Here is a 72,089-nt window from a genome sequence, read left to right as displayed (position 1 = left end):
TACAGCTACTGACCGCAACTCTCCTGTTTTAACTGCTATTAAACTTTCAAAATCTTAATCTTAACAGCAGTGGTATTTTTGCATGGTTTGCCTCCCATAATAATATAATCTTTGTTCTATAAATTGCAAATTGTAAGTTTAGGTTGAATCATTGGAGGTCTGCCCATGGGCCCAACTCTGAACAATTGCCTGGGCTAATACACTGACACATATGTTGGACAGATTATCCATTTCATTATAATCCAGACCCATTTCAATTTCCCTATTTCAAGTAAAATTGGCCTCAATTTGAGTAAGAAAATGAGTTCATGTTCTTTTAGCAGTGAGAACAATGTGCTAAACTGCATTAATACATATTGAAGCCAGACATGTATTGGACACACAACCAGTGCGTCTGAGTCACAGCACACTGCATTATACATGAAGCAAGTAACAGCTGTTTTGTTCCATCATTGTCATTACACCAAAACCCCCCTGTGCAGCACTGTCCCTCATCCAGCGTACTCAGCATGGCACAGCAGTCATCAAGTAGAGAGTAGGGTTTATTTACAGCCATTATTCCCTATGTGGTTGCCATGGTAACCCTCTCATACAAGTACATTTGATGAACATGTCCTGCATAATCAAGAGAGAAGCACAGATGTTTGTACCTCTCGTAAAGCACAGTAAGTACAAATGTGCACTCACGCTGCCGCCTCAAAGCAACTGCGTTTAAATTATGTACATTTTACGGCTGTTTACTGAGAGCCTGTCATTAGCTAATAGCATACAGGAGTCATCTGTGGGGAAATATACATTACAGGTCTTATATTAGGCATTATTCAGGTTGGTTACACTACTCATGGGCACCCTAACTTTGGAATTGCATGTTAATGAACCCAAAATAACAAAGCAGTAATTCAGTCCTAACTTCTGTATAGGTATTGTTTCCACTAGGGCCACAAAGCAATTAAAATAATCCTAAAAGCAACTAATAGCTACTAGCTACTAACACAACATAATGAAATGAACCTTTAGCAAAACAAGTCTGCTAAAGATATTGACTTAAAAAAAACATGAAGCACTTCCTGAAGACAGATTCCTCTGTTCCACAAGGTGATGTCATGAGTTGGTATTTTCAGTTCTTGAGAAGCTCTTGAATATGAAGGATTATTCAGACATGCATAGATGAAACAAAACATGCTTGTGCATACATAATGTATGCTTGTGTTTATAATTTCTATAAAATATTTTTAATGCACTGTATAGGGCCGACATGGGCAAACTACGGCCCAGGGGCCACACACAGCCCTTTGAGTTTATTAATCTGGCCCGCTGAACGTTGTGTTTACTTAACTGAAATTTAATAAATTATTAATTTAATTAATGCATTTGGAAAACAATTTGTACAATGAGCCTTGCATATTCATGCTTTGCTGCATGTTACAGGCCAAATCTCTATGTTATATATATATATATATATATATATATATATATATATATATATATATATATATATCCTGGCCCGGCCCCTCTGTCAAATTTTAGAACTAATTGTGGCCCATGTGTCCAAAACTTTGCCCATCCCTGGTATAGGTCCTTTGAAGACTTTTAAGCTAGCTTTCTGACAAGCTATTTGGCTGGTGAAACCTCTCTGCCATATTAACACCTGATTACCTGGTTAACTGATTAACTACCATGTCAAGCTGCAAGTTTATATGTTCAAAATTCAAATCACTCCTGATAAATTTGTGGCAAAATTACTGCTAGTTTGTCCTTGCCCAAACTTCTTTTTACTTTTAAAAATGCAGCCTTATCCTCCAAATAGACACGCCCACTGAGTCAGACCCGAGTGACACTATGACAATCATTTCTGTTAGATTGTTTAAAAGCCCTGTATTGTTTAGCGGGGGCTCTTCGGGCAGGTGCGGCAAGCGTCTTGTTTTAATTTGCCACGCGCTCAGTATTCCGCCGCATGGATCAAAGGGACACTTAATTTTCCTCCCCTCTCCCTATTATGTGAGGCGAGGAATGAGGCGGGCCCTCTTGGGAGCCTGTTTGATTACGGTTTATCATTACTGTCAGTCTGCACCATGACAGGGGGCCGATCCGCAACCGGCGAGACGCTAGCAAACAGATTAGCAAGAGGACCCTTATTTTCTGCTGTAATTTTATGCATCGCTTGTACGCTGAAGTCTTGTTAGATTTTAATTGTTGGTGATTGTAAGGCCTATTCTCCCAGCAACTGAAGCTCATATACTTTACAACAGTGTTTTTTCTGCATCGGCTGAGCACAATTAGCAGGAAAGCACTTTAAAGATTAGAATGGAAACTTGAAAGAAAAAAGCGCTTGCTAGCTAGCTCTGGTACGATTACAAATGGAGGTGTAATGGCCGATTTTTAATGTTGATACCCCGCTTTTCTGCTAGGCCAAATGCATGCCTAATTACGTCTCTTCTGAGTTGGCTGTTGTTTTCCATCTCGCACTTCGCCAGCGCGTTAGCTTCAACCCTGCATGATTGTGAAGATTCCCAAACTCTGCGCTACATCAGCATTCATTTCCAATTAGAGACACTACACTTTCATCCTGAACGCAAACCCGATTTTTTAAAATTCGATTTGCTTCCTTCTATGCCTTCTTTTCTCCCCAGTCGGTTTCTTCTTGTGTGATACTTGCCTGTGTCTACATTAGCATAAGTGCGGCAGTGATCTGCTTCAGGTTGACGCTTTTTAATGGGGCGGCATTACCATTTCACAGAGGACACATGCGGCGGCGGGAAGTCGGGGAGGGTCCTGCATGTTGGCTGTGCGCACTAGTAGGGCGTTGGTACAAAGAGAATGGGATACACACTCCGGCATCTAGCCCCTGTCGTTCTTAATAATGCAGTGGGCATGAGAACAGAGCACTCATCTTCCTTCCCTAAACGGCAGGCGGAGGGTAGATGCCAAAGAACCCTAATTATCTGAGAGGGCCTCTCCTATTGTGACCAGGGGCTACAGGGTTGGGGATGTGCGGCGGTCCCTTGGCGGTCGGCGCACTTCTCCAGGGAGCGTGGGTATGTGACACGCAGGTGAGTAAGAGAGCCTGGGGGGACAGAGCCTTGTCACGGATGTCACAAAGATTTGACCCAGTTGCAGGATGGCGCGCTGGCAGCTGTCTCGTCAATAGAGCATCTGTCAGTCTCGGAGCGCTAACTCACAACGCGGCGAAATATAGCAAGAAAAATATGTAAAATGTACTCGAACATTCCCAGGCATAGTGGAAAAAAGGACAAAAGTCTCACTTAAAACCTGCTTTCGATGATAATGGGAAAAGAGTGCAGACTGTGCAGTTACCTGGGCTGGCTGTTCCAAGGTTATAAGGAGAAATGAACATCTTACAAATGTTTTTTACAGTCTGCAGCAGCACATTTTAGGTTTGATTTGAACAACATCCAGAAAGCAATCTTTATATATCAGACAACAAACTACCTCTCTTGTGTTCAGATGTCAAATCCAAAAGCCTCTTATTGTTTTGTTGTGTCTTTATTTCACCAGTCCAGTGAGAGACTGGGAGCCAACTGAAAAGTAAACTGCACAGTAATGATGCTACTAGACATATTTTTTGCTGGGTCACATAAGCTTGTTGCAAAAGCAGTTGGATTGAATTATTATAGATTCTCGCATCAGTGCTTTAAGTAATCCTACAAACTACTGCAGCTCAAGATATCTTTGAGGTTGGGTCTGCTCAATGCTCAAAAGAGACCGTTCAAAGCAAAGTAACATCAAATCAATAAACTAACAAACATATAAGGTAAGCCTGTCAGGATTTCAGCTGTACAGGGTCGAATAAGTACATAGGCAACTTAAGGGCTCTTTCTGTTATTTATTTTTTGGAGCTCATGTCTTTTAATGACACTATTTAAAAAAAAAAAAAAAGAAAAAAGTGCACTGGGATAGTCCTGTTTTATTGTTTTGGTGATAGAGACATAAAGCGGTTTCATTACTATAGTTTATCGCAATACAGCATGTTTCAAAATTTGTTATTGTGACTGGTCTATAATCTATTGCCCAAGCTTTAACACTCAAAAATATGTAATTAAAACTACAAATAGGTAAAATCCCTCCATTTGGCAAATCTCTACAGCTCATAGAATACCTTTTTGTCTAATGACTGTGGCTAATCAGTTGTGTTTACGAAGCACTTGAAATTCCATCTCCACTTAATAGCCGCAGTGTGGAGGCAGTTTTAGCTGTAAGAGTTTGTTTGTTCGCAGTAATAAACAGTGTCTCTTACTATGATGCACTCAATCACGTCTGGTCAAAGCTGCGCTCAACTGCCATAACTGAAGATGCATCATTTCCCTAACAAAATGTGCTCAATAGACAGGTGCAATTATTGGACAAGTGCAGACTCCACTTTGGAACGATGAAGACGATGAGGTGCGACTGTGGGCAGGGAGTTATGGTTCAGTAAATAAAATGATGGCACCATTATTATTAATTTTTAAATAGGGCAATATGCAAAATCGATTTGTTAGTTTTCTGCCATGTTTTAATGCTGTTCTCATATCAAAAACAGAAGAAGCCTGAAGAGGTTATAAATGTCATTCATGCATGTTTGAGTCATTTTGTTCTCTCTCCTGGGCCCTACTCAAACCCTGAGCCCACAAGCTGACGCTATCTCTGCTCCCACACAACAATTATCCAGAAATATTTAAAAAAACTATGATACAAAACTATACGCAACAACTTGACAAACCTGATGAGATGTGCAGTAGGTTCATTAGCAGGATGCATGCTGATTGTGTTGTGACAGTGTTCTGAAGGGGGAGTGACTTTGCGCTGGAAGCAAGAGGAGAGACTCAGAGCATCAAAAACTAAAGTGAAACTTATAAAACATGTTAATATGTTGTTTCCAGAAAATATAGCAGTTTCAAAACAGTAAAAGCCAACATGGCAACCTAAGTATGTTATGTGTTAGCAGTTAATACCCCATAGAAGTAAAATACCCTCTCTTTAAAAGTTTAAACGCTAATCAGCTTTGTGGAAGTAATAATAAAATAACTTTATTTATAATGCACTTTTCTTTCCAAGGACTCTCAAAGTGCTATAATACAGTCAAATAAATTTAGTGGTTTTCAAGTTTTCAATATTTTTAGATTGGAAATGATCGCAGTGTGATTATGGCTGGTTAGCTTCAATATGACTTCAAAGTTTTAAAATAGAATTTTTCAAATAGGTAATTTTAGTTTTGGAATGTGATTTCATAATCCCGGATAGGAGTCAAGAGATAGATAGAGAATAGACAGTCCTATTGATCACATTGTACTGTACTGAAATATTCAAAAAGGTAAATGTTGAACCAGATTTTAACATTATTAGCTTTTAACAGTATTAGTCTACCTCCCATCTCTTCTGTATTAAATATAATCAATCTATAGAATGTCGTGATGTCATCTGAAATCCAGGAATAAACGATGGAAAAAAAGAAAATCCAGCCAAATCTTCAAATGCCAAACCATGAATTTAAATCAGCGCTTACATGTAAACCTACAGACTAAGTAATACGGTTTCTAACACAATGCAGGGATGTTGTGACGAGAGCTAAGGTTGTCTATGCAAATTCGCACCCGCTGACAAAAGTGTTACTTAATGAACTAGCAGATGTCTTTTTGATTGACGGCTACTCATAAAACATCCCAGTCAAGCTAGCACCTGCCTCCCTCAATATACATTAGGCCATAACCGATATGGAGGGTCTTGCCGTTGTAATTTTTTCCCCATAATTGCAAATCATCTCATGAATAGATGAATTACAGCCCTCTCTGACAAACTGTGGGTGCTGCTGAAGGACGGAGAGCCTTTCAGTTCATGTCTTATTTTTTAAAAAAAATAAACGGCATATGTGGATAGTATTCATAACATGAACACCCTCCATGAGTCCTTGAGGTAGGAACTGTTTTTAAATGGGCATTGTCAAGTCACCAAGGTTGAGAAAAATATTGACTATTTTGAAATGATATTTTAATCACAATTTTCTAGAATAGGTTGAAAAAAATACCAATTCTTATTTTCAGCACAATTGAGTGGACATCTCTTTATACATTATGATATGTTCAGTGCCAAAATGACTAATCTCTCAATATTAAAATGTTTTGGCAGTCCACATATTGCACATTTGGGTTGTGGCTGGATCACAAAGCAAAAGCAAGTTGCCAGTCTCACATCTCAGCAAACAGCTTCCAGTTTGACTTGGAGAATTATTTCAAAGTCACTCAGCGCTGCATATTTGTCGACAATGTTCAAAGAGCCAATATGGATGCCTTGAACGTCATCCCACATGAAGGCTGGAGTTAGTAATAATAGTGATGATAGTACTAAGTAAGCGGATAATTTAAAAATGGGATACAATACAATTTACGCAGTTTAGTTTGCGTTGCCTAGTCTGCGCGTCGCCTAGTCTTAAATCTTCTAGCATAAATTCATTGCATTCAAATGATTTCAACTTGTCAGATTAAACTTTATTTGAACAGACTTACTTAAATCTTTTGGAACAACATTTATCATATTCAAAATCAGCTAATTTTCTTTGTCTTTGCGCTTACACTTTGCTCAACTGTAGTCCATACCTTACATTCTGAAAAACAAGCCACAATTATCCGTACAGACAAAACGAAAGTCCAGCTGAAAGTCACTGCAGAACCAGAACAGTAGCTCCATTAGGTTGGAGTTTGCTATGGGCCAATCCTCCACAACCCTCCACAGTCTTGTCCATTCTCATGTTCCATTTGAAAGCTGAAAAAGGTTATCTACTCTGCTGTCAAATCCTGGACGCGGCCATAACCTTTCCGAAGCCACAGGTCTTTTAATGTCTAGCAGGAGCACAAATGTCCAAAACTTCTCCACTCTGTCTGACAGGGCCGGTTAAAATGTCAGCAATTCCTCCCATGTATCTACCAAATTGGGCCGAGGTGGAGTTGAACCATGGTTTACTTTGGAAGGTTTAATTTCAGTAAAAAAAAAAAAAAAAGCAGCTACATGGCACTAGCAACATTCTCCCTAAGGTTACAATAAAATCCATTAATTCATCTACTGTGACATATCCAGGTGGGTAATGAACAAAGCAGCCCTAGAGGTAACTAAACACATAAAGCATTAAAAAAAGCAAAGGCAACCAGCACGCCACTGTACCGAGCAGCAAGGACAGAAAGAAACAGCTCCTTACTATGAGAGGTAAGCTGCTCGTTCCTTCAGAAAGATGAATCCTCGCGCTGAAGGAGTCTGGTGATGCTGTTGCTCCTCTCCATGACAAATCTCAAGTCACTTCTCAGCAGCCTGTTTACAACAAAATATTAACCGTTTTCTTCATCAAAAAACATACCTGGAGTTGTGTTTTTTTTCCCATTTACACGTGTTTAACTCTGTCCCCCCTTCCACCTTAACACTCCGTTCCACCTTGTGATGTCATGCGGTGATACAGCAAGTGCACCACTGTGTTTTTAAACTTCATACAACTTCACGAAAATCATTTGGATAATGTCAGCTCTGGAATTGCCAAACTCTACTGAACTAAAAGTAAAAGGTAGCCGTTAACTCGAAAATTACCCCTTCATGACATCACAAGGTGGAACAGAGCATTTGGAGTTTGGAGATGTAGACAGACTAATAATAAAGGGTTACTCTAACATGTGTGAATGAAACAAAACACAACTCTGGGTATGTTTTTGATGAGGTAACAATAGTCTAACAAGCTCACAAGAATCCATATAGTGTAATATTTGAGCTTTAAAGTTTTTTTTCTGGTGGTAAAAACATCAAAAACCTGCAAAAAATGTAAATAAACTATAATCAAACTATCAGAAAAGTTGTGTTGTGTAATATGTTTCCTCACCTGCACATTAAAGATGAGATATCATACAAAAACCTATTATATTTCTATAAAACCCACCTGTAGTTCTAGTTCTGGACCACTGCTTTCAATGAGCTCGTTCACTGAAGTTCAAAAGTTGCAACCAGGCGCTTGTCCGTCAATGAGTTTAGTAATTTATAGTAATTCAGATGAAAAACGCCAACATGTGTGAAGAGTAGTGCACAAAACAAAATGGCTGCCAAGGCTTTATTGTACCATAAGGTCACATGATCTATTGGTTCTGTTCACATGACCAAAGACCAAAGAGCATAAGTTCAAGATAATTGTTTGTTTTCTTGTTTTCTTTTATTGTAGTATTGCCACAGGAAGCGAGTGCTGGAAGGTAACAAGGCACAAGTAGTAAAGTACTATACTTAAGTAGAATTTTTAGGCATTTGTACTTTACTTAAGTCAGTTTTACAGTCAATTGAGAGTAGGTATCTGTACTTTCTACTCCACTACATGTTTTAACTGGTCTGAAAAGTAAAAAGTACTTTTCAGTAAACAACAAGTAAACAAAAATAAATACCCAATATTAAAACTGGAGGAATTGATTCATATTGCTACTGTTAAGCTAAATATGTAGCGTTATTTAATCAATATCAGCCAACTGTGTATACTTTAACTAATTAATAACACTTGCGAGAAATACTAACTTTTTACCTCTGTATCTGTACTTCTACTTTACAAAATGTACTACTTCATCCACTGCTGCAGAACACATAATCAGACAGGTGAAGTAACTACAAAATGCAATCTTAAAACAGCACATCCTTGGCCTTTATAGAGACAGACTATCCACTATGATGTTTTTGAATTAACATAAATTGGTTGCTAACAATTGTGGACAGTTCAATATGTTCAGCGCCACATCTTTTGAAACAGATACAGCCAGATTTTGCTTCATTATTTAAAATTGTACATTAACATAAAGGACTGAGGATAAGGAGTCAAGTATTTTACCAGCATGAATAAAACATAATATGAGGCTTTTTAGCATCGAGAAACAGGTGCATGGTTAACGCACCTCATGTCTAACGTCCACTGGTAGAGTAAAGTGGGCCAGGAGAGCTTCTTGTTTTGTATTTTTAAGCATAACTTAGGTCCACTCTTTTTGGATGTTATGTTGTTTCTCTGCCGGTAAGTTCATTTATTATTCATGAAGGAATTGATTATTACGTTGAAAGCGAGCCCTGCGCCCTCATATTTCTCTCCCATTGTTAAATAAACAGGCTGGGGAGGTACCAACTATTTAAAACCTATCGCTACAGCTCTTCTCCAGTTCTCCCTGCTGTTTGGAGCTTTTACCTTATTCTACCTGACTAGAAATCACTGTTTTCAAATGGTTTATAAATCGGCGTGACGCTAACTCAGTTCTAAGTAGGTAATTGGCAGAATGTTCTCTCCATCTCAGCTGCCACAGTAGCTGGGCAGCATTTGGACAGATGGTGCTTTATGTATTTATAATTGTCTAAACATTGTAAGAAGCTCTCAGAATTTGGATTCGGTGCACGCTAATTAGCTTGATGATTATAAATACATGCCTAAAATTGAGCTCCAAAAACAGTGTGGGTGTTTGTGTGAGCGCGGGCCAGTTCTGATGTATGGGCTCTGTCTGCAGATGGCTATGTGGATGTGTATTTCAGTCTGGACAAGCACCAATGTCCATTATTATAGCACTGTAAGCATGGTAGCAGCCTGCTTCGAGATTAGCCAGAAAAATCAACAAATGTTAACATATTTTTAGCTGAGCTGCAGACGTAATATGTTTGATTAAATAAGGGCTAAGTTTGGATGAATTTTCAAAACGTAATTATAGGATGCAAGACAGCACACGCATCCAAACTATGCTTAGAAACACATTCACGGCATATTTTCTTATAGGTTGAATCAAGTATTGAATTTGAACTTGTGTTGGTTCCTCATTATTTAACTTGGAAAATAACGTTTCTATATGGGAAAAAAAAGTGTAGCGCTCAAATAAGGCAAGGCAAAGCAAGTTTATTTGTAAGGCAGAGTTCGCACACAACGTAATTCAAAGTGCTTTACAGAATAAGAAAGACATTAACATCACAATACAACAAATATAAATGTAAATAATCACAAATAATCATAAAATTGACATTAAAAGAGAAAAGTGCAGAATAAAAACCTGTCAGTCATATGCACAGCTAAACAGAACCATTTTGAGCTTGGATTTAAACATTGTCAAAGTAAAGGCCTGTCTCACATCTTCACGAAGACTGTTCCAGGTTTTAGCTGCATAAAACTGAAACACTGATTCTCCATGTTTAGTCCTGACTCTGGGTTAAATAAGTTGGTTAGCAAGGGATACTTAGTTGGTAATAATGGATTCATGGTATATAATATATAATAGGGTCCTGGTGTCTACTGCCTTTAAACACAAAAAGGACAATATTGTCTAAAACGTAGCTTTTTATTTTATTCAGAGCTGCGGCAAAACATGTGGACACAGTTTTATTAGATCAACAGCTTTTACAGATGATTTACAATAATGTTTTGTTGCAGCAAAGCAGGGGTGCTGGTGAAATCCTTTTTTTCCCAGCATGCCACATCATTTGAATAAAGATAATATGCTTGATAAAATAAAACAGCTTGATAACATGGTTCATCTGTCATGCTTTTCGAGGATAAAATCAGGTGTGAACAGTCTATTACTGTATTAGATTAACCATAATACCATGCATGATTGTTTTAGATGCAAAGGCTATAGATTAAAGGCGTAATATGTAATTTTTCCTATTGAGGGCACGCCAGCTTTTTGTTTGATGTTATTCCTTTGTCTGGGATGTTGCACAGGATGACATTCAACATATCTGTCTTTCATTTATTCAGTTATCTGTGTGTATTGCTCAAAAGTATCATGCATCCTTACTGTGAGCATGCTCGCCTCTCCAAAGATCTGACCTGTAACTCGTCCTTGGTGGGTCACACAGCTTTCTTGCCTTCATGGAAACAGATACATTTAGGGCCATACAGTTGAACATTTCAGGTAAAGCAATAACATCTCCATGAAAAGTAGATATAGGACCTCAACCAGAAAAGTTACATAGTGCAACTTTATTAAGAACTGAATAAACTCAATTCCAGATATGATCTTTTTTTTTTTTCTTGCATATCTTTTTCTGTGAAGCTAGCTAGTATAATCCAAGGCTCAGTCACACTGTTCAGTTTGGCTTACAGAATGTTCTTTCATACGGTAATGCTGCTGAAAACGGGACACCAATCTGCACACCTGTAAAAGCACAAGTGCTGACATTTGTTGGCGAGACGCTACACTGCATAAATTTGACAATAACAGAACCATTCGATCATCTCTAAGGTAATGTGCGAGGAGCAGATGCATTCCTACAGTCTGACACCTCTAAAGATATTCATATACAGATTAAGTGATACATTTCAACATTTGAAAGCATAAAGCAATGTGCTGTTAATGTCACCTTTAAGCCTATAGTGGTAATAAGCGGGGCAGGTCTGACAGTCTGGAAATGTCACCTCTTCAGATACTGTCGACAGTGAGTGCATCTGAAAGCGAATTAAAGGTGCTGTAGCTGATTTTCACAAAAAGACAGAACTAGTTTATTCACAACAGTTTGCAGTGGACATTGGTGAGTTATTTCTCACTTATCTTATACATTCTGAACATTCTAACTATTTACTCTAATGAGTTTAGAAGCACATTTCACGACTTTCATAGGCCAGAAGTGAGTTTAGCTGTCAAAAACTAGCATGCTAAAAGTGCACGTCCTGGTTATTGGAGGGTAAAACGCTCGAGTTGCTTGATTTGAACCTCTTTGTTTTTTGGGTTTTTTTTCCACCACCTGCTTGAATCCATGGAGATGTTATTGCTGTGTTTAAACTTTTCACAGTATGGCATTAAACTTTTGAAATTCAGTTACAGATGTTTTCACTTACTAAAAACATGTATTCTTACATTGAGCAGGGTCACCTCTCCAGAGATCTATAACACTATCTGTAAAGATCTGTGTGTGTAATGTGGCTTGGTGGTGTAATCTGCTTGGATCCATGGAAATACTATTTGGTACATTCTCAACCTCTCTCCAAATCTCCAAGTTCAACAAGAATATTATATCATTTAGGTGATGGGAGATGCTCTGTGAGGAGAATACATCTGAAAACACATTTGGAAATCCTCTTCATGCAGGACTGATGGACTTGTGACTGTAGAGGGAAAGACAGGCAGTTGTGCGAGTGGTACACTCATGAGAAGGTCATGAGGGGGCTGGTTTTGTTGCACACATGTCTCTGTAGTCTGTGCTTTCATATGAGGACTTACTTTTTCAACTGTTGATCTGTCTGCTCCCAGCAACTGTAGTGCAATATTCATGAGTTTGGGGAAAATGATTCCTTCCTGATCTGAAGAATTTTGTCAACATCTTTTCCATTCAAAAGATATATTTATATTTGGATTTGATTATTTCTTTAACAATGGAGGATCAACGTGGATGGAGGAGCAGGTAAGTAGCAGATAGGTGGGCGGGGGAGCGGGGGAGCGGGGGAGCAGGTAAGTAGCAGGTAAGTAGCAGGTAAGTAGCAGGTAGGTATGAGCAAAAATACATCAAAACCTGGAGATAAAAAAGCATTACTGACTACTAGGAGCAACAAACAAACTGGCGAGGCGTAGTAGAGCTGCTGAGCTTCTTATTCTGCAGTGATTGGTGATTGTTGCCAGCTGTGCTGCTCTGGTTGCAGGAGGAGCTGCCACGCCCAAGTAGGTGGAGACACACAAGCAGAAAGGAAGTGGGAGAGAGACAAAATCAAAGGCCATGCTGCAGACTCTGACATGCACTATCATCTGCAATACATTACATTCATTTACTCCCACACCAGAGAGTGTATGGTAGAGGTAGAAACTGTAGTTGGAGCTATTGTAGTCAGGACCCATAATTCTAACATGAGTAATGTTACAGTAACGTTAATAATATTTTGTCATGTCAATACTTTTTCAGCACACATTTGACTGATTTGATAGAACACCATCATCATTGTGCACCATTGTTGTTTACATATCCAAACAGAACCACACAACTCTATACATGTTACTCCAGTGGCACGGTAATTATGCGTGTACACCACTGTAACTGATGAGAAACATGTTCTATTTTGATGTAGAAGGCTTAAGATGCCTCTGGGGTTTTTTGACACCAATCCACTAAGGAGCGCCTGGAACGCATTCTGGGCATGTTCGAGACAGCCAGATCTGCATCCACAACAGAGTGTTTGGGAAAAGATTACACATCTGAACACTTTGTTACTTGGTGTCTTCATGTTAAGCAGTCAGTTGTCTGGCCTGGTTTCGTCTAAAGCAGTCCCCCATCTGTCTGTGTTGTGAAGGGAAAATAAACTAGTTTCTATTCAAAACAGAATGTAATGCTATTGGAACAAACTTGCACTGAATTAAATGACTCATCATCTACCTGTAGAAGTGGAAATGGGTTTTTTGTTTGGTTACATAACAAAATGGAATAGCTATGTTTCAAAAGAAAGACTTGCTATCAAATAATTGCATAATAAATTGAAATGTCCGACATAAGGCCGCTGCTGAAATTGGCCAGTTTATTTGGGCATATTTTTCCAGTCTATGCTTTTCTCTCATGTTGTAGCTTTTAAATAAGAATCCACCACTTCAAATTGAATATAGAATGATGCCAGCGGGGAGGCAAAAATTATCTGCTGTAAACAGACTCAGCTCTTTGGGCAATGAGTCTCGATACTGTCACGGCTTCACAGGGACCGGAGAGAGCCTGCCTCCGCTGCCACTTAAACCATCACAGCACTACACGCACGTGGGCAGGGTAAAATCAAATGCTTTTACCGCGTGATTCTCTTATGGTCAGATCTTCAAAAACACGGCTCGATTTGGTTCCCATGGTGATTCTATGGTGGAGGTGGAGCTTGCATCATCGCATTTGTGTCAGATTTGTGTAATTATGAGAAATGTTGAAGTTCGAGCATCAGGGTTACCTCCACCAAGGCACTGCAATGAGATTACAGTGAAAAACATGCAATCTTATTTTGAGTGGTCTTGCTTCTCCACAGATCCCCTTGTATCGTGGTCTGTTGGAGTTCACCTGCTTGACTCCATGGAGACAAGTTTAATGACAAACAGTGGACCATTGTAGGCAAGCAATAACATAACCATGAAGATAAGCAGATGCTGGGCCTTTAAAGTTCATAATAAGACCAAAAGTATTCATATTTTGACCGTGTGTTAGGTTTAAGAGTTAGTCGAGTAGTACAAAATATAAAGATTTCTAAAATTGTTGACATACTGTTGCAGTAAGAGACTCCATCTTGAACTTTCTGAGTTGTGCATTAGAAAAATCAGTTCAATGTTTGGGGTAGTCTCGCACTTCTGAAGGTGCTAGAATGTGTTCCATAGTTTATGAATAAGTGCCCCTGCAGGTATTCCACCAAGCATAATGTTTGTGAGTCCAAAGGCACCGTGCCAACAGCCAACACAAAATGATGAAATATTTAAGAACTCAGAGCACTTGTGGAATAACAATGACAATGTTTAGTCCAACTTCATGTTTCATACTGAAGCCTGTGGCAGGTCAAATTTGAAAAGCAACATTTCTGAGATTTGAGCTTTAGTGGAATTGCTCTAATTGTAGCACAGCTAAAAGATCTTGACCCATAGGTAACTTCATTTTTAAAAGTTTACTTGAGGATTGTAAGCATGTTCTTGCATTGCAAACAGCCTGGGGCTCAGTGGCTCCCATAGCAGCAGAATCAACAGTGTTTAGTCTGTGCCGATGGGGCTGGGTCCACACAGATCACATCTCATGGACCTCTAAAGCACTAAATGAAACAGATACAGTATGTTTACATAAACACTCTGGGTCTCCAAAGAGAAGCTCCTCTGACAGCGCTCTGTGCCGCAGAGAACTGTGCTACAATAGGGATTCATGCAATGTTTCTAATGGAACTTTTGAAAGGTTCTCCAAGGCATTTCCCTGACCTTACAACATCCAGGTATGGAGTCAAAGCAATGAGCACCTATTTCAAAGGAAATTATGTATCCTTAGTTAGTTAAATTGGTGTTCTTTGGATAATGTATATTTTGCATTGGTACAGAACAGATGTATTTAACAAAGTGTGTTTCAGGTTCACACTTTGTAACTGAAGTGATTTACACAGTATTTGCACTTTGCTAGACACTTCAGATCTGTTTTGACTGCTAAAATATGTCTTAGAATAAGTAATACAATATAAAACATAAAAGTAATATATTTTATCATAACTTATAAGCCAACAAGATGAAATTGCAAACAACACTCTGCCGCTCTTGACAAAAAGAATGACATTGTTGTTTTCTGCCCCACAAATCCTATGGTAATGGGGCTTGCACAATTTAATTTATTGCAGTTTCCTCTTTTAATACACTTAATGTTGCTGGCTTATGTTGGCTTTTATTGCAAAGTGTTTATAACAGCTTTTCAAATTTTCTGACAAATGGCACTCATACATTTTTATACAGGCGACTTTTTTCCATTCACATTGCATTTGTGTATCACCACAAAGTAAGCACACTATTGATTAACTGCCAGCAAAGACTGCACAGAGACTTTTATATTAGCGGCTACATACCAATCTGCAGTGTGCACAACCATAACTCAGCCTTTACTTAGGATGGACTGCTAGTGTAATGGAAGAACATAACATGCTAGCAACATAATCCCTGTGATCACAGCCCTTCCCAAGATGGTGCCATTGTTGTGTCGATTTGTTGATGACAAATCAGGCACAATCTCTTCTGTCAAATGTGCAGCTCATCTCTCCTCATCTTTTTGGTTTCCTAGAAGCTGCTCTCTTATCTGGTGGTACCACTTTCCTTTATTCCAATGCTGAAATGCGTCTTGTCAGATGAAGTCTCTCGTAGTCTCGCACTATTTTGGAGCACTTGAGTGTTTAACGGTGCGCTGCGTGATATCTGACTGCTAGACGGTTTGCAGTGGTCCAGAGTTATTCCTCATTTACTGTATGCATTCCACATGATAATTATTCACCATGATGAGTTTATAAGCATTTCTCACAACTTTCAGAGACCAGATCAGAGTCACAGTAATGCGAACAATGACTAGTATGCTAACAGCACACTTCCTGATTCTCGGAGGATATAATGCTGTATAATTAGATGCAGACAGCACACAGTGGTCTCATTTCTACCTTAAGAGCTACCTAAACGAAATAATATATCTGTACTTGGATAAAACTCATTTTGCTCAATTACACAGGAAGAAAATTGGGTACAGCCACTTTAACCAAACTTGAATACTTTTAGTTTGAATATATGTGTATATATATATATATATATATATATATATATATATATATATATATATATATATATAATTTTTTTAACTCTTGAGTACAGTTATACAGTAAAAGTAAGTTTAAGGACAGAAGTTTTATGATGACACTTTGTCTTTGTTGTGTCTTACTTTATTGTCGTACTCTGGAAATATAGAATGATTTGTCAGTTCAATCGCATTAAACCTGGGGTTCTCGACTGTCTTTCTCGGAAATGAGTAAATTAAATTTTACCCCCACAGAGTGTATTGTAAAAACTGCACTTTATCTCAAAATCAGACTGCAGTGCACTGTTACCTTTCAGGATAAGAGACGATTGGCTGTGCAGGGACGGTAACTATTTGGGTAACTTTTATTTTTACTTGAGTATTATTTTGAGGTAATATTCATATTCTTACTTATACCCTGCTCTGTTCCTAAGTATTTTGCTTTCTTCTATCTCTGCATGCAATAAGAGGGCAGCATTTTAAACAAGGACCAAAAGCCAGCACCTTCACCTTCACTAAAGAGACTACAAAATGGAGGTCAAGTGTCCTCTCTGCTGCTGTCGTCACTGCTTCAAAAAGCATCGGGTAATCAACGGTGCCAAGGGAACCGCATCCGTATCACCATCTCCCCCTAGCTCCCTCCAAATCATCGCTCTCACTAGTGGAAAGAAAGCCACAGCTCAGCAGGAGTGGCCTAGTTTGAGCCCGCACTGCCGTATGCTTCCGTCTGGATGATTTCACAAGATCCCAGTAAGACTAGGGCTTCAAAGCTCTGGTCTTCAGGGTCCAGACCTCACAAAAAGAACTCTTTTATACCCTTAATGTCTTTGGTTTCCATGTAACAAAGCATTTTAAATATTCATAGGGAAACCATAGAGCTAGCTTAACTGCAGTTCAGTGCATCCCAGGAATGGCCACTTTGTGAGGTTTGTGAAGGGGACAGGAAAGTTGCCATAAGTTCAAACTAATATGTATAATTAAGTATAGGATGTCAATAGGAGCATTATGTACACAAATCCAAAGATTGGCAATTTGATGGCAAAGACGATGTTGATGCTACATTCCCGCCCCTGCCTTTGTAAACGTGTGAGAAGTGACACAATAAAGCAACTATGAGGAGAGTAACATCCTTCAGGACAAAAGACTCCTGCAGCCTGGGCATCTCAGCCAGTGTCCAGGGGGAGCAGGGGAACTCTGGAGACCCAACAGGAAATCCTCTCTTACTGCGCTCTGTTGTTTGGTTGATGGAGAGATGGGCTATTCCCTTGAAGTATTCCCTCTGGAAGGTCTTCTACCACATAAGGTGTAAAACATCTGTAGCACCTCAGAGGTCCATAGCTAACTCCCTTATGGAAAAAAAAATGTGTGAGAATTGCATTGGTACTGGTCGAATTTCCTGGAGAACAACACAAAATCATAATAAATAATTACATTAAATACAGAAATACGTATTTACAGAAAGAAAAAAAGTGTGGTATGAAAGGTAGCATTTCTTCCTCGACTTTTACAGCCCAGATAAATGGCATCTTGCATTGTAGCGACTCAGTACTCTCTTTTTTTTTTCCTAAGACGTTGTGTCACTGCCTGGCTAAGCTAATTATTTGTAGCATCATGAAGTCAATTAAGTTCTTCTAATTTATTAAGCATCTCACTCCAACCTAGGCTCTCTTCTTCGCCGCAGGAGGCTGTGTTTGTTCATTTCCCACATCTCTGCACAGGAAGGAGCGCGCTGCCAGGATACAAGTCACCAGTACCCCAAAAATAGGAGCCGTGTCTCTGTCTCCTGCCCCCCACTCCCTCCTCTTCCTCCTCTGGCTTGGCTCTGCACCCCACAGCGCGCCGGAGCTAAGCAGACGGCTGTCCAGACTCCCCACATCATTACGTAGGAACCACACTGGGAGAGGTGTGTGTGGGTAGTGTCTGTGACTCACACTGTATACCAATATCCATCTCCATATGTCAAGACCTCAGCCAGTCACCAACCATGCAACAGTTTTTTGTTTTTTTTCAATTCATTTTTGGCGACCTGTGTACCCGTGTGGCATCTATCCCCTTCTTATCACCTCAGATAAGATGCTATCTCCGGAGAGACGCTTCAATTACGTTCGGCTTGATACTTTTACGCAAAAAAAAGCATGTTTGGATGATACAATTCAGGGGGAAAAATCTCAAATGAAAACGAGCAGCTTTTGTACAGATTCCAATTACATTTTGGCGTATCAGGACGAGAATACGCACTCCAGAGCAAATTAAAGGACTTGCTTAACCAGCCACCCCCCCAGCAATTCAATTCAATGCTGGCTCGAAATCACTTCCCGACGACTTGCTCTGCCAATCTCGCCATACGAAGGGGCCGCGATTGGCCCCGGTCTATTTCTGAAAGTCTAATAAGATGAACCCTCGCTGGCCTGGCTTAGATAAGGAGTCGCTGGAGAGTGTTGAAGTGTTTACCATGTCTAAGACTTCTCTCCCCATACACACTCACAACACCCAAGCTTAGAGTGTCAAAAGCCTTAGATATGTCCCCATGGTGCATGCCAAATTCATAGATTCGCATCAGTCAGTTGTGTTGTTTTTTCTTGTCAATCATTGGGTCTTTTGGTGCTGCTTGTAACATATAGTCAAATATCATGTGAGGTACAGAGGAATGTATAAAGTGCATTATTTTAACTTTGCTAAGTACTTCCTTGAAGACATGTTAATGAAACGAATAATACAGCTTTTGTATGTATTATACAGCACAACTTTAGACACACAAAGTTGCTTTACATTATTCATTGCCCCCCACACTTATGTAGCCACAGCTGCTCTGGGGTACACTGATGGAGGCAAGGCTGTGCCATCGGCTACTCCAACCATTACAAATCGCTCACACACCATATTTTACAAAGACATATCGGTCTGGGCCCTTTTCCTGTCATGCCCAATTTCAAATATTCCAATCAGAGAAATGCATGGTCTGCTGTTGGTGTCAAAACAAATATGAGGGTTTATGAGTAAAAAGTGAATAAAATAAAACAAAAGACTGACAAACAGTGAAGATTTCTCCAGAATCAACAAGCAAGGCTCTAAACTCATATGTACCTGAGTTATAGATTTAGTTCCGAATGAAGAGAGTATCTGAGAAGAGAAATCTTCCACATTTGAGAGCTACAATTTGGCATCTGTTATTAGACGGTCCCAAGTTAGTAGGGTTGTTTGTCACGCTCTGTGGTCTGATTCCAAACTATTCACTACAAACTAAACCTGCTGCCTTTCAAGATGAGATTGGGTATTCTCAGGGTGGTGTGGTAAACTACTTAGAGCCACAGCTGGTATTGGGCTGACTGACATGACGTGGCTGCCAATCTGTGCAGACTACTTCAACTACTACTTGTCACCCACCCACACAGCACATTCATACTTAGTCAAGGAGGGTGAAGTGTCCAAGGATACTACTGCCAGCCTTCTATTTATAAGATCACTTTATCATCTGAGCCATGTCACCCAGCTTTTGTATTACTACTATGGTTAGTGGTAGTGGCAAAACAACTGTCAGTATATTTGTTGAAGCCAATACTCAAATGCCAACAGCTCTATACTGACCCCCTATTATGAATATGATGATATGTTTTGCGTCGTTTACGCTTTTCCCCTTTTTCCACAGGTCATGGTGCCATTTCATCTCACCGTGGTAAATTGGCAACTTGAAAGATGTCCCGATTCCATCAGCTGTGGCCCGCTGTGAACACTTTGTGCATGATGCAAAGTACAAAATGTCATCAGCAGTGTGGATTTTAATGTGGTGCGTATTCACAAACACGCGAGCATCCTGGCATTTAAGCCGGTGAGGAGGTAGAGGAAGAGCACGGGCGAAATCATAATGTTTTTAAGTATGCACGTAGCTTTCAATATGGTAATTTTAACACTCCCACTCAGACATGCAACCATCTCAGCTTACTGCTAAAACATATTATTAGTAGTAGGATAAACTATGATGCAAGGGAGCACTTTGCACAATTAGCTTGGATTTCTGAGTAATCTGAAGTCTTAAAATAAACAGGGTGTGAATGTATCACCATAAATAACTGTATATATTTCCAATTATTTTTAGGCTAATGATAAAAAACATCACATCTCTTGACACTTGGCAGTAAAAAAAGTAAAAAAGTAGTAGCACAAGGCAGCGGGGGCAGTTGTCAGAGGTTAAAGTGATGGCATCCCAACCTAGCTTCAACCTCGGACCGCTGTTGTTGTGCCCTTTAGCAAGACACTCTACAATTTCACTTCATATCTTTATTTTCTTAACCGTAATAGGAAAATCCAATGCTTGTTTGCCTACAGAAGAAGTGAAGTAGTCCTTTTCTATTTATAACCCGAGTGTAGTAGCTGTAGCAGTACCAGCAGCAGACATAACAGCAGCAGTTGTAAAATTATGCCGACAAAAAACTTTCAAAGCCTAGCTCGCATTTTCTCCCATTTTGTGACACCGAAAACCTCCATCCATTTTTAGACACTGCTCCTGTGTATTTTTAGCTGTACATTCACAGCAATGACCACATTCTATTTCAGTGATTGCAAAATGGTGGGGCACAATCAGGCTCTGGCTCTGCATTGGCTGATTTACTCTTGATTACAGCGTGTGAGTACCACACACACATACTTTCTGTAGGTCTACACACCGCCTTTTATAACCATGACCTACTGTTTAACTCTTTTAACCTGGACAAGTGAAGAGCTATTCATCCGTTCTTTAATCTACTTGGGTTGTAATCCTCTTGCATATAATTCCTGACCTCAAGGCTGGCTTGTAACACAAATACACTAATCTTATTGTGTAGTGTGTGGAAAGGTACTATAAAGGAGATAATTTACTCATGGGGTGTTTGCAGTACATTACAGTATATTATTTTTGAGTTTGGTAGATTGGGAAGTGTGTCGGAGTAAACCTAATTTTAAAACTGCAGTAGCTTAGAAGTAGCAATAGGTGTAGTTTTAGTAGTATGATAATGGCCAATGGTCTCAATTTCTATAGCGTTTTTCCCTCAACTGGGCAGTCAATGTGCATTTTATCTCACACCAGTATGCACTGACACTGAAGGCGAAGTGGGTAAAGTGTCTTGCTCAAGGACAAGGCACCATACAAACAGGTGGGAGCTAAAATTGAACTTATGACCTTTGGATCAATACACAAAGACTACAGCTGCGGGTAAGAAGTACAGGAAGACCTCGATGGTGGGTTCTCTAATTACGTCTATAGCTCATATAATATTTAAAGATGCACTATGTAACTTTTCTAGAGACAATGCCAGATCAAATTATAGATCTGATCTCTGGAGACGCAACCTCACACATAGTAAGAATTGCAGTTTTTCAAGGTAGATGCTTAATGTCATACTATGGGACATTTCAGGCAAAGCAATGGCATCTCCTGAAGACAAACAGATAGAGGAACTTCCACCAGGAAAGTTCCACAGTGCACCTTTCATGACTGTAGTAATATATGGTCCACCTGTTTGAGTACTTGAGTACAGTACCACTACATGTAGAATACTTTTTCAGTGTCTTCCATCTTGTCACAATAAAAAATGACAAACCCGTTCTCCTCCTGTCCCTTTGCCCCCCGCCTGCACCACACGGCGCCGCAGATCCGCATAATTATCCTCATGCTACAGATGGCACAATTTGATTAGACTAAAATCACACTTTGGGCCCATTTTTCGAGACAACTGCGCACACACAAATACAAAACCCACATCTGAAAGTTGAAGTAGCCGCGAGGGGCACCAAATGTGTTCTATCAAAGTCATTTTCAGGTTGGATGTGGAGAGGGAAGGTAGCAGTAGCGGAGATGTGGGTCAGAGAGTTTCCCAGCTCCTTCTACGCCATCAGATAAAGCCATTTTTTTTCTATAAGTCTGCTTCCTGATGCGCTGCCGTATCTGATGCACGGGCCGGGTTCACTTCCTGTGTTTGAGGAAAATCCATGTCTTGGGAGGCAGCTGGAGAGGCCATGTCACAGTAATTACCCACCAGTGTGATATTATCTAGCCTCACTTATCCGCTAATGGCAACTGCAGCTCCAGACCGCTATTGTGGCTTTTATCTGCTTTAGAACGCAGACTGACATGGGCTTATTTGGAGATTGATTTCATTTTATTTGACTTAACTGAAATGCACAGATTTAATATGAGTGTTTAAGCGCATTATGCCGGGAAATATTTGTTTATTTCCTCCTATTAGCAGCTGTTAGGGGGAGGGGGATACAGAGGGACAATGGACGGTAGTTGCAGACTGGAAACAGACACAAATCCTGTGAGATATTGACATAATTTTTAATAAGTAAATCAATAAATATTTATGTCTGTATATTTTTTTTTGTATTGAAGTATTTTATATCATGGCCTTTACTCGTTGTTGTTTTCAGGCAGCTTTAGTTATGAATTATTGATGATGATGGAAAATTAAAGATACATTTAATACATATACACAGAGTTTGATCACATACGTCATTGCATTGCTACATGATAATGGATTATAAATCAATCACCGAACTGGAAAAACATATATATATACAAAATACATCCACATTATGATTAGAGATATATTGGTTCAGCCTAACCTTAACCCATATTTCAGTCTGTTTGCTATTGGGCTTAAATCTCCAACAGGGGCCAATGTTTACTTTTAGCCAACTGTCTATATATGAAGATATAACTGCACAAAACATGTCTACACGGCTCTAATAGGTTTGAAAATAAATAAATAGAATAAAATAAAATGCTGTGAGTGAGTTTGTAATTACATAAATTACACAATTAGGGCAAAAATAATCAAAACTGGCCCTAAATATCATCACAAAAATACTGTAATAAATGTTATATTCTAATATTTCAAACAATCTGCATTAGCCATGGAAACACCCATATCAGCCGATCTCTAATTATAATATGCTCAACACTATTATAAATGCTTGAAATATTTGATTTGCATGTGCAGCGAATGTAAAAATGTAAATGTCGTTCTTTTCGATTAGAATAATTTCACCTTCTCACAGCACAGTGAACATGTCAACTGTATTCCCACAGGCATACAAGGAGTTTTTCTATATGCATACATGTAGGAAAAATGCCACTGTGTGAGAGGCTAACCACTCTGCCACTGTGCACACCTATAGAGAAGCCATAATCGTAATCAGTGTGTGCATTTAGATTAGCCTTAGCCTCTGTCCAAACAAGTGTCTTAATGGTGTAATCCTGCCCTGACTGGCTGCCAAACTGTCCTCTCTGTGACCTATCCTTTGTGCTTCAGGTCAAAGTTCAAACTTCATACAGGAAGTGCGCCACCTTCCTTAGCGGAACTTTCCGTGGGATTGCACCATTTGTAGTGGTGTGAAAACAAATGCTCCATTAGCTTCCCGGCTAAAGCTACACGACCTTGACTCACCTCGGCAGTGACCCCCGAGAGCGCGCCGCCCCTCCCCCCGGTGCCAGCCCAGTACATCCATTTACCGCGCCCTGATGGATTATGGGTAACGGCCCGGGGGCTGGTTTCACTATCTGCTTGTCCTGACCCATATCTCTCTCTTTCCTCTGCGCTGGTCTAATCCCTTTGTTTCTCTCTTTCACTAGCAGTACCTCACAGTCGCAATTAATCCGTCAGTGAGGCTTTATTTTTCCTGCATTAGAAGTCGTGTCATCCAAGTGTCTGCATAATATCCCTCGTTTGCCCCAGCAGATGTATGAGGCAGATGGGTTGTGCAATGGTGCTTTAGGGCAACAAGATAGCCCAAAAGATTAAAGTAAGGTATTTATTTTGTTATAAAAGAGCCAATATTACACTATGTTCTGATCTATGTTATGTTCTTCATCAAAAACTTTTCCGGAGTTGCGTTTTGTTTTATTCACACACGTTTAACACACAAATCCTGCATATTTAGGCTTCATGACATCACAAGGTGGAACAGAGCATTCCAGCTTTGGAGATGTAGACAGACTAATACTAAAAGGTTACTCAAACATGTGTGAAAGAAACAAAACACAACTCCAGGTATGTTTTTAAGGAGGAACAATATTATAATATGACTTAAAGCTCACAGGAATCAATTTTGCTTAATATAGGACCTTTATATTATTTCAAGACTTAAGAAAATGTATAACTTTTTGAAAGAAAACTCCAAACATGAAATCCACTCCAAATATGTGTTTTTGTCAGAGGTTAGATTCACAAATTTGCTACTCATCTTTTGGCAACAGTTATAGTTTTTGTATATTTGAATAATGCCACCACTTTTAGTATTAGTGGAAAAAAAATCACTTGGATAATTTTTGCTAATGGAGATAAAGACAATGAACTTTAATATGGATAGGCTCATATTGCCCATAAACAGCCAAAACCTGACTGTCAAAAGTTAAATTCTACCATAGAATTGCACCGTTAGATGTCACATAACTCAAAATGCTGGTCTTTCCATTTGTTATAAATTCAAAATAATCCAACTATTGTATTACAGTAAATGTGGATGTGTTTTCCTTTTTGCAGAATGGCTCTATTATTCTAACTGCTGTAGGATCTCCTCCAAAAAACAAAATTCCGTAACTTCCGTCATTTCGAGACATTTCCATTAAGCTGGCACAAAATTTATACCTAAAATGAAGACATGAAATCCTCTCGCTGCCAAATCCAATTTATTGATCTGCTCAATAGAAGCTAATGCTGTGTGATGCATCAACACTGACAGTTTCCCCATCAGAGAATGACTGCACATTTTGGCTTAGTCTGTTTTGGCCACAACAAACACTGTGCAGTTCATATCTGCTGGTGATCATGGTGGCTTTCAGGTCTAATGTATTTTTAATGTACTTTTAATGACACTACCACTAGAATGGGCTCTATTTATTTCCATCTTTCATTCACACTGTTATATTTGTGCAAACAGTTGGAAATGCTAGGTTCCCGAGACGTACAAAGAACTGGCCAAGGTCCCCCGAGCTGTTCTCCTTTACTACAAGCCCAGTATCCTCCCTTTTTGAATAAATAAAGGCCTGCATCTATTAAACATGGGTGTACACTATATGTGGACGTATACAAACCATAAAAATACATATTAATGCGGGGTTATAATTCAGCCAATGCATTATATGGCACATTTAGTTTGTCCTGGATTGAAAAAAGCCATTAAAAAGTCATTTAAAATACAAATAGATCTAAAGTGCAACCATAAATATGCGATGATGTGGAAAGGTTTAATGCAAAGTCGATTGCCCATGTTACATTGATAGATCGTCAACGTTCCCAGGGGCTGTGAAGCTAACTGGAGGCACTGCTCTGTCTGAAAGTTAGACTGTAATCTGAGCTTTGTTGTAACACAATGTGACCATAAAGAACTGACTCAGTTGAAACTGCAACGGGTGAGACGATTTGTGCTGTTAAACACATCTTTAATTACAGTCACCAGCTAGCTAGCATTAGCCAACTGTTTTTCAGTTAGCCACTCTCACCTTTTTTGTTGAACATCAAACACCTAAGCAGACCCTAATATCGATCAGAGGCTTGTGAAAACTAGTTGTTTGGTATTTTTTTCTTTAGTTTTCAGACCATCTATCTCAGTGCTCAGTGTTTCTTAATGTGTGCATTATGTCACCATCATAACTGCTGCTTATTCATATAGAACACCCCCAGTGTAAACTCTCACCCTCAGTGTGAACTCACCCAATTCATCAATAGGAGTATGAGGAATTGGGTTCAAATGACTAGTTTTTCACACTTTCCATCCTGAGGTGGTGTATTAAAAAAGGTTGAAAAACCTGCATTCTTACCTTTCCACAGATCTGACCTGCAAATGACCCGTGGCATCATCTACTTGTCTCCTTGGAGTTATAGCATCTCCATGGACCCTCCACTAGAAATGTTACACTGTGTTTTAAATCACTGCTGAACTGCTATATACAACATAATTAATATGTATATGAAATCATGTATTAAAGTGTGGCCAACAGTGTCCCAAACTAATGTTTTCCACTTTGCTCTGCACATATTCTGTTGGTATGAGTGACTGCATTGCCAGCCCTTCTCTCTCTCTCTCTGATCCTCATGCATATTGCAGCTTGTTCAATAGATTTGTGTTTATTAAACTTCCAATACAGCGCTCTATAAGATCCCTTCTCCTCGCGCCTCTGCAGCGGCGTAATGCTTTGTGATGCTTAATAACGTTAGCCGTCAAGCCGGAGCGATCCCAACACTTACTTATGGAATATTTTCATTATTCCATAAGTCTGAATTCATTACTCACTCTCACGTCAGATGTTTGCCTCCAGTGAGAGAGAAAATATTATCAAATGTATAACATCCTGGGACTTCTTTCGGAACATGAAAGAAAGGCCCAATTGTATCTGCACCACTGCATCTAGAGCTGTAGTTTTGTGTGGAGCAGACCTACTGAGTCAGGATGGTCCATGTTAAAGATCAGATGCAGTAAAGGGAACCAGGAAGCAAGCTACCATCTGCCTCTAATTAAAAAAAATGTCAGTGCAGAAAGTAATAATTAGATTGGTTAAAATTACTTGAGCTAAGAAGGTTTGGTGCTGATTTGAGTTGGTTTGAATTGACAGACAGTTTTATAAGTCAGAAGTACTAACTCTAGATATAATTCTTATATTAGCCTGGGTTGTAGTTACTATTAAGCAAAGGTCCCTTTGGTAGTTAATAAAACAGAAGTGAAAATGACTTGAACATGACTGTAGTTAACATCTGCGGTTGCATAGGCCCTTGACAATGTGTTTTACTATTTTCAGCTGTGCTTTAACTGTTCTGTCTGTTAGCAGTTAGCTCCTGGATCACTACTGTGCCCCCAATCCAAAGCATTCCACAGCTCATCACTGATCAAGGAGAAGCTTTTTTACTACACTAATCAATATCAATTCAAACTGACTGATTTTTTTGTAGATGCAGATGATAGAATTTATTACAGAAGAAAATGGCTGCTTTGGGGAATGCTAAAAAAAATTGTTGGGTTTAACCGGCTTTTAAGAGGCCAAAGGAGGTCGTAAATTTACTGCACGGCTGTTTGAAGACAGGTCATGTTTTGTTTCAACATGTGGATACATTTACATGGACAAACTCTCCAGACTATTCCAACAGAGACACACTGGGACTTGGCAGCAGACTCCATAACTACTCAACAAATTGCTGTCCGACTGCAGTAGGCCGGTGTGTATCATGTCTCCACGTTTGATCGACAGTCTTGGACTGCTTATTATGCAGTTTCAGTGAGCACTGTGCAGCAAACAGCCCCAGTCTGTGCGAGCAGCCGCTGACGAGGGAAACTGTGGGAATAATTGTGTGTCGCTCCTTGTTGGCGGCTCTGACGGCTGCTGAATCCCTTTGTGGAGAGCTAACAGACTTGTTTGAAGTCTCTGTCAGAGCAAAGCAGGAAACGCATGCGCACAGTACATGCTCGCGCTGCATGCTCCCTCACATCTGCCCAGCTCTGAGCTGTGTCAGGCCGGTATGAAGAGCTCAGGTCTGACCCCGACAGATGGAGACAGCGTCTGAACACAGCCTGTTTTCACCTCTCAGCTTTCAGCCCACAGACCCAGACAGGCCCACAGACCCAGACCCACAGACCCAGACCCACAGACACAGGCCCACAGACACAGACCCACAGACACAGCCCCACAGACACATACCTATATTTGTCACTCAGAATGCTCTTAGAGACAGTCACTGCATTTGTTTTGCTGTATACTGATGTGCTGTTTATTCTTCCTTCCCTCTGACTTTGCAGCATTGATCAAAAACAGGAGAAAATTATTTGCCTAAATTGCCTGGCAGCATTTTATTGACCCCGCAGAGGTCTGAGTTTGTGCAATTAATTCAAGCATTGTTTCCAAGATAGTTTGTAGAGCACAAATCAAAGACAGCCAAAGTCTTCAGATGGCGTTTCATCCGTTTTTCACTCGTCAGATGGGGACTATTTTGGACTAAACTAATGTACATAAAAGCAGACTGTTGGCTTCTCTTATTGGCTGTCCTCTCAGGCTCTTCATCTATAACAGGATGATGCCACATATATGTACAGAGGAGTTTAATTTTGGGTGATACTTTCCATCTTGTTAGCCGTTTTAAGTGGAAGTCAGTCAGTGTGGCCGGGCAGTGATCAGAGTAAATGCTGAGCGGTATTTGGTTCACTGAAGTGTCACTAAGTGATGGATGCCTCTGGAGTGAGCTGGGCTGCAGTTCAGCTCTGCCTGCTGGGCAAATGTGAAAAGCACCAAGGGTTTTAGCACTGGTTTTCACAGACATACTGGACGTGCCATTTGAGGTCACAGAGGAGTAAATATAGCCCCCAGAGTGTGGGGTTCATGGCTGGAAGCCGTGGAGGCTGGGCATATCATTAGGCTATGCTAACCAGGCTAGGACAGGTGAAGGGCACACGGGCAATGCCAGGGAGGGGCTACAGCAGCTGGAGAGCAGAATGATGCAGAACTAGTTTGTCTGAAGGTCTTGAAGGGTAGAGTTAATAGACTGCAAAAGTAAAGCTTTCCCGCCTGAGGCCTTTTTTGTTTTGTTTAAGTGTTTGCTACATTCAAACATTTACTTTTCAATCATAGACAGTTAAAGGCACTTTACTTGTCTACAGTCTTAAAAACGTGGATAATGTTCATGTTAATTTAAAATGGTTTTAAGTGATTATTCCAAAATTATTCCTCATTTACCTTACACATTCTGAGCAGTGTAATAATTTACTGCAATGAGTTTATAAGAGCTTTGGACAACTTTCAGAGGCCGGAGTTTTGACGTCACAGTTGTCGGACAATAGAATTACTTTACAATGAGTTTTGTTTTGTTTGTTTTTTTACCTCAAGAGCTGCTCATACAACATATCTGTACTGGAGCAAGACATATTTGACTGAAATACATGGAAAAGGGCTTGAATTACTCATGGGGTTTATCAAGACATATATCTACTCCTTACTATTGTTGCCTAACAGTTGTTGCATAAGTAAGAACTAGGTCTACTGCCTTTTTTGTTTTTTTGTTTTTTTATATTAATGCCTTGGCAGACATCGGCACATACCAGCAAATATACATATTATATGGCTCACTGAGTTGAATATATGTATCCCTGTTTCTTACACCTTTTTCTACTTCTCTGTCAAAAATAGTGGAAATGCCAACCCATTAATGCAGCAAACTGTTGCATCAGATCCAATCCCTTTTTCTTGACAGACAGGTGGCAGGTACGGGCAACAGTTGATAACTTATTCCCAACACAAACTTTTTCGGTTGCTAAGTTGAAATTTTAATGACTCAGAAAGTCTGTGTTTTAGCAGTTAATTCAGCTTGCACGTACATTCTAATCAAAAGTCAGTTTAAAGTCTAAATGTAGCCTCTAAATCCCCTGGTGCCTTCTGACTGACAGTTATAATGATTTAAAAAGACCTCAAGGCTATATTTTCCCAGCGGCTATAACATGTGCATCTATCAATACCATATGCGATGAAGCGGTTTACTTTTCAATCTAGTGGCTTCACACATGCTAACGCTCGCTAACCCCTAAGCACACATTGATTATTTGCCAATTTCCACCCTTTAATGAGTTTGCATCTTGTCAATTTCATTATATCAGCCCAACTTGTATCTCAAAGTCCAGAACTTAAAAAAAAAAAAAAAAAAAAAAAAATGCAGCAAAACATAACCGGGTCAATGAAAGGGCTAAAAAAAAAAAAAAAAACTATATTAAAAATGAAACGTAAGGAGCTCTCAGGCACTCCGACGAAATCAAATTAGGTCGGAGGCAGAATAAGGTTGCTAGCTCATGCGCTACAACGTGTTACAGGATGTGCAGTTTTGTACATGCTTCAACAGACTTTACGGTATATGATTATCTAATTATCAAATGTATCTACGCAAGGCCATGCATTGTCCCTTCTCGCTATCACTTTGCTGATTGCTTCTGAAGTGAAAGAGCCCATAATACAACCAGAATCATTCAAATGTCATGTGGTGTAAGCTAACGTACTAAATAGCTGTTATAATGTTGCACATGAGTCATAGCTTAGCATATGGTGGATGCTCACGGTGTTTAATGTAGGAGAAATACAGTAGAAGAAAAGTAGCTATTGAGTAATTTATTCCAGTTAAGGCACCATTTAGTTTATGTAAGTAACCTTGTAGATTTATGAGTGCTTATTCAGCTACATTTTCAGCAAAAATAAACTGTAAATGTACTATTCTTTTGACGACTCTTTTTTTTACGTGCTTCTTTTCACAGACCACTTGTTATTTAACTTGAACCTGTGAAGAGATGGGTCAAAAAAAACCCAAAAAAAAACACAACGTATAGCCTACATGTAACCACTGTGAATTGGATTTCTTTATCTCTCCTAGACTATATACATAAATGGACAAAGCAAACCCAAATAGGAAGTGAGCTAATCCAAACAGGAAGTGAGCATGGGCGCACTTCCAGCTCCAATTCACTTTCTATTGAAAAACTCTCTCTAATTGTTGCTTCCAGGCTTGTCATTTTCCTCTTAAAACATTTGTATTAGCAACCAGTTTGATTGACAGCGTTGCTAAGTGCCCACTCCCTGCTAAACCAACAGCCTCGCTCCGGACTATCTCTTTGGTTGCTATGATACTCGTGGTCAGAATTCCAAATATGGAACTTGGCTCCAAATTCCCCCAAATTCAATTAACCGCTAGTTGCGATGAGCTTCATTTGACTGGAGCCAAACCCTATAGGTGACATCACACTCCTTTAGTCCACTTCTTTATACAGTCTGCACTCTATGCTCAATACCTCAGCAGAGACTAAATATATGGATTATTCTCACTGTATAGGCTGCATGCCATATTGGTATTGGCTTGGCTGTGGTGCTAATGATTATGCAAACAAAATGTCATATTTTAAATCCTGAATAACTTGGCGATCGAACGCATTGCTACACTTACGCTTAACATTACACCCAACTGCAGAGGTGACTGGGAGCTTAAAGTTACTAGTTCGCTCAAGGCCTAGTGCACCAAGCTCCACCAAGCTGGTTCGTACCAACGGCCCAGAATTTCGTACTACGCCCCCGCCTAAATAGCATTCTCTAACCTCTTCTGTAGATAATATGATGTCTTTAGCACAGATGAGAACATGACTAGATTATTATAGCCTCAAATGAGAGCTAATGTGCCCAAGGAGGGGATGACAGGGGAGAGAGATGAACAATGCTAGTCATGCGTCCAGACCAAACGACTTCAAGATGGGCCTTGACAAGACAGCAGTGTTGACCTCTTCAGATTTAGCAGAACATTCTATCGTATTTTATTGTCTGGTTGACCCATTTAGCTTACTTTAAGTCTATTGTCAGCCAGGGCAAGGGTGTTGGAGATCATGTATCTATAGAAAGCTAAAAAAGATTCATAAATGTTTAGAACCGCTGAACCAGAACTGCCAACAACGAGGCATTCGAGAAGGTAGTCGCTTTTGTTCCAGATCGGGCTGCAAAATTAATAGCAATCGAGTCAAAATTGAGATGCGAATGGATATGACAAAGGCTGCAATATTAAGTACCATTGTTTCCTCCAAAAACAACAAAATATCTTGTCATATTCTGAATAAAACTGCTAACCCCCTAGTTTAGATGAGTACAAACATGTTCTGAAATGGGATTTTTGTATTTATTTGTCATCTAATTTTTCAGTCTTTTTGTCAATCCTCCAAAATGTCAACTTTGAACAGAATCTTATCATTAAAGATTATACGCCCTGGACCTAAACACTGTGATGCTTTCCTGCTAGCTTCATCAGACACGGGGTCAATGGAGCAGAGTGTAAAGTGGCTGAGATCTAAGGCCATGGTTTTGGAAAAAGGTGGCCTGCCCTCACTATGTTGGTGGAGAGTCCCTGTCTCGAGTGGAGTTCAAGTATCCTGCTCAGGGAAGGATGGACTGTGAGATTGACAAGCAAATGTGTGCCGCAGATCTCGGTGAAAAAGTCTCAAAGAAACAATTATTATGATGCCATGTGTGTTGTCTGTTATTGAAGGAATAGAGAAGTAATATTCACGGGCTGTGTAATTAAAATATCTCATAAGTGTACTCCATGTACTTGCCGTTCTCTTTCGGCGTCTTTCCCTCTCAGTAGGTCTCTGTGGTAATGATTTTCCAGACAGCCTCTCTTGTCACATGTACAATTACACAGTTCTTCACTTTTGGACACCGATGACATTGCCTCCTCCATTCTCTGCTGGTCGCATTCTGTTCCTTTTAAAAACCCACATCGAACAATTAAACCTGTGATTGGCAGACTTCAGTTGTGGCTGACATATGCTGTCAATTACTATGCAAGGAAATCAGCCAATGTGAAGAATTTTGAATTGATTTAAACCAGGATAACTAAAAAGTTGCACATTTAACTATGCTGGAAATTAAAAGGACCGTATTATTATAAACTGGTGTAACTAATCATGGTTTGTCCCACTACTGACACCATACGACGACACACCTAGCTGGCCGCGCATGGATCTATTAAAATTACCAGCGAATCGGCTTTATTAAAATGACCGGTCCGCACCGCTTTCCCGTTCCATGCCATTTATACTTTATTTGGGTAGTTGGTGCGTGCAGGTAGATGCCGCTCTGTCTCTCCTACTTCACCATTTATTGCGTAGGTGTATCTTGTAATTTTGTTTTATGGTGCCCTTATGCATGCCTCTCCCTGTTTGGTTGTAGACACAGTGTAACAGTACAGCTGCCATGGCGACTACACCTCGACATCTATTTGTTTGTGCGCAACCTGGTCGGAGTGTCTTTGGCCAATTATCATCCTGTGTTAGGTTAGCGCCCTTAAGTATACTGTATATTCTCAGTAAATCTAGTCACAATATGGGACATTGGCTAACTTTTGTCATTTGTTTTCATCGATGCCACTGGTAGTTTTTATTTGGTCAAACACTTTGTCTTGGGTAATGTTTTCGAGCGAGGTTATCTGCTGGTGAATGGTTAGTAGTAGAACGTCTCACTTCAGCCAAAACTGTTCTGATCATTTCACTTCTCAAGTTTAACATTTAGATTACAGGCATTGTTATAGTTTCAGCCAAATTAAGGCTAATCAAGCTCAAGGTTGTAAAAATTCTTGTCTCTACTTTTTCTACCAAGGACCACTCCTGAAACGAATGAAGACACAGACTAGTTTCAAAGATGATGCACCAATCCAATCATCAATACTCATATCTGTGTTGGTGCGCTATGGGAAATACCACAGCGAGGATGTTCAATGTAGATTAATAAAAAGAGTCATACATATTTTATTTTATTCTTTAAGTCAAAAAAGAAGGTACGTGTGTTTTGATGTTACCTCTTCATGCTTTCAAATCCTTTCAGTGTTGCTACAAATGCAATCTGGACTTGTGGTATGGTGCGCATGTGGCTGGAGCGTGTAGCAGGTTTAAAAAGCCCCTGTGAAGCACGCGCAGATCTAAATGAGCCATAATAGATGTGTGGGTGACATAACCTCAGTGAAGGGTGTAAGCAGGCTGACAGGAACATCGCTTCTGGCAACTCCTGTGTTGCATTAGTGATGATTTTCCAGGAGGCACTCTCTCTCCCCCTCTTTCTCTCTTCAAAGCGTACTCTGGAGCCTCAGCCAAAACCGGAAAAGCCCCAAAACAACAAGCCATGTGCATGCAACTTTACCCATAGCCCTCTGCTCTGGTCAAATCCATTTCTCCATTTGGGGGAAAAATATATGGGTCATTCTGGTTCTAAAAATGGCCACCTCTCCCTGAGGTTTGCCAGAGCATGTAATAGACTTTTCATCACGTTAGCAACGGCAAACGGAAACTTTTTTGTCATCGCATATTTTGAGTAGTGGAAAGTACCTACTGTGCATGGTTCTGGACTACATCATTTAGCTATACTTTTCGTTCTCGTGCAACACTTTTCTTGCAAGATAACAAGAAGATCGTGTTGCAACTTTGGCAGAGTGAATACTGCTGTTGTATGACACCTGTTCAGCCACATTACCTTCTCCAGTTTTAAAAAATCTGGTTGGTTGCGCCAGGAAAAGGCATCTACCATAAAACCTGCCAAATTTGTGCGATTTGTGCAATGAAAACAAGAGCAAGCCTTAAAAAACTGTGATAAAATATTAACGTGAGAGTCATGGATTACCTAGCCGTAGCAAGGGGAAAGTATGTTGTTCCACCTCTGCAGACTTTTATCCCTTTTGTCACTAATCTTACACAAGAGGTTTCCCACTCATGACCTGAATAAGATATTAGCCGCCCTCCAGTTTTCACTACGACAGGCCCGAGCTAAAGTCATGCCGAGATTTTGATAATGTGGTTACGCAACCTCTTCTATTGCTTTCCACCTCTGCCTTTCAGACTCCCCTTTCCGCTGATAACCAAGAATTCAAAAGATGGATTTCCAAAAATGCAAGGGATTTACTGCACGCCTGATGCTGATACGGCGGAAACGGTCACATGACGGGCAGAACAATTACTGTGTACCTGTTCATAATGCCGCCATCTTGCCTCTACCCCTCTCTCTAACCTGAGGCAGATGAATTACAGCAATATCTACTTCCTCGGGGGTTGTAAACTGTGAAGCTGCAGAACACAATATGCAAAAATAAGCCGTGTGCACTTTCATTGTGCCTTTGACAACTCCGGTTTCCAATTTACCCCAGCAAACTTACTCGGAGCAAATTGGATAATACGGCGAGGAAATTTCACCGGTTCTATTTACTGTTAGTTTCGATTTCACACTTTTCCAGATGCTACAATTGGAGAGTCTTATTTAGGGTTTTTTTCTTCTCTTGCGCACATTTCCATCTCCTTGTCCAATGTATTAAATCCCTGGTGGCTGAGCCTTGAAATGGCCTCATGTTTATTTAAACTTGCAGGACTGTGAGCGCCCAGTCGCCCCCAATGGGGTTTTTTTTTTTTTCTGTGGTGTTTTCTTACAGCCAGCCAAGCCCCGGGCCATTCATCAGCCCCGGCTAAGTGTAGCTACTGCGGCTAAACTGCACTTCACCACAATGAGCGCGACATCCAGCTCTCCGCACAAACCAGCGGGTGTGTCAAAGAGTCGCACAATTACAGAGGACAAGAGCATGGAGGAGAAGGGAAGAGGAAATGGTCATAGAAAGAGACAGAGGAAATGCTAGTCATCTTAAGAGTCTAATTTTGGTTTAGGCTCGAGCGCCACTTTGTACCATCGCGTGAGCTGGCCTAAGATGGACACGCAAGAGCTGTTGAAGTAGCAAAGACCACACTTCAGAGGAATGGCGTACACTCAGAAATAATGAGCACTAAAAAGCTGGGATATGTGGAAGTCCGCTAGTGTTTGTCTAGTAATATTCCAATTAAAACTTAAACATTTGTCTTATAAGTTAAACTCTCCATGTTTGACCTTAAGGGGAAAAGCCACATGAAGTTAAGTGTTTTGTCCCAATTGTATTATAGGAGAGAGGGACTGCTTCCTACTTCCCGCATCTAAGTTAAGCTGAAACAAAAAAAAAAAAAACAACAAAGAGAACTTGGGCGAGAATCCAAATTAGAGCAGAGATGAAGATATGAAAGATCAAAACCGGGGATGGAGAAGGGAGAAAAAAGGAAACGGAATTGGCAAATGCTGAGAGATCCTGCAGCGACACAGTGAATCCAATTTTAAAGGCAATACGTGCTGTAGCCAAACGGCTGTAGGTTACAAGGGAGATAATGAAACGCAGAGACCAAAGAAGACGGCACACACCATGGTTTTATATTATCTATATATATCTCTTCATTTATTTTAAGATTTAAACTCACTAGAAGTTGCAAATACAACTCTTGAATGAAAGGCACAGGAAAAATCAGACAATGCTGATAGAATACTCCAAAGAAAAGTTACAGTACAAAAGTGGACAGTTAGTTCACGCACTTACAAATCCCTCCAGGTTGAACTGTTGTTTTGGGCTCATGAATGTAAGATGAAACACAGAAATCCAAACACTTTTCTTTATTGCTTTTCCACACTGACAAAGGGTCACCTCTAAAAAGCACACATGGAGCAACTTTCCCCACAGACTGAAACACTTGAATTTTAGTGATAATTAGCAGTGTGGGTGTACAATGAACTACATAACTCTTAACTCTGGCCATTTGAATTGCCCACCTCCAAGCAGCTGACATCCACCACATACTGAATCAAATGCTATTATTTGAACAACATCTCTCATTTCTGTTTGCTAAACAAGAGTGCATTTCCGATTATACTTCAATTTATTGGTCCACTGGTTAAGCAAATCAAGCTCAAACTCCTAAGTGAAGTGTTAAAATATGCAAAAGAAATTTCTGGACTGCGAAATGTAGTGTAGGTCAGGCGCTCATCATGGAGCTGTGAAGCATTTAGGAATTGCTTTTCCCTTTTTGAACATTTACTTGATAAATCTTACTGCATTAACTGTGTAGGTTTTGTTTATCAATTATAGACACTTTAAATGGCACTTGAGACCGTTAGTATGGAATTATGGTGTTTTCCCTTTGCCCTGATAAACCAATTAGTTCACCCTGCTTTCCTTTTTGTTTGTTAGAAAATGTGCATCACTTTATGGGCCTTCAAACCCACGCCTTGTGTCCTTTGAAATAGCTGAACAGGGGATCAACTGGAGGGAAAGGTGCGGTGACTCTGTACTGCTCACGGTTCTTAATATAACATACAGCCTCTTTGGTATGGACATCTGCATCAGGGGACTGCCACAGCCCAATTATGTCCCTCCTAATCCTTAGTCTCACCCTCTCTGGTTCCTATTAAAAGGGGGGAAAAAACATAAAAAGATGATTGCCATGATCCTGGAACCAGGAAATCGAGTGATTGATTAGAGGAGCACAAAATGGGGCCTATACAGCTGTCGAGGGCTTTCTTTCCCCTGCATGAAAGCCAAATGCACAGCCCCCTGCCTGGCTCTACCTGCCGCTGCCCAGCCTGTCAGCGGGAGATTCATGCTACCTCCGTCTTCCCCATGGCCATGCTACACAGAGGAAAAGCCAGAGCAGGAAAATGTAAACATACCGATCTACTTAACTTCAAACTTAATATGAACTAAGTAAAAAGAACACATCCTGGGCGTGAACTCAAACAAGTGTTATGGGTGACTTATTAACAACTGTTCTGGAGGACTGCAGCTGTGGTTTGGACTCTTTGCATGGTCCAATGATGAATGCATTTAGCTGAACCTTCCCCCTCCCTTTGACAGTGGCAGGCCCACCTCATGAAGAGAGGTTTACCTGTAACCTCTGTTCTGCTGCTAACTGTGAATCTATTCCACTGTCACACAGGAGCAAGTCAAACAAAGCTTTAACCAACATTTGATCCAGACACTTCCTGATGCAAGACCGCAAACACTTCCAGTGCAAAGGGCAGCAGTGACATCATGAACGAGAACCAGGATCTCAGAGCTTGGAGTTTCCAGTCTCTTGGCGATTCAGGCTAACGCCGACTCCATGTATTACCTAGCTGTAGCTGAGGCAGAAGCAGCAGCTAACTGTGTGAGGTACTCGCGCAGTTCTTTAGCCGCTTGGTAGCGACCATATCGCTTTTTGGGTTTGGTGCATTCGTCCAACAGGGCTTCTAGCTGTCCATCTTTGGCTATGTGGGCAGGAGGGTCATGGAGAAGTCCCCCGGTGGTGCCACGCCACGTAGCGTACCGGGACAACAGGTTCTGACATATGGCATAGTAGTTATGGTCGACTGTGACCCTGGAGCAGAGCGCATCTTTGGAGAAGGACAGGCAGGCCTCCCGGTCACACTCCTCGAAGCGGCTCTCATACCATACATCATAGCTCTCTGGCTTATCTGTGGAAGACACAGGATAAATAGGATTATAAACTACGCTGATCATAAACAACAGTCAGTAATATTAACATAGATGCAGAACATTCATTGCGAGCCTTTATGGGGCCATAAGCTGGGTGCTCACAGCCGTTAGCAGGTGAATAGTAATGAAGGCAGCATATGTGGCTGCTGCGACCTTTGATGAAAGTCACACACTCAAAACGTCCTGCTTTTATTAGACTGCAATAAGCTCACAGCACTCACTTATTCAAACCAGATAGGACTGAGCTTCAGTTATTATTCTAGAAGTCATTCCAGCAAAGGTGTAAAATACAGTCACCCATTTAAAGTATTACATTGTTCTGTTTAGCTCCAGCTGACCTTTTAACTACTCCTTTCAATAGTTAAAGTAGATTATTACCCAGAGACTGTTGTTGAAACTGAGGTGTCACTTTCGATATTGCACCAGGGAACTGAAAGGAAATTCTTTTTCAAAGCACACAGCCAAACAACTCATCTGCTGTTTCATTTGACAGAAATGAACCACTTTGGAGATTTATTGAGCAAATAAAATTCTTTCTCCGGCACATTTCACATTGCTTTTTCCCTTTAGAGAATTGTGCCAGGGTAAAGGAGGCAGCCAAGAAAATAACCTGGAATGATGAGAGAGCTATTGGTTTGTGCATTAAAAAGCCGATCAATAAGATTGTGGAGGGAGAAAGGGAGTGGGTGGACCCAGAGGATGCAAACACATAATCAGTGTATCAGCGTTTGTAATGCACTTCTCCTCTGGCTCATCAGAACAACTCAATCAAACATCCAGCGTTGCCCCCCTTCCCATCCCCCACCCCAGAGGAGGAGGGGCACATCAACCTCAATCAGTGCAGGTGATGAAGATGGATCTGTATCAAAAGCACCTATACCACAAACATAAAGCTTGTGTGCCAAGGTGAGGCCGGAGCAATTAATGTTTGGGAGCCGGCCATGCATCACGCCCCTGCGCTGATTGACAGATGGCATCAGGAGAGCGTGCCATTCAGACACAATGAGGAGCTGCAAGCCTAAAGGAGCAAAAAAGGATCCAGTATGCCCTTGAAGTTTGAGAAACTTTCCAACTAAATTTAAGTTTGTGGTTTATTTACCTCAATCTCCTGTGGTATACTTCTACTGTACAAATCCTTGCACATTTCTACCACAAATGTCCAATTCAAATGAGCATGAACAGACGCTGTGTGGTTAGGCTCTGAAACCAGGAAGTATCTGCTAGCATCCATGTTAAAGAGCCCAGGTGGGTCTTGTCTGCATTCCGCTCACTCATGTCTTCTGTGGTCTGCTCTGAAGAGGGACATGGGGCTCTGAAATGCTTGTTAGTGTGGCCTCACGAGTAGCATTCGGGAGGACGAGCCGATTTTAACAATGCGTGCCTGTGTTGGGAGTGCATTATTGAACGTGAGAGAAGAGAGGGAATGACATCTTTCAAGAGCTGCATGTGTGTTTGTGCAAGCTGCCGAGCGATTGAGTCAGCGTCAGTGAGTGAAGTGTGTGTTGCATTATACAGCAGTTTAAAAAATCCTCCTCAGATGTTAACAAGTCAATGAAGGGAAATCTCTTCTCTCGCGCCACTGGACTGCGCAAATCCATGGCACATTGTGAGGCATGTTTTCTCTCACTGTGGATGCCCCATGACAACAGTGCACGGCTGTCTGCTCTCATTTGCAAATCAAATAGCTTCGGTTTGGAGTGATGAGATTCACCATACAAACGTATCCAGTGCTTTCAATCGGAGGATCTAATTGTGCGGATTGGATTCTGCTGGCTTGTGGTGTTTGTGCCGTTTCCTGGTGCTGTCCAGCAGTAGCCTGTGACCTCCTAATACTCATTACAGAAGTCATCCCTCTATGCCCCTGCTGAGTCTTGGCACACAAACAAACGAGAGCCACGTAAACACTGCCAGGTCTAAACTATGAATGAGTGGAGGTAAGAGGCTTGTGCAGTTTCTCCGACTGTGTGGGCTCTCAAATATGGACAGTAGTCTATAGAGTAGTCCTTTGGAAATTAGATTTTTCCTCATTTGGATACAAAAAGAAAATTTGAACTAAAATGTTTTAATAACCAGTTTATAAAGATTCAAAAAACAAATCTATATTATAGGATCTTGGGATTAATCAATTATTCCCAACTAAGCTTCCCAACTTTAAAGATTATTCCTTAGGGAAAAACAAATGAGCACTTTACCCCCTTCGATGTTCTGGTAGTAGTCACCGTTGACCTCCATAAAAGAGACTAAAATAGTGTCACGTCTTGATGTCACGTCTTGATGTAGAAGTCATCACCCAAAAGGCTGAAGGCTTACAGCAGTCCATTCCGAGTATACCCATGAGTATTAACTTCCGGGTAAGCAAGCTAATCTAATTAGCTTGCAATTCAATCACTACATGTTTTCCGTTTCCCCTTTAATAATGTCCTGTTTAAGTTACGTGTTTATGGGCTGTTCTTCATTTATTTTCTAGTGTCAGATTTTTAATTTCGTAAAACTACACTTAATCTCTGGATAAATACATCAAGTGTTCCTTCCAACTACAACATCCCCCGAGTCACACCCACCCACCCATAGTTCATATCTGTCAGCTGACGCCAGTGTGGGACCTGAATACACAGCGACACTGCAGTTTATCACTGTAATAGGATTTCTGGAGGTGGGGACAAATCTGGGAGTCTGACTGGGTGGTCTGAGCTCTCAAAGAGGAACAAGGGGTATGTAACTGCCACACACACACTCTGATGTATGCTCCACTCTGTCCTTGTTACACTTTTATTCTGAGGCTAAATCTGGGCCAGTGGAGATGGCTCGTTATCTGGTCGATCTGTGCTTTGATGCAAACAAGCTTGTCAGAGGACTATATTTAAGAGTGAGGAGCACAGCCTAAGCAGCAATGTCCCTCTGGACCCCCCTGCAGACCCCCGTCCTGTGAGGAGCTGTTGGCACCAACAACTGACAAGCCTGGAGCTCTTGAGAAAAAACACTGGCTTTAGTTCAGATCACACCAAGATTTTTGAGGACGCTTTGATAAAATGTTGGATAATGAGCACAATACACTTGCCCTTCTTCTTTAAAGACATTACATTCATTTTACTGTCCAACTTATGAATTCTGTGACAAACGACTCACTCTCTATATGTGTATATCTATATCTATATTTGCGATCAATGCCCTTGATGTCATTTTGAAAGCACCCCCCCTACTGTGTGTGAACATGTGTACTCTGCATGTGCAGTAATGCATGTTGCCACTCACTTTGCTTGATCAGCCTCTTGTCTGCCACCAGGACATTCTCTGCATCGACAACGATGACCTTTCCGTCCCTCGGGCCAACCGCAAAGTTATCGAAGCTGACATCGAGCAGGTAGAGGGCGAACTCAAAGTCATTGTTGGTTAACTGCTCAGCGATGTCCATCAGCTGACGGGCCAGATCCACCCTCTTGTCCCACGGAGCGTTGTAGAAGCTCCACAGCTCCTCACCCACGTAGTTTACAGCCACCACACGTCCACATGCTCCCAGGTATTTGGCAAAGGGCCAGCCTTCATCTGAAGGAAAGCTCTATGAGAAAGAAGAAAAAAATATATATTGAGTATTAAAACTTTTAAGTCTGTTTTATGTAGGCTAGACCAAAAACATTTTGTCTGTAAATACATTCTGTTCATTGTTGATCTATTCTACAGACAGAAACTTCAAGCATTTGTGGAAAACTGAAGTCTGTATTCAGGAAATGCTGAAGTGAAAATAATTGCTTTGGGTAATTATTAGACATAATGGGAAATGTGCTAAATGATCATGAGAAACAGCACTAGCTTTGGTAGAAGAGTTTCGACTGAACAAAAAGAGCCTGTTGTATAAAAGCCCTACAGCCAAGCGCTGGTGTGCGCTGCATGTATTCAGTGTTCACAGACGTGATGGAGGTGATTTGTGGTAACAGTAGCTGACTTTCACAAAGCCTGATGTCGGGACGCAGAAACGGGCCATTTCAAAACTGCTGCATGATGTTGGCAAACCACGTTTTGGACAGCGACAAGAAACCTCTGCATTACTGATTCATACATGAATATCACAAGCAAAGGGAGTGATATGAGCACTGATGTAAATGAGCCAGTCTGTTTGATATTCTTCAAGTAAAACTAAAGTCATCTGCATCATTAGCCATGAAGCTTATTCTATAGAAATGTTACTACAACACGCATTAGTATTTATGTCATGCTAAACAACCAAGACCTAGTCTATTGTATCTTTTATATTCAGGAGTGCTGGTGACTCACTTCCTCTTTATCTTTCTCCTCTCGGTCAGTTTCAATACCACCGAACAGTTGGGCATATGAATGGAAAACAGTACAATAAAAACACTTTTGTTTGCAGCCTACACAGGCTTCAGCCTGCCATCTTTTCCCAAAAACACCCTGCCGTATGCTAGCTTAATGATTGCCCACAATTCCTCTGTTCCAAATGTGGCAGGCGGCCGAGGCAAGGCTCAGACAGAGGATCAGCGGTGCTTAGTTTTCCCACAATCCACCGCTGCTGCACCTGTCTGAGGGAGACTGCACCAGCTCTGAATGGGAGGTGTCAACTACTACCACTGCTTCCTCTCATTTTACATTATAGTAATCCAATACTTCAACTGCCTTTCAATCAGTCACAAGGCTACAATTTCACTGTGCATGGCTGCCCTAACACTCTTTAAACATGAATGAAATACAAATTATTTAAACACTCATTTTAACCCCCTGCTGACCACACAGCTGCTATATCTCAAGACATCACCTGGACAGCTGGTGTCTTTAGCAGTGGTGTGATGACCAAACTCTGCTTTGGCCTCTAAATGTTGCAGCAGTGCAAACACTTTCAAATGAACTAGTTCTGTTTTTCAGTTAAAACAAAACAAAAAAACAGGTACAGTGCCTTTAAGAAAGTGGATGGTTGTATAAAAATGATACAAGTATGACTCATTTTGTAACTCTGTAAAGTGCACTAGTGTAGCTGTTTTGGTACAAACTCACACCTTGGGCGCATCTCTTGTTCCCATCAGTTTTAGGAGAGATCCGGGCCCAAAAGGGGAGGACAATGATAGAGTACATGCGCTGCAGTATGTTTGAGACGATTTCCCTGAGGTGACCCAATCAATTGTGGCCCAGACAAAAGTCTATCCAGGAAAGAAGGCTGCGGTGAGCTCCCAGCAGCAGTCTGTCCGTCCGTGTGTCTGTCCCTCCCCGTCATCCCCAGACTGGGGAGTGAGTCACCCCCGGCAGCCACAGCACTTCTTTAAAAATCTCCCGGCCTAATCGCCTGCCTGTACATTTTCTGATACAGCAAAACCTGACAGTAACAGGAATTTGAGAGCAGATGTGTCGGAAAAAGTTGAGCAAAAAAACTGAGGATAACTGTGGAGTAGAATACTGGGGACGAAAAGAAGACAATCCCATCTAAGTGCAAAGCTGCCAATTTTCAGATTAGAGATTAAACGGGCTAAATATCAATGCCTTTCTAATTTTTTGAATGGTATCGAAATCTGTTTGAAGCTGGATCAGTTGGTACATCCCCATTAGGAGCACATCCCTGTTACCCAAATTCAAACCTCGGATTGCTTTATGTTGCGCCAAATCTAAGCAGCTCTTGGTCTTGTTGACAAAACTTAGCCTGTCCAATGCTTCAGCTAAACCCGCTTTGTAAACCGCCATCCTCTTTCATTCTCAGCCCTGCAGGCGAATGGAGAGACTTGGGAGGAAAGGATGGATAGTGGCAGTGGGGGTGGCAGGAGAGAAAGAGAGCGGGAGGGAGAGAGACCAAAAGACTAGGATGGAGACAGCAAACAGTACAGACAAACAGAATGTCTTTCACTTCTCCGCTCCACTGGACAGGAGGAATAAACCAGCAAAGACCTGCCTGCTAAACACATCTCGCTCTTTGTTGTCAGGTTGTGGCCTGAATGGGAGCAGAAGTGGCGCGACAGCAGAGTGGGGGAGGGACAGGGTACAATGCCCCACGGCTACTTTCAGACACTGTCAACGCCTGTTAGAAAAACGCCTTCATGTCTCCCCAGCCCTCATCCAAGTTTCTTAACATAGAAAATACTGCATTCACAATTCTCAGTCTTACTGCGCTGTCAATTACTGGCTTTGACGATTGTGATGTGTTATTTTTATGAGCTTCCTATAGGTATGTGCAAGTTAAAAGAAGTGCTTGGGAACAATGTGTGCAAATTGAAGTGGGTACCTGAGCTGTGGGCTGAAACTATCAGAGGGGTTGATAAATACCACACGTGTCCTACCAATCATTCTCCCTTAGCGCTCTTTAAACGGTTACTCTGCAGAAGTCATTAACGTTTGCAATGAGGCGTTGAAGGGGGCTGGGTGGGATGAAATAAATTGGACGGCCCGGCTTAATATTACTTCCAGCGCACCATCTTTTAGCGGACTTTATGATTGTGAGTGTGTGTGAGTTGAGGGACTTGCGCAGGTACTGAATTTTACTAGCCGTCTCCCAAAGATGTTATGCTTTTGAGACTTGCTGAAGCCGCATAAGTCCCAGTGAATTAGATTTAAAAAGGTCTCATCATTTCTGTCACTTCATAAAAAAAATAAAATTAAAATAAAAACATGTCATATTTCGCTGGTTAGCAAAGCTTTTAGCATAAAACCTGGAGCTAAAATGTTCACGCAACACAGACATTTCTGAATGTTCTTTTGGCAAGACATAATGTCGAGACAAAATTAGAATTAATAACAAGCATGAAAAATGAATAAAAAGACCAGTAAATTGAACTCCTCTATATTATGTGCGGAAGGCGTATAAAATGCTCTTGTACCAGACTGCGGTGTAGGCAAATGTAAATTAACACATTGGAAAAGGGGTCAAAAATAGTGGATACACCTGGGTGCTGCGCTTCCATTACTACAGATCACTGCATCATCCTGAAAAAATATGGCCAGGCAACAACCCACATTTTATCAGGAAGGAAAAAGTTTTCACAAAGGTAGGTAGGTAGGTAGTCAGTTTCCGAGCAAAAAAACCAAACAAACCCAAAAAACACATATTACTGGACACATGCTAATCAATGGAAGTATAAAGTAAAGTTGTTACTATGGTGACCTCCCTGCTACTTCTAGGCTAAGGTTAGGCGGTATAGTTCTGGTGCTACAGTGGGGCAGCATGGACTGGCTGTTTGTGCCGTTAATACAGCAGACACAGCGGCATCCTCTTGGGGGAGGCTAGAGTGGGCTGAAATGAAACAGGGCCACAGACAAATGGGCAGCCTCTGGAGAAGAGGATGAAACGAATGGAGCGAGAGGCACAGGAACACACACCTGCGCCCTGACATCTGCTGACAAAGACGTGCCCTTCTACTGGGCCACTCAGGGAGGGAGTGGGCGCCACATCCACAGCCTCCGAGTGTGTGTGTGTCTATGTGAAACTGTATCCTAGTCTATGTGAATGAGAACATGCAACGTGACCAGGCCTGATAACAACCTCTATTCACAGACCGAGTAAACACGAGCAGCTCCCCAGATATTTCCTTGGCCGCCCTGCAAAGAACCCTGCTCCATCAAACGCACGCACACACACACACACATAAGCAAGAGATGCACAAACATCAGGCCCGTTGTAAGACCAAATTTAAAAGGAAGTCATCGGCCTCTTTAGCCACAACTGCTTGTTGTAAAAGGAAAATTAGTACTTTGCAGCACAAGTCATTCATATGGGACGCTTGTTAAAGTCCTACTCTGGGTGCGGTGGAAATTCTCAACATATTTATTCTTTACAAACCTCACTACTATCTGGCAAACAAGTTAGAGCATGACTGTCAGGAGTCCAGTGATCAAAGGTAAGAGTAAGAAAGAGCAAACATTTTAAACCAGACGCAACAAATGTAAAAACTAACTAGACATGGTAGAAATGGATGAAGCTAAATGTGTGAAAAGCCTTGTTCAGATGGAATTAATCACATCTACTTACCAAAATGTAAAAGCAAAGAACCACACAAAAAAAAAGAAGAAAAAGATGACCTTGTGTGCCTAGAGGATGTGTGGTGAGTCCCGTCTGGGTTTGTGCTAGCCATTTAAGTTTAAAATCCACTCGCTTAGTCCACAGCAAGTGCTCTGGCCCCATAGGGGAGTCCACGCTAACTCCTCACCCTGGAACACATGATGCTGCCCATTTCAACTCTTATTACTTTGCCTCCCGCTGCCCGAGCTCAGCTTGGTTTAGATTTCCTTTTCTCCTATTTTTGTTACTCACAAAAACGTTCAATACATGTTTGTTCCCAAGGTGAGAACCAGAGCTGCATGGAGAAAAGACATGTGCTTATATGTATCTGAATTTAGACTAGACCCAAGTTCTTTCTTTGTAAATGTCAAAGCTTGCCACATCACTGTCTATAGAAGTGGTGATAATGTTGGGGAAAAAGTGACAGTAAAACAGAACTATAGTTTCTTGTGTGTGCTGGGAGACTCAGAGCCAAATAGAAAATGGGTCAAAAATGTCCAAACTGTCAGGTATGGCACTGCAGAAGAGCAATGGCACCGATAATTCAGACTTCCAATGATCTGTGATAGAAATGGGTTAGCTGGGTCTCGGACTTGGACTGTGACTGGAGAGAATGAGAGCAGGATGAGGAATGGCAGCATGGGACCGTGCAGCTCAGGTTGCTAGCACACACTCTGCTAGCTGATAACCAAAACCCCCTCTCCCGTCCTGAACCAGAGCCACTGTGCAGGGAGCAGTTCATAAATCCCCAGTGCTGGAAGAGCAGGAGAAAATGGAGTCATCAGCAACTTAGACCTGACTGTTTGTTGGGTACAGGAAACACTGAGGGCCTGTATATCAAGCTCCAAATACTGTTACTGACGTTCAGTGGAAAAAGAGTGTACTGTTGAGAATCTAACCCAGGACCTTATCGTTATGGGGTGAGTGCAGTTTCCTCTTATCATACTAGCAAATATGTATGCCCACAAATGCTTCATAAAATTAAATGTCTTTGTCATTGGGGTGTAGCTAGTAGTCCTTCAATATACTTCAGCCACAGCACCTAAGAAAACTACAGCTCTCCGATCAATATTTTTCGTCCTCTGGTTTGGAAATGTGCACCTTCATAAGTCAAGCAGGAGGTCAATCTGGATACAGTTACTAGAGTAGGAAACCAAGGGGCGGGTGGAGGTCCAAAAATGAACTTGTGGGTGGGTGGGATAAAGGCTGGTGGTGGGGGTATTTGCCTAACCAAACACAGCTGTCATGTGAGTGTGTGTGTTTTAAGAGAAGCAGAAAGAGAGAAAGGATTATGGTAACACAAGCAGTCTGGCTCATTCAAACCAGAGCGAGTGGGTGTGGAGAGCGCTGTCCCCTCCTCTTCCTCCTCTACCCTTTTCCACTAGGGCCTCCATCCAGTGAGGGCAGCCAAAGTGGGGAGTAGGGCCCAGATAACTCCTGGTCTTATCCTAACAGGATTCAGTCTGTATACAAAGCCTGGCAGAAATAATGAAAGGGGGTTTGGGACCACTTGAAGCAGGGTTAAGCGCCGTACACAACCTCCTCTCTCATGTCGGGAGAGCATCACAATCCCCCCCGACTCTAAAACAAAAGCTGCTAATCACAGCCTAGCAACTTAACTAGTATTTATGGGCTGGACTTAAGCCTTTCAGAAGGGTTAAGAGAGGACTGGCCTTTATTAAAAAACGCAAACAGCAAAGGGGTAAGGGGCGATTATACTAATACAGCTCAAAACAAGTCAACAAGCCAAAAGACAGAATAAGAACATAAACAGTCAAAATGTTTCACAATCCGTTTACAAAATTAAGTTATTCCAAACCAAGACCATTTGTGTTTCAGCACTGAATCATTTCTGTCTATCAGCACAAGACAATTCCTCTGCTGAGGCTTAATAATAAATGACATTAAGCTTTAAGGAGATTAGATTTATGGTACGACTGAATCACTGGATTGTATGTTATATAAAAGTAAAATGTAGTTTGTGAAGCTTTACAATACTGAGCACTAAACTGTCATTTCTATAAAGATCAGGTGAACATTACGATCGGAAATGCAAAAGGTTATCCAGGTGCAGTAGGTGATAGCACGCACTTCTTTCATGTTATGCCAAAAGATTTGCTTATATTGGCTTCCTTCCGTACAGTAGATGAGCACTGCAATACATTATGTGTAGCCTCATTAAATTGGCAGCATAAGGAGCCACAGCCCCCTTTTTCTCCTTTTTAAAAATTCAAAACAAGCTGCTCAGAGAGGAGGTTTGCTTTCACATTTACGTAGAACACTGTAGTTAAAATTCTTGGGAGGAATGAAAGATAAGGTCAGGCATCTAATCTCTGCGTTCTGCCTCTTCTGTGATTTATTTATCCGCGGTGTCAGACGTCTGTGTTGTGGGAAAATACAGGCGGTGTTGCGTGCAAGGATGATGTCTGCAGATGACGCGGTGTCAGGTGCGGCCCGGGCTGCACAGCAAGGCCGATGGTGAGGAAGAGTTAGTAACAGAAACAAAGTGGGAGAAGGGTGACGAAGAAGCGCGCTGTTTTGACTCAGCCAAAAATGAAGTGCACGGCTGTCTGGAGTTAACCCCACAGGCCTGTCACATCCCATTCTCGGCTTCACTGAGCAACATGGGGTGCAGGACCAAAAAAGGGTGCGTGTGCGGTCACATGCTTTTGGCTAACTCGTGGTACTTAATGATTCGGAAGGGAGGACTGAGCTAAATTGGACTAATTTAAAGATTGGGCCAGATGTGCTCATCAGGCAAAGCCATCACCTGATGAATCAGTTGCCAGCAGAAAGGAACCAACTGTAGCAAATGAGGTTCTATGGAGGAAATAAGAAGAATGCTACTCTTTCCATGAAGAGATCATTGTCAAACAAGAGGCAAAAATGTAAAACAAGAAATGTATTAATCTCATAAAAAGGGAAAAAGAAGCATCTATAATGTAAAAAAAATGTATATCTGTGGGTCTGTAGAACTAATATTCTTATATATATAAATGAAAATGGCAACAAATCCAACATAACACATGAAAGCGGCAAACAGATGAAGTTGCACAATGCGGCTTTTCATGTTTGCCTGTTGTCAATTTGCCTTCCAAAAATATTTATCCCCCAAAGCAAAATTGTTAACCGCGTGACAGAAGAGGAGGGGAACTGTGAGCGAGACCGAATGCTAGTGTAGCATAGAGCACAGAAAAAGCATTGTTGGTCAGATCTGGGAAAAAAAAAAAAACGAAAAAAAAAAAAAACAGAGCAGATTGTTTCCCCGCTGACAAAGAGGGTCTGGTTTCTCATAGTGAGTAGGACCGATTAACTGCCTGTGGCTTCAAAAGACTAGAAACTGAAGCTGTTCTGGAAGGGGGAGCTAGAGAAATGTTTAAGTGACATTCAATAAAACCAGAAGAATCCTGTATATATTTCTCATGACTACTTTTATGTACTAGTGAGAACTTTATGCCATCTTTCTGTACTATGATAAGATTTGAGCTGTAGGGGGTTGACTTTAATGACTTCAACTAACTATTGTTTCTATTGTTCTTTAAGTGGGTGTTTAACAATATTGGGAAGTTACAATTATTTATGGGTGAATAATCCTGCTTTAGGGTTGTTGTGGTAAATTTGTTTATTATTGTTAATCGTTTATTTACTTCAAGAATTTATCGCACTTCAAAATTTGTTATTGTGACAGGCCTAGAACGATGGACAGGTAAACCCCAACAGAAAAAAAAAAAGACAAAACCCAATCAGTATGATCAACAGCAATCAGAAATCATGAACTAAACATTGGAAAAACATACATCAAATGAACACTGGCAGTGACAAGAGGAGTGTGAGAATAGTGTGGAAATTGAAGGGTTTCAAGAAGGCCAAATGATAAACAATAGAAATATAAAAGTGCATTTCATCAATTACGGCTCATGAAGCACAGCCCACGTTCGTCTGTCGTCTGCTCAGAGTCTTCCACAGGAGCACTCACCTTTAGTAGAAAAAAGTACAAGGTGTTGAACAGCGCATCTCCTGTTCATTCTCTATAGAGACCATTAATTCTTTATGGCCCGCTGTGGTCCAACCTTGTGTATAGGCTCTCTGGCACTCCTGCAAATTTCCCTCATCTTTTTGAGTGCTCCGATTTGGACCAACAGTCAAGGATATGCAATCACAGATGCAACTCGCTCACCTTTACACACTTGCACATAGCTGGAATATATTGTGTGGCTAGCTGTTAGTGCGTCTTGGTAGTATATTGACCCTCACAGCTTGTTTTTGCCCTCAGGTCACAAGTTCAGGACAGGATCAACAATTCATGAGACAATGTAAACATGAAAGGAAAAGCGCATAGACAGAGTAAAGGAAGGCTTGTGGACAATGTGCGCGCCTGGTGCGGACCGTCTGTGGTGAAGAGTGAGCTAAGGATGGAGCATGGGGGAGGAGAAAGGGAGGGAGCAATGGGTGAGTCACTGAGCATTTGAACTGGGGCATAATGGCATTAAAAACACTGATGGAATTATGTGACTGGAGTTTGTGGAGCGTACAGAAGCAGCGATGGGGACGGATGACACACAGATTGAAGAAAAGGAAGAGAGAAAGACATCGGGCTAAAGAAAGGCTCTAGGAAGTGCAGAGGGGGGCGAGCGAGCAGTCACACAAAAGCTAATCAGATTTTATAGATTGTGCGGGCTAAAAGGCTGATCATGCCTTTTGTCCTCTGAAAGGCCTGGAGGTGTCGGTCCCCGTGAGCGGGGAGGCCACTGGAGGTCAGCAAAAGTTATTGAATGTCTATGCAGGCCGTGACCATTGTTGTCATGTCCCCTCACAAGACACGGTCAATGCCGGATTGAAATTGAAATTGATTGTGCACTTTTAGATCAGCGATGCAAGGGGATGTGGCATGTGTTTATATAATTTACAGCCTAAAACACCATTGCTGACAAACAGTAAATGCTGCACTGGATGTGCTGCAATTGCTACATTCCTGATGATTTGTATGATGGTAAAAGCCATAGAATTGTCAGCACACTTATTCCCTGTCAAGTACAGTTGTGCTGATGATGTGGAGTAAGAGTACATAGACATATATTAAAATTAAAAACAATTCGGACCATTTACAGATGCACTTTTGAATTATTCAAAACTGCCCTACATATAGTGTTAAATATGCAGCATTGCCGCAAGCAAAAATCTCTCATCTTTTGGGAGGCCACAGTTTTTAAACCCTTTTATTGTCAGCTGTGGAATGCTCTGAATAGTGGGTATGTAGTTTTGATGTACTCTTCAGTTTAGAGAGGGTGCAATGGCTCGTCTCAGATCTATCAAGAGGAAGGGAAGGACAATCCCACCCTGTAATTTAAGAGGGCCTGGAAGGCCAACACCCACACTGGCTTTGTTGTGACGTTCAAATGTTTCTTACTGCAACAAAGTTTCTGCCTGATAATCTAATACACTCGCTGTGCAATTCAGTGATTCAACACTTTTAAAAATAGGTTTAACCTGTTTCCACTTCATACACCCAGTGGACAGCAACAGTCTTTACAAAAACTCACCTGGAGAACAAGTGGTTCTGGGTTGAATGCCAGCGTCATGAGCAGCTGCATCCTCTCGGTATCTTTGAGGTTCTTGAGCAGGAAACTGCCTGAGTCTTTGGTCTCAGCGTACCTGCGGACCACACGGTCCAATAGTCTTTGAGAAGGACAGTGCACCAGATCTGACCAGCCCTCCACTACCTCTGGTGTGAGCAGTCGAACATCTCCGTTTATCCGGGCAAACTCTGTCTTGTACATGGCCTGGATGAGGTCACATCTGGGCCTGCCCGTGGCTCTCTTACAGATTTTCTGGTCTATCTCTGCCAGCTCCTGGTTGGAGCCCAGTCTCTTGAGCACGACACGTCGCGTGCCCTCCCTTGGTTCCCCATACTGAGCAAAGTAAACATTTTTGACATTGAAAACATCAAGGAATCGCAGCCGGCCCCAGGTCTCAAAAGACACCTGTCCGTTCATGAACTTGCGACACCAGCTGGTGCCAAAGCAGGCAGGACACTTGTTCAGGTTGATGAAGCGTCTGTCAGTCAGCTCGTTCTTCTGGAATGAGGCAAACAGGTTGTGAGTGTTCATCAGCAGGACCACAAATAATCCCACCACCAGGAGGAGCTTTAGACAGCGGTACAGGCGGCCTAGTTTGAGAGGCAGGAAGCGCAGCATGTTGGGGACAGGGCTGGGGCGGGGGTCTGAGGGAGACGGAGATGATGGTCAGAGCCTCAGTGCCTCTCCGCCATGGTGCAGCGCTTCACTTAAGTCGGAGGCAGAGGCGAGGCTGGCACTGCTGCCCCGTGCCACTTTTGTGAGTCAAGTGAGTCATTTCCTCCTTTTCCCTTTCCCCAAAACCGTCAGCCACCAGTCCTGAAATCAGAGAGAACAAAACTGTTAAAGAAATGCTTGAAATGTATATTTTACTACACAGACATTAATTAAAGAGACAATCTTTCATTGAATTTTCAAGATTTAATTACATTTCAAACAGGAATTTTGATTACCATGCCTCAAGTGTAATAAATTAACCTGGAAAAAAAAAAACATTTCTTGTAGCAGGAAAAAAGTTAATAGTAGAAAAAAGGGAAGAAAAGTGTCAAATTAAATGGAAACATTGTGTATAAAAAAGTGCTGCACTCAAAGAATGATTCCTCAAGGACCTCCCTTGTGCAGCTACACAAGTATCCATCACTCTTCTTCCAATGCAAAGTAACACCTCAATGATAACAATAACCTAGATTTTTTCACTCAAGTCTACAATATCACTTTGCATTGCGAAAAGAATCATGCTCGGTGTAGTTTAACCTTTGATCAGAGTTGCCCTGCTCCATTTTAATCAGGCTTTCAACTAGTTTCTTTGAAAGTGGCTGATGACACAAGTAACGTAGTTGAGTGGAGTCCATCAGAGAGTTGGCCATATCGCAGGGAAGAGAAAAAGAATGCAGCTAAACAGAAAGTCAATTATTGCACTGCTTATTTTTGATGTTGAAATCCTGACGGACCCTTAATAGTCATCGGATATAACACCAAGTTAGACCACCTAATCAGCTTTTTAGCTATGAGCCCTGTAAGTCCTTTTAAGAAAGACAATGACTTTGGTCATGCAAATTAGCTATTCTCAATTAGCACTCATTACAACACGCCTATTAGGATTGCTGACTTGTGAGGCCACAGCTAACGAGCAGTCACACTCGTGAGATTAGCAAGTGTGTCGATGGGTTCCTTGCGTTTTGCTTTTCAGATCGAAGTGGCTGGAGATGTGGAACAACGCAGGGATTGGAGGCAGACTAGAGAGCTGCACTGGAGACGAGCTGGAGACAAGCTGCAGCTGTGGAGTGTCAGATAAGAAGCCTACGCCAGTCCTCACCTCACAGGCTGGTGGGAAATGCATGCAGCCCAATAGGCCAATGCCACTGATGTAAAAATGGATCACTAAATGGGTACCACTTCCAAGTACTACATATCTGGACGCGAAAAGAGTTGTATTTATAATCTGGTTAAGTAAGGCTGTAAAGACTATGAAGTCATACACTCAAATTTGAGATAACCTCGTCCTGACTTCATTCTCAGTTTTATTGTACTGAAGAAGCCATCTTCCTGGTAGTGCACATTGATGCTTTTTGACACAGTGTGATAAATGAACAATTACCAAATAACCTCTCAGCCAGTGTGTGCTTCATGGACAACCAGCACAAGTGTGTACGGGAAAGAAATCAATACATTTCAGCAATTTATTCATACTCAATGTAGTGGAAGATGAATTGGAGAGGCCCAGAACACAGAGCAAAGATTAACATGTAAAAAATGGATCCATGGTGCTTTCTCTTACAGGAAAGAGACAACTATCTAATCTGAAGAAACCATTCCTCAAAGATCTCTATTCATGTGCTATTTGGCATCTGACACAGACAATCTTCGGTACAGAGAGGGGCGTAAAGATCTGAAGCGCAGATGTGAGGTTTAAGTAGGATCAGCGGAGGGCTCCGGGATGACGAACTGTAACCTTTGCCGGGCCGGGAGAAGCTCACCTCTCTACCTCAAACAGAAGACGAGCAAAGACGCAGGGCAAGATGGAGCATGCCGTGAGTGAGACTGGGACACCGCGGGTAATGAAATGCATGAGCTGGCAGCTAACTAGCCTGGATATAGGCGCCTTACTCTCCTGAGACACAGTTAGGCCTCAATTACCTTTGGAGCATTACCTGGATTATATCAATGGCTGTGTTAATTGCTAGAGCAAAAAGGTACACATCGATGCTCCACTTATAGTCAAGAGAGAGGGCTTCAACTGCTGCTAGCTAGCTATGAAAACTTTGTTAGTTGAGAAATGAGAAGTGGGAAAATAGAAAATGTCTACGGGGGGGTTTACAGCTCGCTGTGGCTGCACACTGGATAATGCAGAACATTCTGTTTTATTGGAAGGCAATTTAAGCTGGAACACTTTTTCCTTAATTACCACACTTAACTGCCCTTTGTGAATTTTACATGTGCAGAACTATTTGTTCAACTCTACGTAAGGCTTCAAGTTAAATCTCTAATATCTGAATGCAATTTGAACCATTTTAAAACATCAAATTGCAACTTTTTAAATTATTTGAATACCATAATGTCATCAGCAGAAAATATTTAATCTAATTTGAGATCTTAAATAAAACCTGTTAACCTTGTTGGTTAGACCTCTATAGACATGCTCTGAAATGCATGTTATTCTTGTATTAGTTCCGGTTTCAAATACCAGTGCGCTTGGATGCCTTTTAAATGTGCAATGTGATCTGAATCTTGATTGAAAAGATAAATGTCAAATCTAATTGCAATATTTGTCGGGAAATATCCAAAATCCTCCGGCATTATCATCCACATGTCTATAAAAAGAGAAAGACAAAAAAGTCCACACCAGCAAGGTTGTCAACTCATGTTTTTGACAAGGCTAAAGTTCAGTGGCAGCTTAATAAATGCCACATGCTCACTTTAACGACACAGATGTTAGCTATAGTAGAAAGGACTGGCAGTAAAATTGGATGCACTGTTTTCTTTGAGCTGAACCCCATTTTGCCCTAAAGAACCTGTGTTTTAAATTAGTCCCTTCTGCGCTGTCCCAGCCCTAACCCCCACAGAGTGACTGAAGTTACCGGAGTGCCTTCTACTATCCAAACGGCAAAAAGCACAGTACACAGTCTGGAGTAAGCACCAAACTACTTCTCATCGTCATAGTTGCCAAATGTGGGGTACTGTAAGAAAGTTTCCTCAGCAAACAAAGTGTGGCAATGAGAAGTCAGGAAACAAAAAGGCGGCAAAGAGGGCAAATCAAAGGGTGCCTGGCTCCTCATGCATGGGAGATGAGACTTTATCCTTCTGAGTGTTCCAAGTTTGGCAGATGTTAAGTGTTGCAAAATGGCTCATTATTACTGGGAGAGAAAAAGAGATAAAGCGAAAGCCACGGTGTTGGCTTTAAACGGTACCACAAGGTCGAGAAGGCAGCAAAGCGACATTGCAATATCCTTAAGCTTTTTATTAAACATAAAATTTGGGCGATAAGAAAAATGTGCTTATTGTATTCAACCGTCTGGAGATAAACGCAGGGGGGAGAAAGGCTAGCCCGTGCCTAACCAATTTCCTCCCCCGCACCTGAGGCTAAACTTCATTACGTTATAATGAACTCTGGCCGCACACGAACATGCTTGATTAATTCTCCAAGGCTGAAAAAGTAGTCCCAAAATGAAGCGAAAGAAATACAGTAAGTGAATGGAGTGAGAGAGCTGAGAGGGAAAAACTAACTTACCTCACACAATGCAAATGAATGAAGGCCATGTTTTGAATGCAAAGTGGGTGTGCTCGCCGCCTTGAATGGACTTGGAAAACATACATGAACAACTGGTGAGCCACGGTATTACCTCCTCAGTGAATGCGCGCTCTGACCCCTGCAACCCCCCCGCGTCCACCCTACCTCTCCTCCTCCTCTTTCCCCCCGCGCACGGCTATAGCAGGAGCAAAAGAACTGTTGCCAAGGTTATCGACTGAAAAGAGTCAATAATGTTTGATCACAAAAACATTTAGCCACTGCCGTGTGATTGCCTGGTTACACGACATACAGAGATGATGGATAGCTACATATGACAGTAACAGTCTAATAGAAAATTGAGTCCGAAGATTCTAACTGCAAATTAGCAGATGCTTAAAGAAAGTGACTGTATCTTCGGCTGGAAGTCACTTTAAAAGAACTAAATCAATAGGGTCATCTGCGCCACACTGCTGAGACATGGTGATAGACTAGGCATGCGGAATACACGCATGACAGATAACATTTGCTTTGCTTCCTTCTGGCAGCTGCTCTATTTCACAACATACAAATGCCAAAAGAGTCAGAAAACCTATACAATACATATCAGACAAATGTTAAGACAACTGATCGATCAATTTAATTCCTCAGGTAAAAATACAATTGCTTTTATCAGTATCACATCAACTATCTTTCAGGAAGTCTAATTTCATAAAGCCGGTCACGTACTAGAGGAACTGTGATCTAGTAGACTGTGTGAATGTTGTTTAGTCATGGTCTACATAATTGAGAATAAAATTTTTATATTTCCACTCACAATAATCTAAACACCAAAATCTGATATTGTGACATCCTCTGGACAAATACATATCTAGAAACAGGGAATATCTTATCAGAACAGCAAAAACAAAAATAATAGTTTGATTTTCACGATTAATATTAATACAGCACATGCTAATCTTCCATCTGGCGTGAAAGCTGTTTTGTCTCAGTCTCATTTTGGAGAGTATGATTTGGAGGTCAAGAACAAAAATATACTGCTCCTATGGGAACTTTTAGGCTACAATTACGACGATTTCCCACAGAGAGCAGACAAACAGCGGCAGAATGTCTTTTTGGCTCTGAACTATTTTTCTTGTAACCTTGCACAAACACACCACAATTAGGTCGCTTTGTTGTGGAAGAAATATCTTTTTAATCAGCCCATTACATGCGCTCAACTGTAAATAATGATTTTAGACTAATTAGAGGCTTTGTGTGGACCAGACAGCACACTGTTGGGTAATCACGTTTCTTCTTCGGAAAGCAGAAGTTGGTCAAACTTGTACAGTAATTACAACCACAAAAAATCTCAGTTAAAGCTGTTTAGGCCATATTATGTTTTCATTTTAATGTTCGAGGTTTCCAGTTTTACAGCATTTATGGTTCGTACACTACTTGCTTCCATTTACAATACATAGAAAATCAATATTAATTAATTTGGTCAAGAGCAAAACTGTTTAAGACTCTTTAGGGATGAAGAAGACCCTTAAGGTTGTGAAACAGGAAACAAATTTAACATTTTTAAAACAGGATTTTTTTTTTTATGTAATCTCATAAAATTCTAATTTTTGTAAAACAGACAGACTTAAGGATATAAGTTCCTGGTATTATGAAGTGATTTGATTATAATAGATAAAAATCAAGTAATACATTAAAAATAACACATTACACCATTTCTGCTTTTGGCCATTTCACTGAAATGATTAGGGCAAAGGCACGAGCGATGGTAATTCTAAACTTCCTGTCAAAGTTGCAGGATGTGGGTTGCGATAGCCGTTTGTTTTGTGCATAATATTGACAGCTCGTGTTTCATTTACACATGGTTATCTTTTATCAGGAGATAAATGGTAAATAATGTTGCAGCTGCCACGTGACTCTTTCCATAATAAGAGTTAGTGACAGGGTTTAGACCTAAATATGCAAATGCATTTGCACTGATAAAACAGTGGAAATAATTTTATATTGATAAGCTAAAGATAATTAGTATTTAAATGATAGGGGCATTTGTGAGATCGTGGCAGAGACCACAACCACATGAAACAACTGTAAAACAAACCTGGACTTTCGCTCCTCTTCGGTGGTAGTAGAGAAATGCTTAGCGCTCGGGTTGGACCATTCTTCAAAGTTGCTGCTACTTGAGACGCGAGGGGCTTAAATGTCTGCCGACACCATCCAAACAGAGCTTCTTTTGAGCTCGACGAAAAGCTCTATCAAGCAAACTCACACGGGCTTCCGATGTGTAGCTCCAAGGTGTGTAGCCAGCTAGCCTGCTAGCTGCTGAAATAAACAGTTGTGATGTCGAGTCTTAACTCTTCAAATACCGGGTCTTTCCGCCTGGACTCCGCGCTTGTCTTCATGGCAATCAGCAGGCTCGGGCCGTACGTTTACGTCCATATGTGCGTACGTATCAGCAGTTCCTTTGTCGCCACAGAATCTCCTCTTTCTTCTCCAGCAGCAGCGGCTCACTACTGTCCAACACCACAATGGGCTCTGTTCGGCTCTTTTCAACACCAAGCGATTTGGCGTTTACGACATGTGCTCACTGTTTACGGCCGCGGTTGCTAGGCAATTATTCTAATCTAGTCTGGAGCACCGCCCCCAAAGCAAACTTTGCCCAGTTTTCTATTTGATCTCAGAGGCTCCGTCTGGAAGGAACCTTTGTACAAATACGCTTTGATATATTCCCAAATGAAAACCAAGTCTACACTTTCATACCCAAAATAAACCGGGTATTTGATGATAACGAGGCTAAGAATAATACTGTCCTTTTTGGACTGACCCTAAATTTGGTCATGTACAAATGGTCCTCAAAGAATAAACAATGGATGGAGATGGAGTACAGTGGAAGTGGAAGTACACTGTATTCATTTCAAATATACGATTTTTTTTTATATTGCATATTTGCATTTTAGTTTATATGTATTTGATTTTTAAACAACACTCCAAATGCATTAACCTGTTTGCATATGTAAACTATTACATTTCAAAAGTATCCATTTTGTATGTTTTCTGTAATTATAATAACACAAAACGGAATAAATAGCCATTGTTATAGGCATAAAGTGCACAGTTAGGGACAGAATTGTTACAAATAATATTTATTAGCCTTTACTGCCATCGTCTGGATTCTTGGGGGTTTGCAGTTTCAAAGTTTACCTCAGTTGCATTACGAGCCAATTGTTTTTTCTATGCTGAAACATTACAGTATTTCTCAATACAAACGTATTTAAACTGCATCAAGGGCAAAACAGTAAGCTGCAGATAACAAGCATATACTTTCTTTTTAATTAATCATTTGATAATATATTTCAAGACACCCAAAGCGCTTGAGCTTTTTAAATAAACGCTTAGTCGTTCAGCCATGTATAACCTATGCTTTTACCATGCTGTTTATGCTTTCCCAGTGTGCTTTGAACGCATCATCAGGACCGTTGAAACGTTGGCGCCATGGCTGCAGATCAGGTACTCGTACTTGTTGTGATTGTAGGTCTAATCTTTGAGCCAGGAACATTTTTGTTAATGTAAAAATCAGTAAATACAGTTTTAAATTGAGTTGGAGCTAACAGACATATTATAAGGTGAAGTGAAAATGGTTCAACATAGAGATAACATTTGTGTTAGTATGTTTTTAGGATTAGCGCGAAAATGAAGCTACCAGACGGTTATGAGGAGGTTGGAGGATCTCTTCATGATGCACAAAGGTAAAGTAACAAAACAACATTTACATTGCTTTGCTTGTCTGAAATGCCCTGACTGTGCAGTTAACGGTAGCAGTTAGCAGCACATTTGAATTGAATCGTTCCTAGTGGTCAGTTTGAGACTTTGCAGGTCCGTAACCAGTCCTGTGGCAGTGAAAGCACATGTGTGGACCAGATTATAGTGCCTGTCTTGTCTGTGATGAACTCTATTATTAAAAGTCATGTTTCTTTCTTAGTTGTTTTTTTTTTTTTTTTTTTTTTTTTTTAAGTAATAAATCAAATTGCAAGAAGTGATAATCAATATGAAGATTTTTTTTCTTTCTTTTTTTTAAATGCCACCTTGTGAATCAGACCTTGGATTTACCTCCTTGCAGGCCTATTTTACCCATTTGTGGACCTTTAGTACCGGTAGTTGATTTTTCGCTAAAGGACTTGCATAGGCTGTTTGCTATAGAGAAAACTAAACCCCAGTACAGAGCAAAAAAGAGAGCCATTTAATGAATGTTAGGGTTTTATTGGGGAACAGAAAGCAGAGATTGTGTTGCAGCTGTGCAGTGTGAGCAGGTGGAAATGGGGAAATGAATACAATCACAGGCCAATAAACAGACAGGACTAGATTTACCAACAGCAAATCACAATGTTCTCAACTGAATCAGCGAAAAAAGACACTTCTATTAATATTTTCAAAAGCAAACTCTAAGTATACTTTTTAAATTTTGTTTTTCCACTTTAATTGTAAAAGTGTTCATTCATATTTTGTACTAGTATTGTGTTATTGATTGTTTAATTAGGGTGCTATGTTCACTGCTACTGGGAAAGTATAAGATTATCTCAAACGCCTCTGCAGTGATTTTGCTTAGAATGGGCTTCTCACCTAATCTATCTTTAATTAAAAAGGAAACAGGCACTTTTATTCTTTTAAATCTTGAAATCTTGCATTTGTAAAAATATTGCTGCAGGTGTTAGATTTTTAATTATGTGGCTGCTACTATATTGCACACAGTTTAAAAGTATTGTAATAAGGAGGTTGTAACGACACTGGTACAACAGCTATATGTTGTGTTTGTGGACATATGTGTCTTCCCTCTGTCCATTAACCAGTGACGCTGGGCAACATGTCAGGAACAACCTGGAGACCATCATCATCATTGTGAGCTAAAGGACCTTAGGGTGCGTTCACACTGTATAAAGAAGTGGACTAAGTGAGTATGACGTCACCCATAGCGTTCGATACCAGCCAAATGAAGCTCATCGAGGCTAGCAGTTATAGGGCAAATTTGGAGCCGAGTGTCATATGTAGAGGCACCTTTGCCTGTTCATAATGCTCATATGTTTATTTGTGGGCAAAATAGCAAAATAAAAACACCAGGATTATGTAGAGTTGGTTAATACAAAAACTTAAATACCAAAATGACAACTGCAGTTACAGAGAGAGGGGCGACAGTTTTTCAATAAAAAATGAACAGGATTCCTTGCTTCAAGTGGAGGAGTTCAAGTATCTCGGGGTCTTGTTCACAAGTGAGGGAAGGATGGAGCGTAGGATTGACAGGCGGATCGGTGCAGCGTCTGCAGTGATGCTGTCACTGTATCAGTCCGTTATGGTAAAGAAGGAGCTGAGCCAAAAGGCGAAGCTCTCGATTTACCGGTCAATCTACATTCCTACCTTCACCTATGGTCATGAGCTCTGGGTAATGACCGTAAGAACAAGATCGCAGATACAAGCGGCTGAAATGAGTTTCCTCCGCAGGGTGGCTGGGTGCTCCCTTAGAGATAGGGTGAGGAGCTCGGTCACACAGGAGGAGCTTAGAGTAGAGCTGCTGCTACTCCTTGTTGAGAGGAGCCAGTTGAGGTGGCCGCCTCTCTAGGGAGGTATACCGGGCATGTCCCATTGGGAGGAGGCTCCAGAGAAGACCCAGGACACACTAGAGGGACTATGTCTCTCAGCTGGCCTGGGAACGCCTCCGGAGGAGCTGGAGGACCTGTCTCGGGTGGGGGAAGTCTGCGAATCCCTGCTTAGACTGCTGCCCTCGCGACCCGGCCCCGGATAAGCAGAAGAAAAAGGTTGAATGGATGAATTAGAGCCAGAGTCGATGGAGCCGGAAGCGCTCCCATGCCCACTTCCTATTTGGAACGGTTTAGGGAAAAATTATGCAAAAACAATAAACTCATGTGCAAATGTGCATAGTATTTTTTCAAACTGCTCACTATTGACTTTTACTGGTAAGCCGCAGTCGTGTCATGAGATTCAGATGCAACATTATTATCAGAACGTAAGATGCAGCTTAAAAAGATTAGTGTAAATTAGAATGAAGGGAAATTGTACGAAGAGTGACAACATAAGACAAGGTTTTGGAGTGATTTTCTTTAGATGTTTTGAATTTATGATTAAATTAGAATGCTTTGGTTAGCTGAGAGAGGAAACTGCCATTGGGAAAAGAGGAAGTGGACATTTGCCTACTTTTGTAAAAAAGGGCAGCTGTTTATGAGTGTATGAGAGTTGCTAGCATGCTCTTAGTTTTCTGATGGTTGGCTAGCTTTTATTTATATTTTTGGGTCACATTATTAGCCCTATGTCACCTTGTGAGTCAGACCTTGAGTACACTCTTTTGTAGGGCTACTTTACCTATTTATAGTCCTTTAGTGGTTGCTTTTTCTCTAAATGACTTGCATAGGCTGTTATAGAGGAAAACCAAAATCAGCTACTTTTGTAAACAACTTTTGGCAGTTGTTTATGCGTGTATGAGAGCTTCTAGCATGCTCTTAGTTTTCTGACCGTTGGCTAGCTTTTATTTATATTTTTGAATCACATTATTAGCCCTATAACACCTTATCAGTGAAATCTTGAGTATACAACTGTGAATCAGACATTGTGAATCAGACCTTGTAAGTCAGACCTTGAGTATACTACTGTTCTGTGCAGCACTTAATGCCATTAGGCCTTATACATGTGGGGATAGTGTCAGAAAGCTTCATCAAACTGGAATGATTTTAACGCACCGGATTGCCATGTTGAAGTATACAGAACAGAAGGCACATATTTATTTGTCAGTGCAACAGCAAAGCTATATAAGACTGTATGAAAGTGTACTCTAATGGTCTGTGCTCTTTGGCCCTCTTTGAACACTGGTGTCTCATTAGCAAGCGAGCAGAGCTACCACACGGATCGGCCAGAGCATCCAGTGCAGCACTTCATGCCATTAGGCCTTATACATGGGGGGACCTAGCGAGGAACAGATAAGGATTTCATTGCATTACAGAGTCCATTATGTGCCACTGGGGAGCGAAGCATTAAAGTTTGTGGTCTGATTAAATTTACTATTGCTTGGCTGAAGAGGCAATTAGTGTATACAACGCACCTCCATCTTGGGCTGTGGAGCAGGTGGCCCTTACAATAAAATCTGATGCATAATTAATGGATGGCGGTGTCTGGATTTGTCTCTGTTATTCATTTGGGTAGGTTTAATGGCGCAGGCTAAAAATAAAACAATTTTTTTTTTTACTGGTGTTATTAAAATTGTAATAATATTTTGTGTACTGTGTACCTGCTTGTCTGCATGAAAATGGGATCGCTTTGTCTGGGATATTCCTCAGTATTGCTTTAAACGTATACATCTTGCATTAATTCCATATCAGGGGCTCTAAAATACCTAATTGGCAGGCTTGCCTCCCATAAGATCTGAACTGTAACTATAGCTGCTTGTCTTTATAGAGATGGATAAGTTTAAAGGCATACAGTGCAACATTTCGGGCAAAACTATAACATCTCCATGAATAGAAGCAAGCAGCCAAAAAAGTTACATGATGCTCCTTTAAATTGATTGAATGTCAAGAAGAAGACCAGATCATACTAATTCTTTGCTGGTGAAATTTTAAATATACATTTGCTCTACACCTTAATGCTAGCTTATAATTGAAAGTCACAGCTGGAGTCTAATTTATATTCATACTATTCAGTCCATCTTAAATCTTTGAAATTCTCTGTCAACAGAGCACTTTTCTAGCAAACCTTACTGGATTTTTACCTTTTGCATAGAAATGTATTTAAATACGATTTCACCATTTCTCCCCATGTAATGAGCCCTTGTGAGACGAGATGTCCAGGGGAGTTGAGAAATCGCATTATTTTGACTTGAATTAAATATCCCTTCCGTTTGATTCACAGTATGTACCCACAGTGAACATAAAAAAGATTTCCAGATGAGGGACATGAAAGAAGGGTACCTCGGCTCGCAGCTTGCATTGCATCACATCGGAGGAGAACTACACAGTGAACGTGCATGGTATGGTAAAGCTGAACTTTTTCCTCCTGTTCTGATTGTGGTTGGTCATTCTATCCAGCAGAAATGATAGAGGGTCTGAAAACATTGTGCTAATGGTTAAGGCATATTCCCATTTTAATTAATATGCAAGGCCTCGGCGGTGACACTAGTTGGACTTCCCACGCTGCTTTTCTTTAATCAGCTCTGGAAGTCTGCGTCTGGGCGATTGCCCTGAATACTAATGTGTTTCTCACAATAATTATTATATATGGAATCTAAGCCAGGGGTTTTAGTACTGTCTAAGGAGATGTACAGTGTGTGAAGAATGCACAGGAGCACCAGTAATGAGATGAAGTAGAATACTGTAAAATTGCTTCAGTAGTTTAGAATTTAAAAATTGCCTTATTGTCATGGTTATGAGATACTTAAATTTGGTTTTCATTAAAGATGCTACATGTAACTGTTCTGGTGAGGGCTCCTTTAACTGCTAGTTTGCATTTTATTGCTTTGACTGGCTGAAATGTTCCACAGTTCCAAGCAACAGATCTTATACATATGTTCATATACAGGTGTTTATAATGCTCTAAAGAAAAATGTGCATTTCTTCAATGAGTGGGAGCAACACCTCTGCACAGATCTGACCTGTAACCCATCATAGATAAGTTTAATGCCTTACTGCGGAACATTCAAGGCAAGCAATAATATCGCCATAGAGATAAGCAGGTGGCAGAACATCCACAAGAAAAGTTACATCTATTGTGCAGCAAAGATATATTTTGTTTTCTTTCCTTTGCAGACATCTTTTATGCCAGATACCCTCAAGGCTACAGACAAGATTGATTTGTGAATCTTTGTTGCTGTTGTGTACGGAAGAACCACCACAATTTAAGAAGTATTTTACTCTGAAAGCTGTACACATCTTCTAATATAAACTAAAAAGATTACCAGTACTCGATCATGCATGACTTAACTTTTATAGTAAATTCTCCATTCTGCAGACAGTGTTTGAGTAAAAGTCACAAACTATTGTCATGTTACCTTGGGAATATTTTGACATTCAAAATTCAAAAGTGAAAAGGTTCCTGTCTGTCGAGCACAGCTGCTAAAGTGAATATTATGTGGATACTATCTGTGTTGTCAGTCATATTCAGTAGATGCAGTCAGTGGTTTAGTTCCCTCCGGAGCCTTGTCACTCAAGTACAAAACTGCTCTGTCTTTTCCAGCTCACCTTTGATCTTCTGCTTCTTTTCAATCTGTTCCTGACAACCATCAACCTCCATAGAGCATATAGGCTACAACAGGTGACACTGCACAGTACTGCGTATGTAGTGGGGACTGTCTGGGAGAGTGCATTTTGATTGGCACTATAGCATTTATAGACAACAACTTGCCATTTCTGCTCCATAATTACATTTTTGTGATTCATAGGATTAGGGCTTGGATCTTCAACCTTGGCAGTTAAGGGAACCTACATCAGTTACAAAACCAAGTGTGTAGCAGGTGGGCAGTACTAAGCTTATTATATGAAATTTTAAAACAGTTTAAAAAAAAAAAAAAACACGGGTAATTGTCCAGATATGTTATCCTATGGATCAAATGTAAATGCACATATGTAAATGCATAGTAACTAAAATTCTGCTTATGTTTTGCTCTACACATGCAGTTCTTACTTTTCAAAGCTAGATGGCACAATAACACTTACTGACTTCATACCGTTCAGTTAGGTCCAAAACACACATGGAAATTGAATAGACACATGCGTGAATCTGCATTTTACAAATACGTTTTTCATACTAAGGAGATGTTTAATATTAATATAAGCAATTATATAACACTAGAATTATCTATGCAATACGTCATATAATTTATAGTATATACACCAGGAGCATACAAAAATACTCACAGAAGGTTAGGGTATGGAATAATATGTTGATTGGACTGGAACAGTTTGATGAAAAGTGTATTAACGCATCTTGTATGTTGATTACATAAGTTAATGAATTCACTTGTGACCTGTAAACCCCAAGGAGCTGTCTATACTGAGCTCTTGATAATGTTTTTGTCTTCTTCATCTGGCTGATTACTGATTGTTGATTACAGCTGTATGCATGGGTGTAGAGTTTTCAAAAGTATCGAAAATCAGATACTAATCGATACTAAAACTAGTATCAAAATGGTATATTGAAGTATTGGTACTAAAGAGTCACATCAACAGGACAGAAGCTTTAGAAAGATACGCCCACGGACCACTATGGTACCAACCTTGACGACTGAGAGATTACACACAGAGAAATAACTGTTATATAATGTTGAAAATTACATTCTATTCCCTAAATAAAGAGTGTTTTTTGTTATCATTGTGGTATTAGAATCAGTATTCAGCATCGAGTCTATGGCTTAGTATCAAAATTGAGTTTGAAATTTTATCATGACAACACTTATATGCTATTCTTCACTTCAGCCCAAACGCTTTTAATCATTGTTTCACAGTCAATGTTTTGTGTTAAGCTAATGATTAAAGAAAATACATTTACTTAATTATAAATTGTACTATTGCTAAAGAGAACCTGGCCTCTACAGGTTTCGTTGAACTGCTCGTAAAGTTGTGTGTCCTTTAGTTTCCCCTCATTAGCTCATTCTCAGGAACACCCCCATAGCCAAGCCTTGTATTTCCCCTGGAAAGCAGGGCGGGACTGGACATGTTGGGTCGCGTGAACATTCTTCAAATGCAAAGGTGCAGGACTGGACCAATCCTGGGGCTGCTTAAGAACTCCATCACACCACAGAAAAACAGCATGCCATGCCATAACTACCCTTTGTTATCCTCCCCTCTAACTGCCTATTCTTTTTCAATTACAGCTATTTATACTCCAAATAGGGGAAGATAAAAATGTGCAGATCACACACACCAGCCTCAAATCTGACCATGAATCATACAGTATAAATAAGCCAGACCTAGGGCTGTGGTGGAAGTCTTGGCCTTGGGAATTGGTTGTGTGCCCTCGCCATGGCAACACCGTGATATCAACAGACACAGTCCTTATGCCAATGGTTCCCCACAGGCTCCTCAGCCGCAGCGATTATTATGGGATGATTCAGTGCAGGAGGAAAACAGCTGTGAGGCAGGTTGAGGTTGAAGGTAAATATAAATTCTCATTAGGGCCAAAAGGAGACTAGAGGGCAATGGGAGAATATATTAGCTTACTTGTACAGCCTATATTATATCTTATAACTATAGGGCTGTGCAGTTTATCACATTTTTATTGAGAATCATTTCTTACCCCCAATGATCCACAGTCAATCCTCAGTAAACACATGTGGTTTAGAGATTAGACTTCAGTGGAAGAAATTTGACTTTTTTGTGGTAAGTGGCACTGATTAAAAGTCAAATTTTGAATTTTGTCAAAATCAAATTTGGTAAAAAAATTTAGATTGATCAAAAAAACAGTGATTATTTTTTGTCATACTACCCAGATCTAACGTTACTTGTAGTCTAATGGACTACTAGACTACTTAAACCAAATGAGATATTGATTATTAGTCTATAATAATAATTTATATATAATCGGAGAGTGCATTTTGTGAACCAAATTTGACACCTGTAATTTTGGCTTTCAGTTTTCTGGGTTACAGTAAACCAAACCAATTCAATCTCTAAACTCTGCTAAACATAACCTTGACATATTGCATCTTAAGGTTAGGATGCATTTCTGTATACTGAAAGCTTGGGCTTGTGTACGTGTCTTCTGTACATTCAAAAGGAAAGCTGGCTTGTATACATTTATTTGTGCTCTAAAGCCGCTACTTGGAAACAGGTCCGATCACCTGCTGCTGACGTCTGGCCCCATTAGCCACAGAGCGCTGGAGGCTAGTGGCACGGCTGATGGAGCGTCCAGACTGGCACTTCTTGATGACCTCACTCTCTGTCTCTTTGTCTGTCCTTTGGTGCAGGCTGTGTCCATGGCTTCATCAGTCTCTCATCCTCAGCAGCAGATTGGGGACTTCTACCTGATTGCCTCCCATTAGGTCCATCGCCGATCCAGGTACTCAGCAAAGAAAAAAAAAAAGTTACTGCTCAAAGTGGCAGGCGTAGTTACAAGCACTTTAATTTAACCAACTCATTGAGAAGAATTATACTTCTGATTTCTCAAAGACAAAATGGTCACGAAAGCTGTTGCAGTTTATTAGAGTAATGAGCTTCCATTCACATCCCAAGGTTGTGCTTTGAGTAAACAGAGGCGAGGAGTAAACATCTGAGGGCAAACTAGTGATGAATGTAATACCGGGGGAATAATTTTAGATTACTTTAAAATGTGGATATTGTGTGTAAAATAGACCAGTGTTGCCTTCTTATGTCTCCATTCACCCATTTTCTATGTGATGCCATTACATCAAGTTTCATTCATTCCCCTCATCAAACAAGGTGAAGATGTTGAGTTCGTAGTCTTGAGTGCAAATGACAAAAGCATACGCATGTTTCAAGAGCTGTCAAGTGGCATGTCATAAGCTATCTGCTAATAGTGCCACAGCTGCCCTGATAATATCATCATTGTGTAATGAATTATGTATACCCTTAAGTGGCTGATCTGGTGGAGTGTCAGAAAGGAGCTGTGGATTATAGGACTGCTGTCACCCCAACTGATGTTATTTTCCTCTGCTTACTTTGATTAGAATCACACAGTAAAGCATGGATGGTCCAAACCCAGGACCTCTGCCTCTCTCTCACTCTCCACACATAGATTTTGCTCTCTTCTTTTCAAAAGTGAAGCCATTAAAATGTCTTGTGGTCTTCTCCCTAGATTTGCATTTGTTCCAACATGGCTACACTTACGCATGACACATATTCACACTGACTTGTAAGCAGAAGAACTCAGCTTTTGTCCATGGGCTTCTATGGCGATTCTAAGCTCTTATTGTACAAGAACAATGGAATACAGTGAGCAGTATCTAGCCACATAATAAGATACAGATAGCAAATGCAAATGCCACAATGGATGGATACAACCGAATGAGAGGAAGTGCCCTGATACATACTAAAACATTATATTTGCTCTGAGACTCATTCCAGGCAGGCTGCATGTATTTGAGTGAAAGAGAAGAAGCCCAATTTATTTGCCACTTCTCACTGGTCGGTCAGATATTTGATAGGGTGCAATCTCATAACAGCAATAACAAGTAAAAGCAATCTTCTTCTAAGAGCAGCTTATGGAAAACTACAGGTTGTCCAGCATATAAAACTAGTGCCTTTTGCAGTTGTGTTAAAGTCTGTGAGCAAAACAATAGCGCAGATTGGATTTATTTAGTAGTTATCTGCAAAGTGACTATTAGAATTGGTTTTCTTGTTAACAATTTGGTGAACAAACTCTGAATTCCTGTTGATTTTATTTTTTTTAATTATTATTAAAAGATTTATAAATGGTGAGACTTCACATTTTAAACGTGTTCAGAAGAATTGATAAAAAAGACTGAAACATGAACTGACAAACTAATACAGGAATCACATTTCAAAAGATGTTTGTACAAATCTAAACTACAGGGTTAGCAGTTTTTATGCAGAATAAGACAAGATGTTTTGTTAAAATAAAGAAAAATCACAGCATATTCTGTTATTCTGTTTGTGGAGGAAATAGTTTTGTCCATTAAATTTGTGATGGGGTTGTGATTATTCTGGCAGCTTTACTTAGACTACTCAAATCTTAGTCTTATAAATATCCAATCTTTTCAATACAATTTTACTTATAGCCTTGGTTTTACATTTCAGGGTCATAGATAAGCCAACCTCAAAAAGCTGTATGTATTTACTGATATAAAGCAATGGATCAGGGGGTTATCAAATTGCTGGTTTGCTTGGTGAACAGAAATTAAAATTAAAATAATGATTATTATTATTATTATTATTAGTCATTTTAGTTTTGTAGTTTCTTCCTTTATACATTACAACATTAACATTTTTAAGAACATGAAGGACATAAAAACCGTTATGACCTAGTAGTGAGTCATATTATAACGAATCCCTTTTATCCCAGTTTTGCGAAAGGTCCAGACAGTTACAAGTTTATCTGTTCTGACAGTTAACAGAGGTGAGGGCCAATGAGTAATGGCAGTTAGTCCAAGATCGTCATTCAGTAAACATACTTAATGGTACTGAACTACTTTTTTATTTTCGGTCCATGGGATTTCACTTTCATTTTTTTATTCATGCTCTACACACGTGAAATGAGTGTAGCTGTAGAAGTTTGACACATGTTTTGAGGTCACAGAGCCGCTCCCCGCTGTGTAGTCTCTTTTTCGCCCGAGGGAGGCTATAATAGACTGTCGAACCCTATACTTAACTTCTCAAAGGGAAGATACTGCTCCTCCTGCCTGCCTTTTATCTGTGACTTATGTCTTTTCCTGTAGGTCACCCCAAACCCGAGCGTCTCATGTTTGTACAGCACTCGTACCCTGTCACCGCTGAGAGTGATGTCATGGCCTGAAATAGGTTGTCATTGGTTTTCCCTTTAAATCTCAAGACCAGGAAGTAGACACTCAAGTCGTCTGACAAATGGTGTTTTGTGAATGAGCAGAGGTGACTGGGACAAAAAACAGGCCTGTTTTCTCATTCACAGAAACATGTTTTGTTGTTTGAGTAAATACTTGTGCCAGAGGCTTCACTGCCTTTTATAGAAGCATATGGGGCCTCATTTTTTACTTCACTTCAAAGAGCTCATATTATGCTGTTTTTTAATCTATGTTATAATGTTGTGTTTTGTTTCATTCACACATGTTGAACACACAAACCTTGTATATTTAGGCTGAGTTTTTCTCTCACACAGAAAATTCATTGTTCCAACTTGTGATGTCATGTGGTAATACAGGAAGTGGTTCACTGTGTTTTTAAAATCTTTACACCTTCACTAGAATAATTATTCACCGCAATGAGTTTATAAGAGTTTTGCCATCACGGTAAAGCAAACAACAACTACCATACAAACTGTTCACTTCTTAATGCTCTGACAATAAAATGTTTTATAATTAGATGCAGACAGTCCACAGTGGACTTATTCTGACCAAATCCTGAGTCTTTAATGGAGTTTAAGACTAGACTTAAAACCCACCTCATCTCCCTGGCATGAGGTGGCCAGGATATCTTGGTGTTTTATTGTTTTTTACCTATATGTGTCATATTTTCTCTATATTTGCTTTGTTTACTATTTTGTGAAAAACGTCGCTTGCTATATAAATAAAATTGAATTGAAATGAATTGAATTAAATTGACATCAATAGTTGTTTATACAATATATCTCAATTGAGGTAAGACCATTTTGCTCAAATGCATGAAAAAAAATCTGGTACCCTTTAAATGGAAAAAGTAATAATAATACTAATTTAAGATGATATAACAGCACATGGCACTGCCAGTATACCAGCCAAATTACAGAATACAGAATACTGATATTTTAACTTGTATGTTCATTGTATCTAAATCAATTAAAATGTAAACTTTCCTTCACTGAATGTATTTCATTTCAGACATTAGGCCCCATTGACTTTTCTTCCATGGTAAATCATAGTGTGTGTTCTATAACTTGCTGTCCCACATATTACAAGAGGTCTTACTTAGCTGGGATGTATTTTGAACTCCCCACCAGCTGTCACTGCCCTTGACTGGCAGGACTTTGCCTAAGGCAGAAAAACTACTTTTAACACATTAATGTACAACTTATCCTGACCTTGTTATGTATCTCCCAGAAATCGTGCTAAGCATTTACACGTTTGTACCAAGTAACCCTTTGCCAATTCTCACATATCTCCTGGGACTTATTAAAATCTTGTCTGCTCAAAATACTTTAAAAAGACCGTGGAGCTTGTTAAATAACTCGTTCTCAGTTTGAGCAGAAAAAAAAGAAAAAGCCTTACATTGAATTTGACTTGTTTTGATTCTGTTTTGAACTGGAAGACCTTGATCACTTTAGCGTCTTGTGACCTCCACGAATCTAATAACTTAAACTGCGCCTTAAAAAAACAAGCACTATCTTCCAATTATAGTAATTCCCTGCTAACTGTCCTCTGAGCTCTAATATGATTGGCTAATTTGGGGCAAATCACATGACCACGCCGCACTGACCGTAATGACCGTAAGCCCTGCCACTTGTTAGACATCTGCACCGGAGTAATTCGACCTAATAAGGCTCCCATTGAACCCCTTTCAACTGTGTTATGTCTGCAAATCATTGTCTCCTCTCCCAACCTTATGGCGTTGCTGTGGAAACTG

At 40.6% G+C, this 72,089-nt stretch overlaps 1 protein-coding gene across 1 annotated transcript; it reads right to left on the bottom strand.

Annotated features, from left to right (window-relative positions):
- Positions 1-35,952: 35,952 nt before the first annotated feature.
- dipk2ab (divergent protein kinase domain 2Ab) lies at positions 35,953-58,398 on the bottom strand. Its single transcript, XM_033985550.2, has 4 exons — positions 57,935-58,398; positions 51,579-52,430; positions 41,304-41,607; positions 35,953-38,029 (listed from the first exon to the last, which is right to left on the bottom strand). The coding sequence occupies exons 2-4, from the start codon at positions 52,230-52,232 to the stop codon at positions 37,683-37,685; spliced, it is 1,305 nt and encodes a 434-aa protein (XP_033841441.1). The 5' UTR covers positions 52,233-52,430; positions 57,935-58,398; the 3' UTR covers positions 35,953-37,682.
- Between the last annotated feature and the right edge of the window lie 13,691 nt (positions 58,399-72,089).

Source organism: Periophthalmus magnuspinnatus, chromosome 20 (genome assembly GCF_009829125.3).
Source record: "Periophthalmus magnuspinnatus isolate fPerMag1 chromosome 20, fPerMag1.2.pri, whole genome shotgun sequence".
NCBI classification, from domain to species: domain Eukaryota; kingdom Metazoa; phylum Chordata; class Actinopteri; order Gobiiformes; family Gobiidae; genus Periophthalmus; species Periophthalmus magnuspinnatus.
This window is presented reverse-complemented; position numbering and strand designations above follow the sequence as displayed.

Excerpts from the sequence above, each read along its gene's own strand:
- dipk2ab (XM_033985550.2), bottom strand. The coding sequence starts at position 52,232 with ATGCTGCGCTTCCTGCCTCTCAAACTAGGCCGCCTGTACCGCTGTCTA. Across the intron at positions 41,608-51,578 it reads CAGAACCACTTGTTCTCCAG|AGCTTTCCTTCAGATGAAGG; the intron begins GTGAGTTTTTGT and ends TCTTTCTCATAG. Across the intron at positions 38,030-41,303 it reads CAAGAGGCTGATCAAGCAAA|ATAAGCCAGAGAGCTATGAT; the intron begins GTGAGTGGCAAC and ends TGTCTTCCACAG.